Here is a 72,089-nt window from a genome sequence, read left to right on the forward strand (position 1 = left end):
AATAAAACTTAAAAAAAAGTGTGGAATAGTATTTTCTTACCGTCTACAACCTCTGCACCAAAGGATTTGAAACCAAAACCTTCCTCCCTTAGTAGAGCAAATTTTGGGAGGTGCCCAAGGCCTCCTCACCTTTTTTTCACGAGTTGGAGTGAGTGACCCGAGGAGGAAGAAGATGCTACAGTTTGCTTTATATGTGGGTTATTTGTAGGGGCGGCTGGTGATTGAGCCGCCCCTACAAATCCGAGGTATTTATACGCGGGCATTTATAGGGGCGGCTCGTATGACCAGCTGCCCCTGCTATTCCATTTGTAGGGGCGGCTAGTCTCTGGGCTCCCGAGCACGCCACTGTAGGGGTGGCTCCATCACCAGCCGCCCCTACAAAAAATTTGTCCCGTTGCTACAAACCGTTTTTTACGTAGTGATATTCTCTGTATTCTGCTAATATTATTTGTTTATATCTTATGGCTGATAAAGACTTACATGTGTTCTTCAAATCATTACTTGGTCGTTGAAGAATTGCTTCAAACTCATGTTTCTATGATCATGGGAAAGAAACTAGCTAGAAACTATATTGTATTTTAATCTTTAGTTACAATATCATCTTTTGTTAACGTTACACCTTTGACGAATGTGATCAGATAACTATCCTGACAGGCACTTCACTTCTTCAGAACTATGCTGTGGTAAGTATCACATATATTGGTTTTCCTGAGTTTTAATGTTTCAAATGCTACAAATTTTAGCTAATTCATTGACCTCCGAAAACAGCCACAACATCAAAGAGGCGCCGCAAATGGCATAGCGGCGACTGCGATGTCCTTCTTTAAGGCTATTGGTCCAGCAGGAGCAGGCGCTTTGTGAGTATTGTCCCGACATCATACATCCAGATCTTCTTTGAATACAGATTAATGTGTTCCAGAATACAAATTATTGGATATGACATGTGAAACATAATAGTACGTACGGTATCTTCAAGAGGCCGATCAAATTGATCGATTTAAGTGTGTTATATTATTACCTTGTTTGTCTAATACCACAAGTCGATGTTAGGTACAGAATCCTGTGCACCATGCATTAAAATTGATAAACAATCTAATTGATGAGTTTTTTTTTATGTAGATTCTCATGGACCCAAAAACGGCAAGATGCTGCCTTCTTTCCAGGTATTTCTTAAAGTTACTTTTCTTCTTTTAGGTACCACCCCTGTACCTGTTTTTTTTTCATTAATGTTTTTATCTTGGGTATAGCATCAACTATGTTTTATGTTTGTGTTTCCAAATGCTAAGAGAAGATTTCAATCATTAATCATGCAGGGGATCACATGTTGTTCTTCGTTCTGAATGTGGTCCAATGTATTGGGCTCGTGCTGACCTTTAAGCCATTCCTAGCAGTACCAAAACACTATAAGTGAGAGCTGCTCGAACCCAAGCAATGGAGTAATGGTGGATTAGCAAAACACACATGTGCCCGAAAATGTGTTTTTGAGTGGCAGCTTATATGTGTGAAGGAAAAATAGCCATAATGATTTGTGTGATATATCTTACACTCCTTATATTTAAGTTCTAACTTGATCGAGCACATTTTATGTCCGATACAAGGTATCGGATCCATCTTTAATTGTTTCAATTCAAATGTTGGTTTGAGTATGAATGATGAAAATTTAAAGTTTGCAGTTCAGTCATACAGCTTGTCAAAGTCAAGTGGCAATATATACTATATCCTTAACAGAGAACCCAAAAGCAACATGCATGTGTGGAAGAAGGAAGTGATCGTAGCCATTTTGTCTTTAAATATAAATAAGTTTCTTGGCAGCAAGAACTGTTGAATTTAATTGTAGTTGGTCCACTATTTATATTCAATTAAATCAAATAAACCCAAAGGACCACAATAAATATGTGGAATGAATGTTTAATCTCGCATGGAATTATTTGACTAGAGATTAGCATGACACTCGTCCATCATCCGCCGTCAAGCCACTTGATTATCAACACAAATCAATACTTGGCTTGATCTTCCATAAATGATATGATCCACTCATAACTTCACATGGCCTTATAGGTCCATCGGTCATAGCTTTGCTTGCTCTTCACTGTTACCTTGCTCTAAGCCCTCTATTCGTGCTTCACCGCCTCGATGGTCCATCGCACCCAAGCCTCTAGCTTGCCCTTCACCAGGTCTTGTCCTGAGTTTTTCGCACCTAGAACGAGAGACTAAAATTTTGGACCTTTTTATATACTGCTAGTACTACTCATCTGCTAGTATATATGCACACGTATACCAAATGTTACTAATAATTAAGCAGTTAACTAGATGAAAAAGCAATATTTATATGAAATAATTTGTATACATATTAAATTACCTCAAAAATTTCTTCTAGCATTCCTCGATGGTGCGAAGTCATCGATGATGATGTCAATATCAATGTCATCCAACAATCGCTTCTCAATGCATTTAACTTCTCTTGTGACATTGTAGATCTCAAATAGTTGTTCAACAATTTTAATTTTGAGAAGCTTCTTACAGCTGATGCCATAGTCACTGGCATAGTAAACAAGATACGATAAGCAGTAGAAGTACTAGGATAACAACCACCTTCAATCGCTTTTTAATGCATTTAACCGCTCTTGTGACATTACAGATCTCAAATAGTTCTTCAACAATTTTAGTTTTGAGAAGCTTCTTACAGCTAAAGCCACGGTCACTGACGTAGTAAACAAGATGCGATAAGCAATGGAAGTACTAGAATAACGATCACCTCCAGTAACAAACTCAAAAATCTCTATAGCTGTCAAGCAGAGCGGATTGCAAAACCCTTAGCTCAAAAATTAGATTATTTAAATCAATGTCAGATGAGCCATTTAGAGAGAAATCTAATGTCAATGTTGTCCAACACAAATTTAGTTTAGCACCATCCAAGGACTTCAAGGTTGTTGAACTCATTAAAAACCCAAATATTTCACTAAATGACAGGAGTTATTCAAATATACTTTTCAATGATCTGATTGTCATATCAACCATAACTAGAAAGTAACTAACTTCAAATTTCTTCTCAACTTGCAAGATGACTTCCTCACTAGTATTTTCATCAAAATGTTTCTTTCTAAGAGCACGACGCTTTACAGGAAATGATGGCTCAAAACCCATTTCAGATGCAATTTCTTTAGCACTGACCATACTAGAAGCAAACCCATCGTTCCTATAGGTGTCAAAGTAATTCATTATGCCTTCTATCTATCGCATGTCATAATCAATGAACATAGATGGTGATTACAATTTTTTGCTCACTTTATTGACGCCAAATAGAATGTCGTGCCAAAAATAAATTCAAAGCTACCAAGCACATCAAATAAATTCTTTGCATCACTCCTATCCTTGGGTTCAACATTAGGATCTTCGCTTAATGCAAGCAAAGTTTTCCTTAGCTGAGGAGCTTCGTGTGTTGCACAATGATTTCATAGTAAGACCATCAACATAATCAAGCAAAAATTTCCATATTTTGTTACAACCAGCAAATAATACATATATCTATTACACAATTCCAAAAAAGTGATAGCTTTAGGCCTTTAGTGCAAGACTTGGCCATATCACAAAGAGTAAGATTAAGACTAGCTATGACAAGCACTTGGCAAGTCTAAAGCTCTTGGATTAATATCAAGCAACCGGCTTTGAACCCCCTTATGTTTTCCTTTCATATAGAACCATTATTATAACCTTGTCCCCCTAATATCATCAATATTGTAACACCCGAGAATACTTTACTGGTTTTAATATAGATTAATTTTTTTAGTAACGGTTGACCGATTTTAAAAGAGACAAAATTTAACTTTTTGATCCGTCGCACGGATGGACAAACAGACACTCGGAATGCATAGAGCTCGCCGAATACTTTAAAATTGACTACTCATATGTGTTGTTTGGAACTTGGATGGCTAAGATGCTCAAGCTATAAAATATGGGAAAAAGGAAAACGAAGCTACAGTAACCACGACCTACCGTGCATGGTCGACTCCTGGCCGTCTGTTTTTCTTTCTTTTGTGGAGGGTGTCCCTTTGCATCTCTGTGTCCATGCCCAGCAGCCCTAGCTGCCTCTCTCCTGCACGCACAGAAGAAAGGAGGTGAAAGAGAAGAGAAGGGAGGAGAGAAATTAGGGCTGCATCGTCTGCCGCCGTCGTCCAGGGAGCTATTCTTCTACAGAAATTTGGTTAGGCATCGTCTTCTCTCCTCGTTTTGCCCTCAAATTCCTTGTTCCCTTGCTGTTCATGATGGATATACCATGTTTGCCATAGATCAGAACGAGGAGATGGTCATAGTGGCGGAGATCGCCATGAGGTGGAGAAGAGAAAGGAGGAAAGGAGTGGATCGCCGAGAACTTGTCGTCGAGTTCGCTGTGGTTGAACTAGGTGAGATGCCAAATCCTAATCCCCTTCTCTGGAGTTTCATGGATCGAATCATATAATTGGGAAGGGTTTAGTTGGAGTAATTCTCGAAATTGATCTCATTCACGTTCTGAATTTCCGTTAGACTGAGCAGTTTTAGTTCGTCGCCATTTTAGGGTATCTAAGTGACCTTAATAAATTTTATCCCTGTGAACAAAATTGATAATACCTTTCTTTTGACACCAGGATCACCCTCATAGCCTCTGTAGTTTTGGAGATATGGTTTTCTAAGAAGGCTGCTTTGCAGTGACGACAATCTGGACAGTTTTAGATCTATCCAATTTTTGGCTCTCTTAATGGACGAATTTGAACTTGTGATCTAAATGAAAGTTGTAGTATTTTGCTTAGTCTTTCCATATTGTTATAGAACACATTTATTGTATGAGTATATCTCTAGTTATGAATTTTATAAGATTGCTGTCCTGTTTGGTCGTTAGAAAACTTCAGTTAAGTTAAGAGGTTGTTTAGGCTATCTTGGGGATCTCATATGCCGAATCTTTATATACCAAAGTTGTAGATAATCATGTTTTCTATCATATGGTAGGTTTTCAGAGTTTTGAATGTATGGTTATTTGTCTATGACAAAGAGAAGGGATAGTGCTGCTGTCACGATCAGTAGTGAGTCGGTAGATGCTTAAACAGCGGGTTTGGGACGTTCTAGTGTGTTATTTATTGTTTATACTTGGTATGATGATGTTGGTACTGAGTTTGACTTGTGATCAGGTGATTTGCCTTCGGAGCGTGCCTAGCTCTTTTGCTTGATCGTCGGTAAAGGCAAGTAAGCGTGGCGCTGTGGTCCACATGCTTTGGCTTTGTTGTTTGAATTGCCTCCACTAAATTTTCAGTATCTCACGGTAGCCACATAATCTGAAATTTTAAGTTTTTGCTTTACTTTGAAGTATACAATTTTATATCTTGTGGAACTACTATTGAACTATGAAGTACATGAAGTGCATACATTGCATTGTTTGCATTTGCATTCTTTCTATTGATATGGATTTGTAGAAACCGTAGCCGAATTGGTGCGGTAAGTACCGGTACAACAACACACATTGATGAGCAACGTGGTTGCAGCAACGCACGTTGATGAGCAATGTGGTTGCAGCCCTCACTCCCTAGGGACGTATGGATAGAAGTGAAGTCATGCATCGCATTGCATCATTTGCATTTGTATTTTGAAGTATATTTAAATTTCTATGAGGCAATTGACGTATCTATTATTATGCTATTTAAATTTGATGCTTAATCTAAGTGTGATTTAAATAACTCTATTAAGGTAGTTTGTTTGCTGAGGTTTTTCATAAACCTCACACGCTTGTTCCCCCATATCAAGTGCACTTTTGTTGGCATTTAATTCAAACTAACACATTTGTTACAACAAATTAGTTGGTTGTCGCAGGTTTTTTGGTACATTGTATTAAACACCTTAGTTTTGCTAGTTGTCTTCGAAGATACCTTTGTTCATGTCATCATAGAAGACTTAATTTAATGTTCAACTTAGATAATGTTTGTTACTTCTGCGTTCTATGATGATGTGTTCTTGTTAGATTGTAGTGTATTAATACTCTAGAAGAAAATTTATGTTGTTGTTTTCTCCTGGGGTGTTACAAATTTCAAGACCAAATGTTTAATGGAATCAACAAAAACATTGAAAAGTCCAGAATCAAATGTGTCTTCTTCCTTTAAGAAACCAAGAATGTATTCTTCTATTTTAATTTTGCCATCAACCATGTTAACACATCGAACCAATAAACTCATTTGTTCTTGGTGACTAACATATGGGGTACAATCAAGAATAATAGAGAAATATTTGGCTATTTTAACATCTTGATGACAGAATTTGTAATAAAGAGACCATATGAGAAATCAACTCATTCTGATGACTTTTGTGGTTGAGATAATGAAGATGAATGTCTTTGTTAGAATTAAAAAGCTTATGACAGAGGCAAAATGCTCTGTCCAAGTATTTGGAATAAACTAACCATTTTCTATCATATACCTCTTCATTGCTCATTTTTCTAGAGTAATAGGTATAGAAAAAATGTCTATCATTGGCCTCCCAAGGGAATTCAAGATTCTCTTCTCTTATAGGCCCCTTCTCTACTAATGTGTACCTTGCTTTATTATCAAGTTTATCCCAATTTCTTGGATCATAAATATCGATAGAAACTGGATCCTTATCAAGAATAGTAGGCTCTATTTATGTAAGTACAATCAAGCCTTAATTGTGGATTTTGGTAATAATAACCACATAATTAGAGGACTAAAAAGATCTATTGATTTGACAAGAAGATGACATGAGTATGAGAATGTTATTTAAAATGGTGGAGCCATTATAAAATGACGCGGTGATGGACTCAAAAGGACGTTTAAATACTTTTATGTTTTGAATTTGAGTATAGGAAATGTCGCACCATAAAGGAGGGTACATGTCACACCCGATTTTAAGGATAAAATAGGATGCATAAATCTTATGTACGCCCAGACATCAGTCGCACACATAAGCTGACAAATTACAAAGTACCATCATAGTGTCTATTACATCGCGGATAATAATTCATTACAATAATATCAAGTCTATCATGAAAGCGGAAAAACTAGGTAACTACTCTCCACGAGAGCCTCAAACTCCACAGGGACGTCGATGGGTGAAGCACAAGTCTAGTAATCCTCAGGGTAGTCCTCATAAATATTGCCATCTATTACCCATCTGGGATTTTTATCCAAATAGTAAAAAAAATAAACAAGTGTAAGTACATCTCGTACTCAGCAAGAATAACATGGTTTATGAAGCTCAGGAGGCTGACTCTTGTTTACTGCAGTTAGCATTTTAATAAGTCAAAGTTTTAGCACTATATTAGCATTTAGTTGTGCTTTAGCCCCAATTAAACCACATGATCATAAACACGAATAATATTCATCATTAGAATTATCATCATTAATAACATCATCATCAAGTGATCAACGATTATGTCAGTTTTTCGGGTCGCTCGTGTCCGTGAGCACGGCTGATATACCAGTTTTTAATACTCTGCAGAGTTTGTACATCTTTACCCGAGAGCCATGATTTACCCTTTCGCCTGAGGTAGCTAATCTCTTGACCCCCTCCCTAGGGAGGTTAGCAGGGTTCACTATGAAGTCTATCAAAGGTTTCCCTAACAAATTAGTAGCCGCTAGGTTTCCCCGGCAAGGGAATATATAGTCCCTCTTCTGAATGGCACATTCCGCGTAGACTATACACATAGAGATAGAGACCGCACTATACTCAACTCGGCAGGCCCATTTGCGCCCTTTCGGGTAACTACTAACAAGCTAGAAAATATCCTACTGCTGAGCTAAAGCCAGAGCCATGTGGCTCCCCCGGTTTTGTTAGTACTGTATGTCCCAGCTTTTGCCAATAGATGAGTCCTTAGAGAGGGCCAAGAGCATCTTGTACAAAAGCCAATTGCTCTCTCGCCCTATCATCCAATTGCTAAGAGCAAGTTTTACCATCCATTCCATAGTATCATTAATCATCATTTAGATCATGTATAGTTAATTTGAGCACTAGCAGACTACCCATATGCAGGTATAACCCATCGAAAATTAAGGTACAAGGTAACAATATCTAGGAGATCCTTATGGGTATCAAATTAGACACATACACATGACTAAAAACTTAAATGGTGAATAGGACAAGGAGATTCCATGCTCCTAGTCGTCAAAATAGTACTCTTGATCACCTGCGAATTGCTCACCGTCTATACTCGATCATCATAGCAACAACACACATCTAGAGACAATTATACAAAGCAAACAAGCCTATAATTAGAACAGTACACCAATAGCATGAAAACAAGATGAAAGGTTTATAAAATGAATCTTTGTCTCGCTATGAACACATAGACGCCAAGATCATGAAAATTGGAGCTAAAACGTGAAAGTTATGAATTAAACAAGATTTCCTATAGTAGTTTAATAGATTAAATCTAATCATGAATTTTAAAAGTGGAAAACATGATTAACAGTGTAATAAACATGTAGATTACTTAATTACGAACTTGAACGGAACAAATCAGACCTAAAACGTAGTTTTTATGAGCAAAACAAGTTCAGGGGCAAATATTTAATTAAACTGAACCGTAAATATGCTTTTAAAATTGAGAAGGCGCACTATAGATCTAAACAGAGGCGGTTTACTCTTTTAAAAAGGGAAAACGTAATCCGGGATTGCGCAAAGGATTGCGGGTTTGATTTTGAAAAAGCCGAGGGTCTCTTTACGGAAAGTGACTGGCGAAGGCGTACCGGCCATCCTGGGCTGTTGGACCTAAACTGAGCGGCACAGATCAGATCGGCGAGGGAGAGAGAGGTGTCAGCCGGCCGAAATAGTGATGGCGCGGCGGCGCGGCCATGGCCGACGGTGAAACCTTGCCGGCGTGAGCGAAAAAGAGCCCTAGGGGCCATGGCTCGACGAACCGAGGGCATGGGGATGACGTGGGGGCGATGGCGATCACGCCTAGGCCCTTTACGTCGTTGGGGAATGACCCATGCGGTGACCACCATGGCCGATGGCGAGAAATGCTCACCCGCGCGTTGGGAGACGGCCCTAGAGGCCACGATTCGAGATGGAAAGTACGCGAAACGAAAAAGAGGGAAGCGGGGATGCTCACCACGGATGAAACGAAGGCGGAGACGGTGGTGAGGCGGCGGAACATCGCGGCGGCTCCGGCGACTCGCTCCGCTAGGGTTTGCGGTGGCTCTGGGAGCTTGAGCGAGGCGGCGGCTGGCACTATGAGTAGCAGGGGGCGGTGGCGGCTCTTGGGGTCCCTTTTATAGAGGCGTGGGCGCACGTGGGACAAGGGCCAATGACCCCGCAAAGCACGGAAGTGATGACGGCAGGATAAGGGCGACGTCCGCCCGATTTGGTGGGAGGTTGGGGACGACCTCCGATAGGTGGACCCGGGCAGTCAGCGGCTACGGAGGACTGCCTGGTGGGACCAGCGTGGCAGTAGAAGCGGGAGGAGGGAACGGCAGCGGCGCTGCGCCTTCGCGGTGCTGGGCCGGCTCAAGAGTAGGGAAGTGCGCATGCGGGCCTGCGGGAAAGGGGAAGGGAGGAGGCAGGCCGGGCCGGAAGTGGGCCAACAGGCCAGAATGGAGGGAAGAGAGGGAAAGGGAAAATAATTTCCTTTTCTTTTTTTCTAAGCGAATTTGCAAATCCATTTTCAAAAGATTTTGAAATCCTTTTTAATTTTGGTCAAAACCAATCATCACAAAAATAAGAGAGCAACAACATGAATGCATCGACATGTATCTAGCCTTATAGTTGATTTTAATTTCATAAAAAATATTATTTCCCTAATTTTGAATGCTCACAAAATGCACAATTAAATCAATTTCACTTATTTTGAAATGATGCAAATTTTATGATGTTACAGTACAATACACAAGTTTTAATGTGCAACCAAGTGCTCATCATAACCACCATCCACAGATCCTCAACCAAAGCCAAGCTAGCCCACATATAACTCTAACCTACTGTTTTCACATGCAAGCTCCTTGAAGAGATTTTTCCTTCTTGGCATTGATCGGCTTGCATTAAAAAAAGATGAAGTTGTTATTGGTCTTCCAGACAACTCAGCAGCATATTATTACCACTTCTCTAAAAACTATGCTCCCAAAGAGGTTTCTTGCAACGAGGATCATATCTACGGGCCGAAGAGTTCCATCCCAGTGAATCAACATTGAATTCCAGCAAGTATGGCTAAAAGGGCACCAAAGAAGAGATGCATGATAATCTCTTCATAGCCGCAGTTGCATAACACACAATTGTAATGCTTGAGCTGTCTATTTTTCCTCCTCAAAAGGTTTCTGGTGTTCAGTCTATCTCTAAGAAGAAGCCAAAAGAAAAATTTATGTTTGCCCAGATTGGTAGCTGTTCACATCCATTTGAAGAGTGGTGACACTGGGTTGAGTTCCAAGAGCTAAGTGTAAGATTTCTTTGGTCTAAAGGTGTTGGACGCCTAGTTGTATTCCCACATGTCATTAACCATGGGGTCCCAGGTTCACTTGAAAAAGATGGAGGAGATCATTGAGTTGTTCAGAGGCTTGGGTTAATAGGGGGAGACTAAAAATTCCACTTACTCAATTATCCAGGAAAATTTTGATGAAGCAATTTGGTTTCTTAGAAAAAGAAAAGAGTTGTGAGAAGCATTCCTGAAGAGTGTTGGTGGGTGACAAGTCTTTCCAGAGCAAAATTGTATCACCTCTGCTAGGGGAGCATTTTGCCATCTTTCTAAATCAGGATAAAGTTTGATGATGTCTGTCCACCAGAAAGACCCAACAGGGTTCCTTGCTTGAGGTGGTGAAGGGCTGGGTTTGAAGAGGTTGTACATCCTAGGTTAGCTCCACCCAAAGGATATCTACATTTATCAGTGAATTTAAGAAGCAGAGCTATATTTAGGTTTTGAGATCAATGATTCCAAGCCCATCCTTGGGTTTGGAGGCTATGTCCCATGACCTAAGCAAGAGCTCATTTAGTGAATTTCTCCTCCACTCCATAAGCAATGTTTTCTGTAACAAATTAAAGAACAATTTGTTCTGTGGCCCTTTGAGGGACATTGAGGGTGCACATGCAAAAGGTTGGCACGACAGAGAACACTGAGTTCACTAAGATTAGTCTTCCATGACAAGAGATGTATCTGACGATCCCCATTCACCTGCCTTTGATCTTGGAGAGCAAGGGGCTGAAATCCTGGAAAGAGGGTTTGGTTGTGCCTAAGGAAAGTCCAAGGTAGGTAAAAGGCACATTGTTTCCTTATCATTGCGCTTTAGAGTCACTTATGACCAAATAGCTACTTGAGAGTCTTAATGAATCTAAATGTAAAAGTTTGAATTGAAAACTTTTTGTTCTCTGCAAGTACTGCAACTTTGGTTTAGGTCGTTTCTCCATCCGAGATAATTTCAAAAATTCAAGAAAAAATTAATTACAAAATCGGAAAACTTAAAAACTAAATTTCCAAGTACTAGATGATTTCAAATAAAAAACCGGTGAATACAAAGTATCAGATCTCTTCAAGTACTACAACTTTTGGTTTAGGATGCTTCTCCATATGAGGTCACTTGAAAAATAAAAAAATGGATTTTAAATTATAAAAAATTTAAACAAAATCTTTAGAACCTAAATTATTTTTAATGAAAAAGGTCATCAACTATAAAGTTGTAGATACCTCTTTGAGTACTCCAACTTTAATAAACAATTTGTCTTCATATGACTCGATTTGGAAAAATTATGAATTTTACTGTTCTACACCTATTTTCATAGTTGCATTTCTAGAATTGGGTGAAATTTTGAGACGCCTCTAGAAATATAATTTTTAGAGGCGGTTCGACTTTCCATCCACCTCTAAACATAGAGGGCATTTCTAGCTAGAGGCGGCTAATTTTTTCAACCGCCTTTAAAATTCAATTTCTAGAAACAATCGACTAGCTTAGGTATCATTTTTGAAGACGGTTCATGATAGAGCCGTCTCTATACCAAAAGGATAGCGTCTCTAAAAAATGATTTCTACAGTAATGAGAAATCAATGATTTCTAGATCGAGACTCTTAAGCAGAAACGGGTGTGGCAGCTGTCTCTAAATTAATTTTGACCCTGAAATGAATTTTTTTAGACGATCCTGGAATGATTAAAGATATATGGCGCGCCGAATCGGCGGCCTCCCAGAGTGTCCACGTAAGTTCTTATTATTTGGTGCGTTAGATAGAGATTCCATGGCTCAGATGAGGCGCGTCGCAACCGGCCTTCATCCGTACATTCGGCGGTGGATAGATGAAGCAAGTGTCTCTGGTGATTGTACGCGGCATGCAAATGGACGGTGGCGCGTAGCAGGAAACGATAGGTTGTGGACATGCATGGTCGGAGCTGCGTGGTCGGTGCCTAACTATGGTGGTGGTCGGCACGCATGCGATGCTGGTGGGGCCAGGAACATTTGTACGCTCGGCACGGCTCCCATCCCGTCCCCGTCTCCGGTTCTTATCCCGCCCCCGTCTCCTTTTCTCAGTCGCACATGCACCCGAAACCGCCGCCTCCAACCCTACGAGACGAGCTCCACCTCACTGCCGGCACCGGTGCCTCCCCCGCCGGCCTCCCCCTCCTCTGCTCCTCCCTCCTTACCCCTGCAACCCTAGCCCCGACGAGCTCCACGACCCTGTCACCGCCGCAGCCGCCCTCCTCGCCGTCGCCTCCTGCCACGGCCTCTTCGACCTCCCTTGCGTCGGTCTCCCCCTCCCCGGCACCTCGCCCTGGTGCAGCCCCGCTGCAGGGGAGCACAACAGGCGGTAGGACTGGCGCCGCCCCAGCTTTGCGGCGCGGCCGCACGGACGCGCACAGGCGGTTGCCGCCTCCCGTGCGACCTCCGCTGTCCGCTCAGCGCGGCACCGTGGCACCACCACCGGACCGCGACCCCGCCTGCGCCTTCTGACGGTCGTGCGGTGTGGCACCGCTTCGCCGCTCTCACCTGGCTGCGCACCGCTCCAGCCCCGCGGCCCCGCCCCCATCCGCGGGAAAATCCGCCGGTTCCCACGCGACCCGCCGGAGCGCCCCGGCGAAGCAGCACCGCCGCTGGCCCGCGACCCCGCCAGAACGCGGAACCGCCTGTGCCCCTCCCACCGCCTCGCCGAGCCTCCCAAGACGCCCTCCCCATCCAAGACCACCTACAGCGACCGCTTCATCCCCTGCCGCTCCTCCCGCCTCCAATACTTCGCGCTCCTCGACTCCCCTCTCTCCCCGGCCAAGGACGAGACGCCCTACTCCCGCCTCCTCCGCGCCGAGCTCTTCGGCCCCGATTCGTCCAAACCCACCACCGCCACCTCCGCAACATCTGCCTCGCCCAACACCAACCTCTTCCGCTTCAAGAAAGACCACTCCGCGCGCACCTCCCCCTTCGCCAAAGCCGCCGCCGCTGCGCACCATGACTTCACCGCGGGCTCCGGAGACGCGCCGTCACCGCATAAGCCACCCAGGAAGGTCCCCAAGACGCCGCATAAGGTAGGCAACACAGCTTCATTTCCTTCTTTACTCCTTGACAATCCCACAAACACCTCGTGGGCAGGGCAGCTGAGTAATTCTGCCGCGTCTCTACGTACGCCACCAGGGTCCTGGACGCGCCCTCCCTGCAGGACGACTTCTACCTCAACCTCGTGGACTGGTCCTCGCAGAACGTGCTTGCCGTCGGCCTCGGCACCTGCGTCTACCTATGGTCTGCGTCCAATAGCAAGGTACTGTCTCATCTATACAAACAAGATTGCTGCTGCATACTGTATGCGCATGTACTATATTATGATAATGACACTGATTGATTGGATGACACCCCCTAACCCACCAAACAACATCCAGGTCACTAAGCTCTGCAATTTGGGGCCCAGGGACAGCGTCTGCGGCGTGCATTGTTCACGGGAAGGCTCTTATCTTTCCATTGGCACCGGCCTTGGAGATGTCCAGGTTTGCCTTGCTTTGCTTTCTCCATTACCATGCCGCTACTGCAGTAGCAGTCAGTTCAAACCTAGTACCAAATGGAAAATGTTCAAATTATTCACTAGTGGAGTTCCTTATGTGAAAATCTGGGCTGATATATCTCACGTGGTTCACAACTGCACAATAATGCATTCAGCCAAAAATTTAATCACAGGTTACACTTTATATAGAGCTAAAAGTTGCAGCTTTATTTAGCTAGCAGCTTAATATGGCATCACATATGAATTGCTTCATTTGGTATGACGTATGCCCGTACAGATACACGCTTATTCGGACAACTTGTCTGACAACCAGTTTACACCCCTGACTCAAACGTGCCAGATTTCATCGCAAATTTCAAATTCTTAGGGGGTGTTTGGATATTCCATGGATATGATGTATTGACGTATAGGTGACTCTGATACTTGAACAGATTTGGGACAGTTCTCGCTGTAAACGGATTAGAAATATGGGAGGTCACCAAACACGGACTGGAGTATTGCCATGGAGCTCATGCATCTTGTCCTCAGGCAGCAGGGACAAGAACATATTGCAGCATGACATCCGCGTCCCCAGTGACTATATCAGCAAGTTTTGTGGTCATAGATCAGAGGTGAGATTTCCACAACATAAATAGCGTCCTGGCAAATATTTCAGAAACTGTGCAAAATTAAAAAGCATCTTGTCTGAGGGTTTTGGATCTCAAACCTTTGTGTGAACGTAATTGTCAGGTTTGTGGACTCAAATGCTCGCATGCCGACCGTGAGCTTGCCTCGGGCGGAAATGACAGCCAGTTGTTAGTGTGGAACCAACGATCGCAACAGCCAGTGTTGCGGTTGACAGGACATACAGCCGCTGTTAAAGCAATAGCGTGGTCACCACATCAGCAAGGACTCCTGGCATCAGGAGGTGGAACAGCTGATAGATGCATCAGGTTTTGGAACACGGCTAATGGAAATGTTCTGAACTCAACTGACACAGGCAGCCAGGCAAGTAGTAGTTCTGACCGCTAATGATCTCTCTGCTGTGTGGTGCTGCTATCCTCATCTTTTGCTTTCTGTTGCAGGTTTGCAACCTTGCGTGGTGTAAAAATGTGAATGACCTTGTGAGCACACATGGGTATTCCCAAAATCAAATCATGGTGTGGAAATATCCATCCATGTCAAAGGTGAGCTTATATGTTGTGGATCTAAGTACTTAGCATCTCCTGATAGATCAGTAAGCCAACCATACACTGCATCCTTTGGATACAATTATAGAATGACTTCCAATCTGCACAACACAGTCTTTCTCGGCTTGCTTCTGAAATATAATACTTTCTTTCTATGGGATGATACATTGAGTTAAGTAATGCTTAAAACAACAGTGAAACCTAAAGCAAGCAATGAAAACCAGTTGCTGTATAATACCATTGATAGCATGCTTAGTTCCACATCAGTTGATCAGTAAGAACATTGTCATATAATTGTGCCCTTTTGGTATGAGGCATCAAAAGCCCTCCATGGTGTGACTCCATATGCAGGTTATTAATTAGATTCGTCTTGGGTTACACGCCAAAGATGTAATTTTGTTTCTGTGGCCTGAGACATGGACTTACGAGCAGCTGAAAACACAATAGAAATGTAAACTAGGCAATGAAAACCACTTGCTGTGCACCGTCCACCGGTTGTGCTTCTTAATAAACAGTTTTTGTAGTGATGTTATTTGTACGGCGTAACTTATACAGTTTACCAGGGCCCATTTCTTTTTAACCTAATTTCACTGACTATTGGATTATTTGGGGGGCAGACATGTTGCAACTCTAACCGGACATACAATGTGTGTGCTTTACCTTGCGTCGTCGCCTGATGGACAGGTAAACCCGAATGCAGTTAGTTTGTACAATGTTTTAATGATGAACCCAGAAACTACTATCTATCTCGTTGAGGAGAGCAGCTAAGATGGTGAGATGTAATTTGCAGACCATAGTAACAGGAGCGGGCGACGAAACTCTACGGTTCTGGAACATATTTCCATCAGTTAAAACACAGGTAGGCAATAATTTCTTAAGGTTAAGAATGAATTAATGGGAGTTGTGAAAGCAGCATTCCCGACCTGGCTGTCCTCAGTCCTCCCGTGGCCCCCGCCGGACCGCGCAGCGCGGCATACCACCTCCGCCACGACGTGGTCCACCAACAGTGGATACCATGGTGCTTATCTCTCTTTGATCCCATCTTCTACTAACGAATGCCTCACTCATGGATGCTTTACACCACGTGCTCAATGATTTGCCTGTACAACAATGTTTGTTGCTAACCAAATAACCATGCCCACCTTTCTGCATGAACAGAGATGCAGAGGCACATATCTACATGACTTTTTGTGCCCGTGTCTCAGGACATATTATGGTTTCATGCAGTTTATTGGCCAGCCATGCTAATGTCAGCAGGTTGAAGTGTTCCTGATACAGTTTTTGGTCATGGATTCTTGACAAAGGTGATCTTACTTATTTACAATTGTACTTGTTTCCACTTATAGAGCCCTGATGACAGTATAGCACTCTACCATAAGTACAAAAAAAGTATCTAGATTCCCAGTCGCCTTTCATGTTTTATCTCAGCAAGTCACTTTTATTTCATGCACCAATGGCTTCTATTTTGAAAATTCTAGGATGGCATGAAGATGGGTAAGTCATTAGGCAACACACTTGAACCAAAAGATCTGGTAGAAAGATTTGGCGCTGATGCTGTTAGGTACTTCTTCTTGCGGGAAGTAGAATTCAACAATGATGGGGACTATTCAGAAGACCGCTTTATCAATATAGTCAATGCTCATCTTGCTAATACAATTGGTATTTCTACTTAAATTACCTTTGTTTCTGAAACATGTATATACTTTTCATGTGTGCTGGAATTGTTATGTCATTTGCCTTCTTTCTTCACTTGGTGCTCCTTGTTTGTGTTACCTATGCATCTTTACAAGAAGGGTTCCTCCAAGACCAGCAGGGATTCACAGGATGCCCTTGCTCCGTTGGTAAGATACTATCATGTCCTTTCAATTCACAGAGCTGAATATACATTGGGTTTCTGTGAAACTGCATTTACTAATTTTGTGTTTCATCTCAAGGTTGTTGTTGCGCTCAAGCTCTCCAAGATGCAAGAGTACACTGGCCGCTCTGCCCCAACCGTTATCACATAAAAATTTTGAAGAGTGTCTTAGAATGAGTTGAGGCGGTTACACAAACTCTCATTCCGGCCTCTTGTTCCATAGTTTTCCTTTCATGTTGCATCTCACTGATGAATAAAATGTATGTATCAGACTGTCTCGTTTTTTTGCCCATATTGCAGAGTAAGCCGCTGGCACAGCATGCGGTAATAATCTTGTTATAGTGTTGTAATTGGGAGCATGTTTCTTCTAATCTTGTTTTCCTTTGAAAAGCTTCTTCTAATCTTGTTAGAAGTGCTTCTGGTTTGTTCGAGCATTTGCGTATCATTTTTTCCTTTCTGAAGAGAACAATATTTTACTCGCCTGTATAAGCTGTCACTAATGTTTTGATGGCTGTTTGGTGAGGCTTGGTTATCACCCGTCCGAGAATTAACCATTCCTGTGTGATCTGGTTGTAAACCCCGTCTTCTTAAGTTCCTTGTAATTGCGAACCACGAGTGGCATTATGGCAGGGGATTGTGGTTGTGGGTTGGGATATATTTGCATCGGTGTTGGTCTTGTTTGATGTGATCAACACAGCTGTGTTGGTTCAGCTCCATGATTTATAGGCCCTAGTGACCGGTGGTTCTGAGCTTCTGATACATGTTATGTTCTTGTGATAGATGGCCCTCTGAACTCCATCCACCGAATTTTTGATGTTTTGAGATTTGAAACGAGTTGATGCTTTGAAAGTGGAAATGAATCGAGTTCTTTTGAATGTTAATGAGAGCGGTGGCATAAAACAATCCACGATCTGTGCAAGTACGCCAACACAAGCCGATTGAAGGAAAAAACCAGAAACCTATAACCCACGCATTTCGACACGTATCTGTGACCACAAGCACACGACAAGCTAGGGAACCAGATAGGGCCGGACGAACTCGTTTTTCTTTTAAAATGAAAAAAAAGATTTAGAATGACTTTGACTTCGTCTCGGCTCATTCAACTCGGTTTGAAGTTGATAATTCAGGAGCCTATAAATAAAATTATGCTAATTTCGAAGAAAGCTCGAAAGAAGTGTTCTTGGTTCGTTATCCAACACTAGAACCAGCATACTGCAGCTATTATTATGGGCATCTCAAGTTTCTGATAGCGTCAGTCTCATTTGCCATCTACACAGCCCGCCTCTCACACAGAGGAAGGTCAGCCCCCGCCGAAGAATCAAGGAGTCGCGGCGCCCTTGCCGCTGCCGTTGGAGTGCCTGGGCTCCCACAAGATGGTTGTCTCCGCGATCAGTGAGGTCACCACGTACGGGTCCATGTTGCACGCTGGCCTCCTATCCTCCAAGTAGCCTGAGGCAAACCAAGAAACCTCACAGGGTTCAGTTCAGCCGCAAGAACCAACCGAAGCAGCAGAAGGCCGCACTGGAAAGAAAGAAACCGGTTCCGCTGCCTCTCACCTTTGCCTTCCTTCTCGGTGTCGCGGGCCACCCGCACAGACGCCCCGCAATTCGCGACGCCCTTACGAGACAGGCAAGAACATGACACGAACACACGGCCGATTAGAACACGAAAGATCGTTAGCATATATAGATGCATGCATTCTGCTTGCATATATAGATGCTCATTCACCAAGAATCCAAGATTGTATCAAGGTATCTTTCGGGTACATTAATTAAATTTAACCCTGATACTTGTAGCTAGGCGTGCCATTGGTTATAGTTTATTTCATGCTTCACCTTGCCACGCAGTGGCGAATCTAGGATTTTAGCTTAGGGTATGCTGTTCAAAAATTTTCATATACAATTCGGTAAATCCATTTTAGCAATTCGATAATAATTATAAATTTTACATTATGATTCGATACATTCAACGATTAGATTCAGACCATCCACTAAATACAATATAAATAGTTCAAATATAGGCATAAAAGAGTACCAGAGACTTACAATGCTATTTTTCTCGCCGGTTTATTCGACGCTTATAAAGGGACATGAATGTCTTGACTATATCATTTTCATCAACTTTAAAAAAACATCTCGCTCAACAAAAGTGACTAGACAATCATTCAAAAGGCTAAACAATACTTTTCTATAAAAACCTGAAGAACAAAGTTTAAATTACCGTAAATATTGCAGACGAGACGTGCGAGAAATAGACGACGATCCTCCAATTTAGAGCAGGGCGGAGGGCGGCAGCCGGTAGGCACAAGGGGCCAGGGCGGCAGGGCGGCACCGACTCGACTCACCCGGTCAGGGTGTCAGGCGCAGGCGGTGTGTTCCTCTGTGGCTCCGTACTCAAATTAGGAAACTGAAACGTCTTGTACAGAGTCGGAGACTCAGAGCGCGCATACCGTATGGGTTCACTTGCCGAATGGACCGCGTTACATGGGCCTCCCGTCATCAAGCGATGGTGTCCAGATATACTTTTTCATTTTTATTTTTTTATAAATGCAGCGTATACACTATTTTATATAGTATATATATACTACTTGCCGCCGGTTTTGCAGGGTATGCCGGTGCATACCCGGCATACCCTGCGGCTCCGCCACTGTTGCCACGGCTAAGCTTAGTCAAGTCATCAAGTGTAACAAGCCACACTTCTTGTGGCGGAGAATTTGGACTCCACAAAAGTGAAGTGTAATGCGCCACACTTTTTGTGACGAAAACTTTGGACTCCACAATAGTGAGAAGTTGTGGCTATAAAATAAATCTACAGCATGTGAGACGGTGCTAAGAAAACATGACAGCTGAAGTGGTCAAACAGTTCAAAGAATCAAAGACTAAAGATTGCTCGGCGAGTTTGCCCATGAGCCCATGAACCAAACAAGTCCATTTAGGGGCTGCAAAACTCTTATCCAATTATTTTACTTGTAGAAAATGAAGAGAGAACATCCAACCGTGCAACCCAAATGTTAAATGACTACTAGAATTGCTCAAAAAGAGTTGACCACTGCTCCATCCAATCCAAATTATAGTTTATTTTGCTTTTTTTCTAAGTCAAACTTCTCTACCGTGAACAAATTTATTTTGCTTTTTTTCTAAGTTAAACTTCTCTACCGCTACAAATAGTTATGCATGCATAAGTTCATGCAGCAGGCGAGGTGATTGATGGCAGCGGGTGACCCTGGTCTGGTCTACCACACCACAGCACGGCATGCATGCACCTGCAATTGGTCGGTGCAGAGGCGGACCAGACCATGCACCTCGGGGCGACGCGCGTGGGACTCCGAAGCACGCGTCGTGCACAGGCGCGAGTGGCTGTCCGTGCTGGATCGTACCCGTAGAAAATCGAGTGCTCACCGCTCGAGAAACACTCGAGTACGGTATAGTTTTACTAAAAAAAGGTAAAAAAAGACGTGGGTATCAGGGTGTGGTATAGATAGACAACAGAGCAAAGCAAAGGGAGCCATGCCTGAACAGAGGTCACTGGCATCCTCATGGTTCAGATAATTCTGAAAAGATGTTGCGATCTCACTTCATACAAAGGTTGGCGCATATTGTGGACAAGGAAGGGAAGAAAATAAGAACACCTAGAAAAAGTTTGCCTTGGGTAGTAGGGAGTGCTTAGAAAAGCCTGAGTGGATGTCAAGTCTCAAGCACTGTGCCCAGCTCGACCACACTACGCACGTCGGGTCACTGTCACCGCGTGCCCCACGGACGCCGTCGGTGTCAGGCCCGCTAGCACCTTGTCCTCGCATGGCCACGACATCATGCCGCACTCGCTGTCCTCGTGCGTTGTGCGCCTCTACTTTTCCCGTCCTCCGGTTCGCTTTTGATACTCACCCTCGTCCCCGTACCGGACCCCCTCCCTTCTTTCTTCTTTTGGGGACAAGGCCGCCCACACGCCTCCCTCATCGAGCGAACCCTCTCTCCTCTCCTTTATCCCCCCTCCGCTCGCTTGCGCAGGAAGCACGCCATGGCCGGCTATATCCCCACAGCGTGAACCAGCAATATATCCCATCCATGCCATCTCCACTTTCGGTGCGCTGCGCCCTATCTACGTTCACCACTATAAGATGCCCTTGGTCCTTCCTCTTCTCCTTCATCCTCGTCCCTCTCGAATCCGAAGCAGAGCTAAGAGATCCAGTCGTCATTGTGGAACTAGGTTCGTCTGACAGAGGTGATGGTGTAATCTGAGAAGAAAGGATCTGGTTTTCAAAGAAGTTCAAGTCTACCGTTGGTTAGTTTGGTCTTAGGGTTAACGATGTTTTACTTCTCAGTCTCCTGTTTTTGGATCTGTTGGTCATACGCCATGTTTTGGATAATCATTATCTTGTTGTTGCTCCATTGCCCTCATCTATCCCGACTTCTGGACTAAGTCTTGGTTGTACTAGGTTGCTCTTAACCATGTAACTTTAAATCCCGGTGTAATTTAGTGTTCGACGCTGACTACTAGAGAACAGACTTTAGAACGATGTCCCAATTTAGCATTAGCCTCGGCATTTTTTGCCCCCGGGACTAAAGGACCCTTTAGTCCCGGTTGGTATTACCAACCGGGACTAAAGGTCCCTGCCCAACGGTCGTCCGCGGGGCAGGGATCTTTAGTCCCGGCTGGTATTACCAACCGGGACTAAAGGTTTACCTTTAGTCCCGGTTGGTAATACCAGCCGGGACTAAAGCTTTTAGTCCCGGTTTGGGTTATGCCCCGGGAATAAAGATTAATATTTAGTCCCGGTTTGGACCCCTAACCGGGACTAATTATCCCGGCCTATAATTCTGCTCAATTCTTCCTCCCCGAGCCCGAGCCATTCCATTATTCAAACTCACTGCCTCTGTTCTTCAGCTTGCTGTTGTTCTTGCACTCTCCCCCTCCATTGGTGTTGCTCTTCGATTTTGGAGGTAACAAACTTAATCCTCTTATGTTTTATCAGTAGCTTATCTCATTTTGCGATGTAGATGCATGTGTAACTTTATATGTTGGACTTTATTATGATTTTATATGTCATTTTTAGCTCAAAATCACATGATGATTTGCATATATGTTTGGATAAACAAAAGTTAAATTAGTTCATCAAAATCACGCCTCGCTCGTCCTCGCTGGAGCACGCGCCATTCTCGTCCCCGGTGGCTTACGTGATCTTAGAATTAATTTTTCCATGAAATGAAAAACTTAGAAAATTGTTAGAAAATTGTAGAAAATCCGTACTAGTTGAACTTGCGGACCGTGTTCATGTCGGCGAGCATGTTCTCTGCCGAGCGGTAACGGACGTCAAGGAGGAGCTTTGATTCTACGAGGGAGAGCGGCAACGGTCGTGGAAGACCGTGTTCCCTTTCTCGTAGAATCAGAGCTCTTCCTTGGCCAAGTACGGTGCCGTCCGGTGGAGAAATGCTCGTCGAGATGATCACGTAAGCAAGGTCAACTAGTACGGATGGTTATTTATTGAAACATGTTTTTGAGCTATAATTTGATGGATATTTGAAAATATGAAATTTACACTAGTTTGCAAAAATAAGTATAGAAAGTAGATGACAACTGTTACTGGATCCTCGGCCTCTCGTTCGGTTGCGAAACGACTGAGGCCAGAACTCCCTCTCATTATCTGCGGCAAGTGTAAGCAGAAGATTGTGATGGAGTACCGAGTCAAGAGACAGGGACCCAACAAGGGTCGTGTTTTCTACAAGTGCCCGGATCGCGATGTGAGTTTCTTACGCATTTTATAATTATGGCTAATTGACCTGCTTTTCTTGAATATTTTTGACTAAATATTTTTTGGCTTTAATTTCAGTGGGAGGGCAATGGATGCGATGGTTGGTACTAGGGAGGAAGATTATGCTACATACGTGCAGAATTTGGGTGCGCTTGAGGTAGCGGATGCTGCTGATGAGGCAGTGAGCCAGCAGGAGAAGCTTATTGATATTCAACAGAAGAATGATTTGTCTGTTTTAGTTGCGTACGATCACAAAATAATTATGTTACTGAAGTGCATTGTAGTTTTAGTTTGTTTAGTGATAGTTGGGATTGCTTACGTTGTAGCCAGGCTTAGTTAATTAATCAACCGTGTGTGTGTCATTTATGTTGTGTAATAAAATACTTAATTATGTTCAAGGTTTTCATAATTTGTCGTGTAATACAGATTATGTCACGCCATTGGATGTACAATGCCGATCGTCGCTCCCAAGACTTTATAGAGGGCTTGCACTATTTCTTAGGTGTGGCCGAGGCAAATAAGCGGGATGGTTTCATATGCTGTCCATGTGCCCTATGTAAGAATTTAAAGGAATATTCAAGCTCAATGAGTCTTCATTCACATTTGCTTAAGTCAGGTTTCATGTCAAACTATATATGTTGGACTAAGCATGGAGAAAGCGGGGTCATGATGGAAGAAGGTGAAGGAGAAGATTTAGACATTGATGACATTATTGCTCAGTATGGTGCCTTTGATGATACTACAATGGGGGAGATGAAGAAGAGGTAGCGGTAGAAGATGATCTCGGTGATGCTCTTGGCGATGCCATTCGTGATGCACAACAAGAATGGGAAAGTGAAAAAGAGAAAGTTAAGTTGGAGCGCATGCTTGAGGATCATAGGAAGTTGCTATACCCGATGGCCGAAGAGGGGCAAAAAAAGCTGGGTACAACACTGGAATTGCTACAGTGGAAGGCAAAGAATGGTGTATCCGATAAGGCATTTGGGAATTTATTAAACCTCATAAAGAAGATGCTTCCGAAGCCAAATGAATTGCCCACCACTACGTACGAAGCAAAAAAGGTTGTCTGCCCTTTGGGATTAAAAATCCAGAAGATACATGCATGTCCTAATGACTGTATCCTCTACCATGGCAATGAATACGAGAATTTGGATGAATGCCCGGTATGTAAAGCATCGCGGTATAAGATCAGGCGCGATGATCCTGGTGACGTCGAGGGTGAACAACGTCCTAGAAAGAAAATCCCTGCCAAGGTTATGTGGTATGCTCCTATAATACCACGCTTAAAACGTTTGTTCAGAAATAAAGACCACGCAAAGTTGTTGCGGTGGTATAAAGAAGACCGTAAGGTAGACAATATGCTGAGACACCCAGCTGATGGGTCCCAGTGGAGAGCGATAGATAGAGAATTTTCAGAGTTTGCAAATGAGGTTAGAAACTTAAGGTTCGCCTTAAGTACAGATGGTATGAATCCTTTTGGACAGCAGAGCACTAGTCATAGCACTTGGCCAGTTACTCTATGTATCTACAACCTTCCTCCATGGTTATGCATGAAGCGGAAGTTCATTATGATGCCGATCCTCATCCAAGGTCCGAGGCAACCTGGCAACGATATTGATGTATATCTGAAGCCATTAGTTGAAGAACTTCTAGTTTTATGGAACAAACCAGGTGTACGTGTCTGGGATGAGTACAAACAAGAACACTTTGACCTACGAGCAATGTTGTTCGTAACCATCAATGATTGGCCTGCTTTAAGTAATCTTTCAGGTCAGACAAACAAAGGATATAATGCATGCACACATTGTTTTGATGACCTTGACAGTATATATTTGAAAAGATGTCGAAAGGTCGTGTACCTTGGCCATCGTCGATTCCTTCCTTTGAACCACCAAGTAAGAAAGAAAGGGAAGCATTTTAAAGGTAAGCCAGACCACCGGAAGAAGCCTCATAACCGAACCGGGGAAGATGTACTCGCAATGGTCAAGGATGTGAAAGTAGTATTTGGAAAGGGACAAGGCAGTGAATCTGTTCCCAAAGATGCTAATGGACATGCACCCATGTGGAAGAAGAAGTCCATCTTTTGGGAGCTACCCTATTGGCAAGTCCTAGAGGTCCGCAACGCAATCGACGTGATGCACCTGACAAAGAATCTTTGTGTGAACCTGTTAGGATTCATGGGTGTGTACGGGAAGCCAAAGGATTCACTTGAAGCACGCCAGGACTTGCAGTGCATGAAAGAACGAGACAACCTTCATCCAGAGAAGACAGGTGATGGACGTCATTACTTAAGTCCTGCTAGCTACACGCTTAGCAAAGAAGAGAGGGACAGCATGTTCGAATGTCTAAGCAGCATCAAGGTCCCATCGGGATTCTCCTCCAATATAAAGGGTATAATAAATGTGCCAGATAAAAAATTCCTAAACTTAAAGTCCCACGACTGCCACGTGCTTATGACGCAATTGCTTCCAGTTGCTTTAAGAGGAATTCTACCTCCACATGTACGTCTAGCCACCGTGAAGCTATGTGCATTTCTCAATGCAATTTCTCAGAAGGCAATCAATCCAGTGGAACTAGCTACTCTACAGAACGATGTGGTTCAATGTCTTGTCAGCTTTGAGTTGGTGTTCCCTCCATCCTTCTTTAATATCATGACACACATCCTAGTTCATTTGGTGAAGGAGATTAGTATTCTTGGACCTGTGTTCTTACATAACATGTTCCCCTTCGAGAGGTTTATGGGAGTCTTGAAGAAATATGTGAAAGTCCGTTCTAAGCCTGAAGGAAGCATCGCCCAGGGCTATGGAACAGAGGAGGTCATTGAGTTCTGTGTTGACTTTATTCCTGACATTGCTCCGATTGGCGTTCCCGAATCACGACATGAGGGGAGACTCAGTGGTAAAGGAACTTTAGGGAAGAAAACATATATTGGCATGGAAGACGATTATTTCAATAAAGCACACTACACAGTTCTTCAGAACTCGTCATTGGTGCATCCGTACATCGAGATACATAAGGAGTTCTTACGATCCAAGTTTCCAGGGAAGACTGAAGCTTGGATTAGGCGTCAGCACATGAAAAGTTTCAGTGGTTGGTTGCGAAAAGAATGTCAAGGCGATGACAATATTGATGAGCAACTGTATTTGTTGGCTAGGCAGCCATCGTGGCATATCCTCACGTACCAAGGGTACGAGATAAATGGGAATACATTTTACACAGTTGCCCAAGATAAAAGGAGCACCAATCAAAATAGTGGTGTTCGCATAGATGGCACAGATCCAAATGGGAATATACAAACATATTATGGCCGCATAGAAGAGATATGGGAACTAGACTACGCACCTAATTTTAAAGTCCCTTTGTTCCGGTGCCAATGGGTGAAGCTGACCGGAGGAGGGGTAACAGTCGACAAAGAGTATGGAATGACAACAGTGGACCTCAACAATATTGGATACAAAGAGGAACCATTCGTCCTTGCTGCCGATGTGAGTCAGGTGTTCTATGTGAAAGACATGTCTACAAAATCAAAGAGAGGAAAAAACGAAGACATCAACTCAATGATCAATGAGCCAAAGCGCCACATAATTCTTTCTGGGAAAATAAATATAGTAGGAATTGAAGACAAGTCAGACATGTCAGAAGATTACGAAAGAAATGTCCGAATTCCACCCTTCATAGTGAAGAAAGATCCAAGCATCATGTTAAATGATGAAGACACTCCATGGTTACGACAAGATCATAACCAAGGGTCATACGTCAAGAAGAAATTCACTGTTGTGCCCGCATGATACAACGATGCATGTTTAATATATTATGTTTTAGAGACGGATATTATGTAATATGTTTTCGGAACCCTAGATTGTCTAAAATTGAAAAGTTTTGAATACCAAGTTTGTTCATATCATCAATATCTACAATCCTTATATAGACCATTTTTTCATTTGAGAAAGCTTGAACAAAATGTAGTTCAATTTTCACAAGTGTGTGACATAGTTTTAGAAAGTCTATAAGAGATAAGGAAAATTGTGACTAGTGTTTGATAAAAATTTCTCAAATGGGAAAATGATCTATGTAACAATTGTAGATCTTGCTGAGATGATCAAACTTGGTATTCAGAGTTTTTTCATCTGAGGTCATTTAGTGTCTCATTTGAGCAAGTTTGACCAAGTCAAATTTGGTCAAATGAAAAAACAACACTTTGACCCTAGTATTATGGACTCTAAATGACTTCGAATTGAAAAGTTTTGAATACCAAGTTTGTTAAACTCAAAAAGATCTACAATTGTTGTTTTGGTCAACTTTCCATTTGAGAAAGTTTGGACGGTTCAAATTTATGATTTTTAAATTTCGACGCCTACAAACTAGTTTTCGGAACCCTAGATTGTCTAAAATTGAAAAGTTTTGAATACCAAGTTTGTTCATATCATCAATATCTACAATCCTTATATAGACCATTTTTTCATTTGAGAAAGCTTGAACAAAATGTAGTTCAATTTTCACAAGTGTGTGACATAGTTTTAGAAAGTCTATAAGAGATAAGGAAAATTGTGACTAGTGTTTGATAAAAATTTCTCAAATGGGAAAATGATCTATGTAACAATTGTAGATCTTGCTGAGATGATCAAACTTGGTATTCAGAGTTTTTTCATCTGAGGTCATTTAGTGTCTCATTTGAGCAAGTTTGACCAAGTCAAATTTGGTCAAATGAAAAAACAACACTTTGACCCTAGTATTATGGACTCTAAATGACTTCGAATTGAAAAGTTTTGAATACCAAGTTTGTTAATTTTGGTCGAATTGAAAAAACAACAATCCTTATATAGGCCATTTTTTCATTTGAAAAAGTTGTACAACAAAAAATACTATATTTTCTTTATTTTTATAGGTTTAACAAAAATTTCCTGTCAATTTTGGTCAAAAACCGAGAAAAAATTGAAACATTGACGTTACAATAATGTGATAATAAATTTCCTATCGAATAATATTAGTTTTATTAATTTTAAGTTACAAATATATTTTTGCATTAACAAAATACTTAGTATTAGTAACATTTATATTCTATATTCATAAAAGAAATTAAAAACTATAGGTTACAAAATTTTCCTATTTACAATAAATAATTAGTTAATCAATAGAATTTTTTAAAATAAATATTGCAAAGTATTGAAGTTGCTATGGAATTAATTGATTAACCTAGTATTAAACAAAATCAAAATCCCAGGTCTTTCCAATTACGCTGGCGGGTTGCCAAAATTTTCGGTGCCTTCAGTCCCGGCCCAGACCAAGAACCGGGACTAAAGGGTGAGCGGCAATTTCGGTGCCCGCCCAAAATACTTTTAGTCCCGGCTAGTAACACCAACCGGGACTAAAAACCCTTTAGTCCCGGCTTGTAAGGCGAGCCGGGACTAAAGGGTTGGGCCTTTAGTCCCGGCTGGTAATACAAGCCGGGACTAAAGGGTTTTTAGTCCCGGTTGGTGTTACTAGCCGGGACTAAAGGGTCCCGGCCTATATATATCGAACGGTTTCATCTTCTACCTTTCGATCTACACGTCGATCATCGCCGCCGCCACCGCCATCTTCGATCTCGCCTCCGTCGCCCCAGCCCCGCCCGGCCGTACATCGAGCTCGTCTCTGCCGCGCCGCCGTCGTCTTCTACCCCCGCCCGGCCGCGCCATCCGCCCGGCCCCCGTCTCTGCCCGCACCCGAGCCCCCTCCGTCGACCGCTTCCCGCGCGCCCGGCGGCCTCGTCGTCGAGCCCCGCCGTCTCCGCCGCCGTACGTCGTCCTCGCGCGATCGAGGTGCTCAGCTCGGCCCCGCGCGTGGCCGGCCAGCACGCCCTGCCGGCCCGCGCCATCCGCCTCGATCCACAGCCTGCTAGAGCTTAGCTTGCTCTCGGCCGGCCAATATATTAGATTAAAATGTTAGATTTAATTAGTAGTTTTTGATATATGTTAGATTTAAATGTATTAAAATTTAATTAGTACTTTATTTAGATAGTTTTTTTAGATAGTTTTTTATTATAGTATTTGATATATGTTAGATTAAAATGTATTAAATTTTAATTAGTACTTATTTAGATAGTTTTTTTTAGATAGTTTTTTATTATAGTTTTTGATATATGTTAGATTAAAATGTATTATCTATTACTAGTTTATCTAATTTCATGTTAGATTTATTTAATTGGATTTAGTAATTATATATTCTATCTCTCTATATATATATATCTAGAGAGAGATTCTATATGTATACATATGGTACTTAATTAATTATTTCTATATGTATATATACATGTACTTATTTTCATGTGTTGAGAGAGAGAGAAAATTGTATCTAGAGAGACATTCTATGTGTTATCACATGCATATCTAGAGATATAGACATATGCACTTATTTCTATGTGTTGAGAGAGAGAGAAAATATATTGTATCATTCTATGTGTATATATATACATGTACTTATTTCCATGTTTTTGGATCGAAAGTGTTTTTGATTCGATTCCAAAGCCTATACCTTATTATTGTTTATCCTTATGAAATATTATGTGTTATTATATTTAATTGGATTTAGTAATTCTATATGTGTTATCACATGTACTTATGTTATGTACCATAATAATTCTATCTATGTGTTATCTTGAAGATACAAATGGCTGCTCCGGATGATAACTTGAGTGATGACATAATGGCGGATATTATCAACGCCGGCACCAATGTGGATGTAGATGACACGAGTCAGTACTTTGCTGATTATGAGGATATCCTGAATATGCCGGTGGTTGAAGATCAACAAATTGTCGCGCAAGAAAATACTGGCGAGGTATATTCGATTATCTATCATCTCTTATAGATGCATGCGTACGTATATTTGTTGTTAATCGTTGTGTTTCTACTCATGTAGCCGGTCTCTGGATCTACATCAACCACCGACAAAAGTAGGAAAGTCCGAGGGCCAAAAAAGCCATTAGAGGGCCGTTTCATAATATCAGAATTCGACACCGACACCGGCAAACCATTGGGACCACATGCTCAGACATATGTCAATCAATGTGGGTTCATTGTAAGGGATAGGATCCCAGTTAGTGCTCGTGAATGGAAGCAGAAGATATCCGCTCCTAATGTTAGTTTTGTATCTGATCGTGATAAGAACCTAGCTTGGAGAGATATCACTCAGCATTTCACATTACAAGCAGATGATGCTTTGAAGGAGCTAGTGAGGGATTGGACAATGAAGAAGATGGCAACATTGTTCCAGAGTTGGAAGAAGACATTGTATAAAAAGTTTATCTTGAAGAATGCTACGCCGAATTTCAATGCTAAGGCGTTTGTCAAGTTGGAGTCCCATTGGGATGCCTTCGTAGAATACAAGACATCTCAAGACAGTGAGGAACGTGTGATGAGGAATCGGCAGAATGCCCGACAGAAGCAATACCATCATCGCATGGGATCAGGTGGTTATAGGAGTGCTATTCCCAAGTGGCAGAACCTAGAAGCAGAGATTACTGCCAAGGGAATCATACCTGAAACAATAGAAAAGAACTGGCCTCAACGCGCGAAGAATTGGTTCTACGCTCATGGGGGAAGCCTAGACCCAGACACTGGCAAGCTAATTTTCGGCCAAAAAATTGAGAGAGCAACACAGAGACTAGCTCGTGCTAGGGAAGAAGCTGATAGTGGTGTTTTCAAGCCCAACAGAGAGAAGGATGAATTGACATATGCCCTAGAGAATCCCGAACACGGTGGTCGAACAAGAGGCTATGGGGCGGTTCCGTGGCTACACGCATTCCCAGCAGACAAGGATACCTACAGAAGCCGCCAGAGAAAGAAGGATGAGGAGGCAGAACGAATTCGTGCATTGGAGCAATTTGTTGATGAGTCACGACAAGCATTGCTTGAATCACGTGAACGAGAAAAATCTCTTGAGGCAAGAATGCAGGAGGAGATCAAGAGGCAAGTGCAGCTAGCAATGAGTCAAATGCAATCGCAATCAACGCCGGGAGTCACCATTAGCCCCGTTGGTCAGATGAAAAGCAGTTGTGCTTCTACGGAGCTGCCAGTTATTCAAGACGACGCTGGGTTGCGCTTCCCTGTTGATGACATTACCGAGCCTCTAACAAAATGTGAGCTGCACATTCCAGATGGTAATGCATCAATCATGGTGGCTGTCGGGGTTGTATCTCCAATAGACCGAACGAAGACACCAAGAATCCATGGGTCAGTTATTCAACCTGGATATGCTAGCGTCTCGGTCGATAGAGTGCTCAAAGGTTACAGCAATGTTCCTCTTGACATTGAAGGCGGTGATGGGGAGAAGACACTAGGAGAAACAGAGAAGACATTTATTCAATGGCGCAAACGCTTCATCATCATTCCTGGGGCGCCACCGCTTCCCCTACCTCACCCTAGGTACGAATGAAAGTGAATGAAATATTATTTTCCATTAATTTTCTATTGGCTTCAAAAATAATTGACACACAAATTGTTTTTATAGCAGGGTCTCTCCCCAGCCTAGCCTAATCATTCATTCCCCATCTCATCACAGCGTCGCGGGGGGCGAGACGACTTCATCCCCACGGCGATCGCCAACTCCTACACCGGCCCCATCGCCTCCACAACGATCTCCAACTCCTACACCGGCCCCATCGCCTCCACAACGATCTCCAACTCCTACACCGGCCCCACCGCCTCCACAACGATCTCCAACGTCTCCACGCCGGTCTCCACCAACACTGGCCTCATCGCCTCCACGCCGATCTCCAACACCGCCCCCACCCCCTCCACAGCGACGCACTACAAAGACGTCTAAGGTCCCGGCGGCAAAGAAGACCCCAAGAAAAAGAGTTATTTCTCAAGAAATACTTCCTGAAAAGACTGATGAGCAAATAGCAGCTGAAGAAGACAAAAAAGTAAAAGATTTTTTTATAGATATCAAAAACAAGAGTCAAGCAAAGCTTAAGGAGAAGCCGTACTTTTACATACCACGAGATGTGCTGAGGCAGAAGGTCGATGCTCACAAGAAAAAGATGATTGAACTTCGTAAGCCTTCGCCACTATCAGACTATGACCGCTCCCTCGTGAAGTCACATGATGCAGATAAGAAAAGGAAAAGAGCATCAGGGAAGGATGTCCCACAGCTCGGACAACAGAAGCAACCAATGCAAAATCTTGTTGTTGCTAATGAATATGGTTCCAACATAGAAGTCTATCGACCAGACAACTCTGGAGAAGTGTCGGTTCAAGCCCTTAATGCTTTTTTTAAAGATACTGGTTTAACCTTGGATCAATTGACGGGCAAAGCTCCAATCCAGAACCTGGAAGTTGATACCTGGAAGACTTATAAATATGGCAAAAGTCTATACAACCCTGCGGCTCTGAATGAATTGGGTACGCAAATGTACTTGCTCAACAAGTGGTACATGCAGGCGTGTGGCAGGGGTGAGCAGTGGATCTTTGTCAGATTTAGAGACCATCATTACTTCCGTGGCGATGACATCTTACATATTAGTTTCGAAGAATTGCATCAACTATTCCACTTGGACGCTCTGGACAAATCAATCATGAGCTCCTTTTGTTTGTAAGTGATTCTTACTTTTATTTAATAAACTCACTTCCATGCGTACGTGTATATAATTATCCTCACATGTAACTTATATTTATATATAGATTCCAGATGTCAGAGCTCCAAAGAATACAAGACACCAGTGTTGGCTTCATTGATCCTTATATCGTATTCAAAACCGATATTATTGTCAAGGACCACTGGGTATCTGAAGCACAGACGAATATCATGAAGTTCTTCGTGAAGCAGCACGACAAGACAACAATACTTTTCCCGTACAACTTTGAGTAAGTGTTAATAATAATGTAGTCTACACATTTTATGTAATATCAATACAACTTATATGCATGTACGTGTGTGTATAAACCAATGCAGTTTTCACTGGATACTCATTGTCATTGAGTTAAACTCAAGTCGGTTACTAATCTTTGACTCGTTGAGAAAAGAACGGGCACTATACCAAGATATGATAGACATTATCCAGGGGTAATTTCGATCTCTCGCGCACAACTATTATTGAATAGACTTTGCCATAATTTATTAACGATCGTACATTATTGGTCGCACAGGGTTTGGAAAGAGTTTATTCGGCAACATCGCAAGGATTGCAAGGCACCACTTAATGTAGTTGAAATACCAGTAAGTTGTACTATATACACTTCCCCACGTGTTTAATTACTATATCGTACTTCAATTTACGTGTGAGATGATGAGAATAATCTTCTTCTCGTACAGTGGTGTTTGCGGCAGGAACCAGGTAATAACTTGTGTGGATACTACGTTTGTGAATTTATCACTGCGCACATAAGAAGAACTCCTGAAGATGTCCTCAGAGTACGTATATATCAATTTTTATTTATTTTTAAATGAATATATATACATATATGTGTATTAATACTTTTCCTTTTATTTCAAATGCAAGACTGAATGGTTGAAACGAAGGGTCATGCAAAAAGACCATCTGAAAGCAGTTCAAGAGTCAATAGCAGGATATCTTCTAGAAAAAGTGCTAAATCCCAACGGCGAGTTCTACTTTGATCTTAAGGAATAAATGATGTAAATTAAATGTTTATTGATATCGTTATTTTCGAGAACAAGATTATGAAAGTGTTGTATATATACATATATATATATATATCTATAATATATATAGTTTCATACTTTATTCGAATATAATAATGCTCAAGATGAGAATTAGATGTAATTATATGCATGCGTGTATTTATATTAGCAACGTAGAATACGTACATAAAAACATATTATATATTAAACAAATACGTGTAACTGAACTGAAAACAAATTAAACAAAAAAAAAAGAAAAAGAAAAGGAACCTTTAGTCCCGGTTGGGGTTACCAACCGGGACTAAAGGGTGAACCATTAGTCCCGGTTGGTAACCCCAACCGGGACTAAAGGGTGCGCCAGGTTCGCTCGGCTGGAGGGCCTTTAGTCCCGGTTGGTGTTACCAACCGGGACTAAAGGTCCCTCTTTAATCCCGGCTCGATGACCCGGGACTGAAGGTTCCACCTTTAGTCCCGGGATCGTTGTCCCGGCGCGGTAACCGGGACTAAAGGCTGTTACCGCCCGGGACAACAGGTCCATTCTGTAGTAGTCTTTCGTGTGATTTCAGATTTACGAAATGTGTTGTAGTTTCGCCTAAGAAGAGTAGATCCTAATTCGCTCTTTTGTAAACCCTCACGTTAAGGGACATACTTGTGTTGTAGTTTTTGCTCTTTCCACCTATAATGCAATCCTAGCCAATGTTGGTATTTGAATCTAAGTGTCATAGTTGCTTGAGCACAACTACATCAAATACTTCTTTCCACTAACATATCATTGATTTGCTGGCCTACAATAGGCACCATGTAATGACAACCAACCTCTATGTTCGTTTACAGCATTGTAATGAAAAAAACCATGTTACATTTCCTTCCCGTATTTACCCGTTTAATGTACTAAATAGACCAACCTTTCGTATCAACGCGATGAGGAACATATTAAACATATGAGCCACTTATACCAAGCACATCATCCGCAGCGAAGCACGGGCAGCAGTGGCTAGTTTTTATGGTGGTGGACGGTTACGAGATCTACGTGTCCACCAAAGGAACTGGACAGGTTTTTGTGGTGGTGGTCGTTACAAGATCGACGTGTGCACCATATAAAGGAACTGGGGACACTCGATCTTGGGTAGTTGACATGGTACTATTTGGGACTCGGTTAGAAATTGACGATTCTCTCTAAAGCTGTGTCATCCGCGTACGATGGAATCTAATCGGGCTAGCCTAATAATGTTTGTAGTTTTCAATTGGAAGGATGAAAGTCACAACGCGCGCTTAGATTGAAACAGTGCAGGGACTAGTACGTGTTATCTTTACGTCCTTTTGTGTTTGTGATTTGAAACATCAAACAAGGTCGTCGATGAGGTAGCCCAAAAGATTGACGGCCTTTAATTGTTGAGAGAGACGGGGAAAAGGTTGTATGGAATTAATCTTTTTTCTTGCACGTCTTTCCCAGCATGCATGTTTCGCAGTACAGTACTACACTGCTCCGTGCCACACCATAGGCTGAGAGTAGACATAGCAACTACTCCAGAGAAACAAAGCCGCCAATCATGGTACACAGGTCACGATCGACTACACCACGCTCGATCGGCCACTCTTATCTATCTAATCACCCCCGATCGACGAGGAATAACGAACCACGCACAGACGTCGATAGCCATGGACGGCTTGACGCGAGCTTGAGCGGCAACTATCACATAGGAGTAGTCACTCTCGCGCGCTCACAGGATACTTACGTGATTTGTTGGTGTCTTGACTTGGTGCCCTCTCCACGCGCCTAGAAAACGCACACGAGCTGAGCCAAGGGCTTTTCATGTGCCGTTTCTTGCACCGTTGCTCACCTCTTTCCAGAGTAGATTCGTCCATGGCCGACAACATGCTCCTCGTGACCCAGTGCCACGAGTCGAACCCGGACAGCTTCATTTTGCCGGCCGGTTACGACCTCAAGACGGCCGTTGTCTCCCTGCCCGTCATCGACATGTCCCGTGGCCGCGACGAGGTCTGCCGTGCCATCCTCGACGCCGGCAAGGAGTTCGGCTTCTTCCAGGCGAGTTATAATATCCATCAAGTCCCTTCTTCCGTTGATTGCCAGCATCACGAGCATTGATCGATGTGTCGATCGTACAAATTAAAACGTGCTGCCCGCAGGTGGTCAACCACGGCGTCTCCGAGCAGGTGCTGCGTGACATGGAGGCGGTGTGCGAGGAGTTTTTCCAGCTGCCAGCGGCCGACAAGGCGGAGTTCTACTCGGAAGACAAGAGCAAGCCCAACAGGCTCTTCTCCGGCGAGAAGTACTGGCGGGACTGCCTCCGCCTTGTCTACCCCTTGCCCGCCGGCGACACCGAGGACTGGCCCCACAAGCCACAGAGGCTCCGGTAATAATATAAGAGTGATAGTATGATGATCAGATCAACGATCACCATATATGCATACATGCTTTGAATATATATATATATATATATATATATATATATATATATATATATATATATATATATATATATATATATATATATATATATATATATATATAACTACTACCCTGTAGCTGGCTATAAAATAATTTATTCTGTAGCCACTTTGAGTTACGATAATTACTATGCTAATTTACGAGATTATAGTAACTCCTTAGTAAGTGGTTTACTATAACGTTATGGTAAATATCTCCATGTGTTATAGTAACCCAACTATCGTAAATATGTATAGACATTATCGTAAACTAGTATATAAAATTATCATAAATGGAGGTGGCTACAGAATAACTTATTTTGTAGCTGGCTACTGAATATACTTTTATATATATATATATATATATATATATATATATATATAATTACTATCCTTTAGCTGGCTATAAAATAACTTATTCTGTAGTCACTTTAAGTTACGATAATTACTATGTTAATTTACGAGATTATAGTAACTCTTTACTAAGTGATTTACTATAACGTTATGGTAAATATTTGTTTATAGAATAACTTATTCTTTGACCACTTAGAATATATATAATTCGTGCCCGCAGGGAGGTGGTTGAGAATTTCACGGTGCGGATCAGAGCATTGGCCATGGACATACTACGGCTGCTGTGCGAGGGCATGGGGCTCCGCCCTGACTACTTCGAGGGGGACATCAGCGGCGGCCGCGTAGGCCTCGAAATCAACAGCTACCCGCCGTGCCCGGACCCGAGCAAGACACTCGGCCTGCCGCCGCACTGCGACCGGGACCTCATCACCATCGTCCCCCCCGGCGCAGTCCCTGGCCTCGAGGTCGCCTACACGGGCGACTGGATCAAGGTGGAGCCCGTCCCCGACTCCGTCGTCGTCAACTTCGGACTGCAGCTCGAGGTTGTGACCAACGGGGCGCTCAAGAGCGTCGAGCACCGCGCGGCCACCAACTCGGCGGTGCACCGGATGTCGGTGGCCACGTTCATCGTGCCGGCGGATGACTGTGTCATCGGCCCGGCAGAGGAGTTCGTCAGCGAGGATAGCCCAGCGTGCTACCGCAGCCTCAGGTTCAGCGACTTCAAGCGCGCCCACAACCATGCCAACCTCGGCTCGTCGCTCAACGTCACTACTAACCTCAAGAACAACCAGAATTAAGGAGATACTCCTATGAAACAAACTAAAACCATATAAGGATTTGCCTTCTCCTCTCATGCCAATAAGTTAATTTCTGTTTCTCCCGGATGCTGGCTCTCTGCACAGGCCAAGGATATCTATCACTTCCATTCATCATCTCCTAAGATGTAATACTCCATGTGAGTATCTGCCTTATTGGCGTTGATACTCCTAGTACGTATTGTATTAAGCAATAAAGAAGGCAAATAATTTATGCTGCCAATTAATCAGCTTATGGTTTGAGTCATAACCTGCATTAGGTGGTGGAACGAGTTGCTTTTTCCATTTGTGTGTAAATCAAGTGGAACTATAAAATAAGAGAATTGTTATATTTCAGATGCCTAAACTTTAAGCCGATTTCAGATAATATATTTTTATACAACCAACTAGTATAATTAAATAATTTTATTATAGTCATGTATTAACTTAACAACAATGAAATATCAGACACTTGAAATATACTTAGAACTTCAAGCACTGCACTCAAAAGATATAAGGCAATTTTGCATCAGAAATCCCAGACTATTTCTAGACCACCCCAATCATTTTATACTTCCTTTCTCTCTCGTACATTTGCATTAGAAACATTGTCCTTACTCCATATTCTTCAACATGTCCTTTCACCTATAGATTGACTGATCTACACGTGCGTGCGCGTATATTTTCGCAGGATTGCACCGATTTTCCAAAGTATGGAAAGATTGGGGGTTGAGATGCGGAGTTGTTGGACAATGTTTTTTTCAATCTTGCCAAAAAATAAAGATTGGTAATGGGTTTTGGGAAACTCTTCCAAATGAGCTTCTCCAAGAGTTTCCAAAAACCCACTCCAAGTCTGGATTTTTTGGTTAGACTGAAAAAAACAGGAAATTTAAATATTTGCCATCGTTGTGGTTGCCACCTTCAATTGCCAACCTTAAATTGGTAATTACACATTTGCCACATGGACATTTCCCAGTGCAACATATTTGCAACTTTTGGCGTCGTGGCAGTCCATATCAGCCTGCCAGCATGGATCGGGCAGGAGAAAAGATATTCCTGCCCCCGGCTTGTTTATGCTCACGCCCAGGCCCCTCGGTTAGCTCATTCCCGTTCATTCCCCACAGTCCCCTCCCTCTTCCCCGTTCTCCTCTCCTGAGCTCATCTCCACAGCGACTTCGTCGGTGACTGTCCACTCCGGCAATGACAGTTGCCCTTGCTCATTCGAAGCTGACGGATCTGCCGTTCCCATAGGCACTCCCTTATTATGCCATTGCCCTTTATTATACCGAAGTAGGGTTAGGGTTCCAAGGTGATTTTTCCTGCACTCAGCGTTTTTGGCTTCAACTCGTTCATTTGTTGTTGATTCATAGGCAGGTGATTTCGTAGTCGCTCGATACGGATCTGTGACCATGGATCCTACTGGCTACCCACCTTGGTAAGTCATGCTCTTCCCACCGCACGGGTAACAGATTGGCTAGGCTGGGTATATGGCCAACTGTGGAATATTTTTATGTTTACATTCATGCCAGGATCAAACTTGGCAATGCATTTAGAGTAGTTCTGAAGGTTGCTAAGTATACCGCTAATGTTGAATATTGTCTTGTAGAAATGGCTAACTAAGAGCACGAGTTGTGGCTAGATAGGAGCATTAGGTATAGTCTTGCTTAGTTTCATGATGATGTGGCTACAAAGATTATATGGGGACCTAGCCAGACATTGTCAATTTCGGTTTGGAATAGTGATACTAGCTCTGAATGGAAAATTAGAAGGGATGATCAATGGCAGCAAATGATGAAGGACAAATGGGATGAAAGGATGGCACACATTGCTGTGGAGGTTAGTACCAAAGATGGATATGAGAGAAATGATAGTTCAGTGGCATCTAAGGTTAGCAACACTGGTATTCCTCCTAGGTCTGGTGTCACCAGTTAGCAATGTTGATGCTTCTTATGCTGAGACTGATGCAGAAGGCATTGGTGATACCTGTACCTCTCTACCACAGGATGGTGATGAGCTAGTTCCAGTAGACTGGGCTACACTGACCATCATAGCAGATGCATATGAGGATGATGAGGCCAATGCGATAGCTGATGAGGAAGAAGTTTATTAGGCAATGGTATTTAAAAGCAACTAATGAGAGGGCTGAGGAAGCTGCTAGAGAGGAAATTCCCATCCCCGCTATGAGTAGTGAGATGCAAAGAGAGATGGCAGAAGCTACTATTCCTGTTGATGACAGAGACACAACTTAGCGTGTGTATGATTGAGATAGGGACTGTCCTAATATGTCAGTTGGCACACACTATCCTTGTATGCATGACTTCAGGTTGGCAGTTAGACAACATGCCATAGTGAATTAATTTGAGCTTAGCACTGAGAAGTCTGACACAAGCATGTTCTAGGGATACTGTAGGGCAGCAGGATGCCCATGAATTATTAAAGCTAGGACTCAACATGATAAGATCATTAGGGTGCTATTTTGAACTAAATATTAGTGTTTTAACCATGTATTTATGTTCTGTGAACTAACTGTGTCCCTGATAAGGTTTGTAATACTCTTTGTTTTGTTGTGCATATTCAAATCAACAACAATGTCCATAACTGTGAATCAAGAAGCAGGGTTCTTGGCAGGATGGCTTCTATTGCTTGGGTAGCAGAGCGAGCTATACCTCTACTGAAGAGAAAGCCAACAATGGGTTCTAGTGCAGTTAGAGATGATCTTTAGGACAAGTACAAGATAAAAATCAACTACCAAAGTGTGTGGCTGAAAGCCCTAGTTTGGTTTTGGATAATTGATGAAACCTAGCACTAACCTTTGTCATGAGTTGTGTTATGAGCTAGGTTGGTGCAATCTAAGTGAGGAGCATGGTGGCACTCAAATGGTGATGTTGATCACATGAAATGATAAGATGGCCACAAGTGATGATGATCAAGTGCTCAATTTGGAAAAGAAGAAATAGAAAAACAAAACCATATGGAGATCAAGACAAAGGTATAAATAGGGTTTTGTTTTGGTGATCAAGACACTATAGAGAGTGTGATCTCATTTAGAGTAGATGGCCGTACTATTAAGAGGGGTTCTTAACTAGACAATTCAGTCATCTAGTGCCACTTGGTGTTGGACTTCATGCATTGCATTTAGGCCTAGTGCACATCGGAGAGCAAGCGAAAATATTTATCAAAAATGTTTTGAGTAATGCTAACTTGGCCCTAACATGTTTTGAGAAAACACTTTGAGAGTTAACATAACTTGCAAAGTAGTGTTAGACTGCTTTTGTGGATCGAATTGAGAATCGAAAACTCAGCTAATAGAGGTTTTTGCCTCGGGGTGGTCACCGCTATGGGTGAGGCGGTGCATAGCCCAGGCCTGTCCGGTGCCCGCCTGGACATGGCCGAGAGTAGCAGCTTTGAGGTGGTCACCGGACACAGCGGTGTGCACCGCCATGTGCATGATGGTGCACCATCGGTGGCTGTCCGGTGCCACCACCGCTTTTTAACCGAGGCTAGGACTTGCTAGAGTTTGAGCCAAAAGGGCACCGCCCTGGTCACCGCCGTGGGGTGGTGGTGCACTGCCCTAATTATCCAGAGAGTAGGGTTTTTGGGGGCTCGACCAGGGTGGCACCGCCACACCATGTCCAGTGACCAACTAGCCATTGGTTGATCGTTGGAATTCGACCATTGGGGGCACCGTCACCCCCTATCCGGTGACCGCACCGCCCTATCTAGTGCCCTCGCAGAAACAACTCCATAGGGGTAACAGCTCTATTTGCTTGTGTGGCAATAAATAGAGGGTGTGGCCGGCCTTGGCCACCCTCTTGGCACCTCATACACTTGTGCACATCCTTTGGAAGCTAGGCAATGCACTCCACTCACTTGTTCACTTGATTTCATCATCTTGAGTGAGATTGGGGAGCCTCTAGTGCATTGCATTGAGTTGCATCATCTTGTGGCACTAGTTGAGTGATTTGGGCTAGTTGTGAGCTTGTTACTCTTGGTGTTTGCCAACACCTTGATGGCCCGTTGATTGGAGGATCTTTGAGCAGAGTTGGTGATTGTCTCCAGCCTCAATTGGTTGCTTGTGAGGGGTTTTGTGCCTTCCCCGACGAAGTGCCAAAGGCAACTCTAGTACATTGCTCATGTCATTGTGCTACCTCACTTGTGGGTAGGTTCTTGCGGTGCCCAATTGTGTGGATGAGGTTCGTGCAACACCTCTTAGCTGCTGAACCACCAAGTGTTGGTCAACACAACGGGGACTAGCGTGCCGGCAAGCTTGTGAACCTCAGGAGAAAAATTGATTGTCTCTTACCATTGGATTTCACCCAGTATTCATATTGTGTTGATTGGTTCATCACCTCTACACAGCGATATAAACTTCTCCATCCTCTCTCTACTTCATGCAAAGTAGTTGTACCAAGCTCTTTAGTGTAATTAGTTTTGAGAGCTTGTATTACCTTTGCTAGTTTTGCTTCTCACCTAGTTGAGCTCTTTAATGTAGCTAGCTTTTGAGAGCTCTTAGTGACTTAGCCATTGATTGTCTTCAAGATTATAGCAACTAGAATTGTTAGAATAGGAGGCTTGCAACACTTGTTAGAGCTAGTGCAAAAAGCTTTATAGCCTTTTAGTTGTCTAACAAGTTTGTCTAGTGGTTTGTAGTTTTTAAATTAGGCTATTCACCTCCCTCTAGCCAATTAGGACCTTTCAAGTGGTATCAAAGCCATGGTCACCGTTTGATTCAAGGCTTGATGGCAAAATATGGCTCAAATAGTGTTCAACCATGTTGGGGGTAAACCACCATTCTTTGATGGCACATCTTTTGACTATTAGAAGAGAAAGATGAAGATGTACCTTGGTTCAATCAATGACAAGGTGTGGGATGTAGTAGAGAATGAGTTTGTGATTCTTGACCCTAGCAATCTCACCGACAATGACAAGATCAACAAACAATGCAATACCATGGCACTCAACACAATATATAATGTCATTGATTCAAAGGTGTTTGAGCAAATCAAAGATCTTGAGAAGACAAGTGAAGTTTGGGTGAGATTAGAGGAAACATATGAGGGCACTTCAATGGTAAAAAGTGCCAAGCTCTACATGCTCAAAGACAAGCTATCAAACTTCAAAATGAAAGATGATGAGTCCATTCCGGAGATGTTCTATAGGCTACAAGTCATCATCAATGATCTCAAGAGTTTGGGTGAGAAGGTGAAGGATGAGGACTTCTCTCACAAGTTCTTAATGTGCTTGCCAAAGAGATTCAAGACATTGAGAACTATCATCTTTAGAGGTGGATTGAAGGATGTATCTCCCAATGAGGTACTTGGAGATGTCATGACCGAAGATCAATATAATGATGATGATGAGGTTGTGAAGAAGGAAGACGAAGACAAGAAGAAGAGTGTAGCATTCAAGGCTAGCACCTCATCCAAGAACAAGAGCAAGGGCAAGGCTAAGAAAGAAGAATCAAGTGATGAAGAATGCTCCAATGATGATAGTGAGGATGAAGCACTAGCTCTCTTTGTGCGCAAGTTTGGCAAGATGAAGAAGAAGGGCTATGGTGCAAGAAAGTGAAGAGATCACACTATTATGCTACAATTGTAAGTCCTGATCATGTTGTAGCAGAATGTCCCTACAATAGTGACAATGAAGAAAATGAGAAGAAGAAGAAGAAGAAGGACAAGAAGGGAAAGAAAGAAAAGAAGGAGAAGGAGAAGAATATAACCTTCAAGAAGAAGGGTGGCTCCTATGTGGTGACATGGGATAGTGATTCTTCTTTGGATGATGATGACTCAAGTGATGATGACAAGAAGACATCCAAGAAGAAGGCTCTTGCAAGCATTGCTATCAACAACAACCTTCACTATTTGACACTCCATCATGCTTCATGGCTAAGGGCCACAAGGTAAAATATGATGAAAGTGATGATAGTGAAAATGAAAGAGAGAATGAAAGTGATAGTGATGATGATGAATTCTCTAATGAACAACTTGTAGACATGCTACAACAAGCCAATTCAATAATTAACAAAAAGAACAACAAGTGCAAAGAATTGCAAAAGAAGCTTAGTGCTCTTGAGCAATCCTTTGATGAGCTCAATGCTACTCATGAGAGGCTAATGGAAGCCCATGAGAAGCTTGGGAAGGCTCACTCCAAGATTGAGAAAACTCACTCCTTGCTTCTTGAACAAGATAAGGAAAGGGTTGTAGTGTCATGTGATGTGGGCATAACATGTGACATAATTGATGAATCTTTTTTATGAACCTATTGTTATAGCTCCCACTAACCCTTCTTGTAGCTCATCATCCACCACCACCACCACCACCACTTCTACCTCTACTACTAGTGATGGCTTCACTTGTGATGCCTCACTAATGGTTGAGAATGAGACACTCAAGAGAGAGGTGGATGAGCTCACTCACGCCCTAGGCAAGGCCTATGGCGGTGAGGCCCGCTTGCTAAAGTGCTTAGGTAGCCAAAGGTTCTCTCTTAACAAAGAGGAATTGGGCTATACCCCAAGAAAGGCATGGTGGCCTTTGCTACTCCCAAAGCTAGCTTTGTAAAGAGCAATGGTCGATTTTGCAATAGATGCAAGCAAGTTGGGCACGTAGAGCAAAATTGCCAAAAGAACAAGAACAAGAACAATGCTCATGTATCCTTAATTTGTTTTGATTCTTGTTACATGCTTTTTAAGGGTGCCAATGGTGTGAAGGCTAAGTTCATTGGTACACCAATTGTGGGCCCAAAGAAGAAGGCTATTTGGGTACCAAAGACCTTGGTAACTAACCATTAAGGACCCAAGCAAGTTTGGGTACCTAAAAGGAATTGATCTTCTTTTGTAGGTCAATTATAAAGCCAAAGGAAGGCAGTGGGTGCTTGATAGTGGGTGCACACAACAAATGACCGGTGATTCTAGAATGTTCAACTCAATCAACACCAATGATAGCAATGGTTATGATAGTATCACATTTGGTGACAATGGCAAAGGGAAGGTCAATGGGCTTGGTAAGATTGCAATATCTAATGACATGAGCATTTCCAATGTGTTGCTAGTTGAGAGCTTGAACTTGAATTTGCTACCCGTGGCTCAATTGTGTGATCTTGGATTCAAATGCATATTTGGGGTAGATGATGTAGAGTTCATAAGTGTAGATGGCTCTAATTTGATCTTTAAAGGCTTTAGATATGAGAATCTATACTTGGTTGATTTCAATGCTAGTTAAGTTCAATTGACAACATGTTTATTCACTAAGTCTAGTATGGGTTGGTTATGGCATAGAAGACTTGGTCATGTTGGAATGAAGCAATTGAACAAATTGATCAAGTATGACCTAGTTAGAGGCTTGAAAGTTATCACATTTGAGAAAATATAAGCTATGTAGTGCATGTCAAGCTAGAAAGCAAGTTGACAACACACATCCTAAGAAGAGCATCATGAGGACATGCAAGGAATTTGAGTTATTGCATATGGACTTGTTTGGACCAATCACATACACTAGCATTGGTGGAAATAAATATGGATTTGTGATTGTGGATGATTTCACTAGATACACATGGGTCTTCTTTCTTGTTGACAAGAGTGATGTATTTGCAACATTCAAATCATTTGTCAAGAGAATACACAATGAGTTTAAAACAACCATCAAGAAAGTGAGAAGTGACAATGGAAGTGAATTCAAGAATACAAGAGTTGATGCTTTGTGATGAGTTTGGAATTAGGCATCAATTATCGGCCAAGTACACTCCACAATCAAATGGCCTTGTTGAAAGGAAGAATAGAACACTCATTGATATGGTAAGGTCTATGCTTATTGAGTATAATGTGAGTCATTCATTTTGGGCCGATGCAATCAACATGGCTTGCTACTATAGCAACAATCTCTATTGTCACCCAGTGATGGAGAAGACACCATATGAGCTATTGAATGATAGAAAGCCAAATATTGCATACTTTTGGGTATTTGGTTGCAAATGTTACATATTGAAGAAAGGCACAAGATTGAGCAAGTTTGAAAAGAAATGTGATGAAGGCTTCTTGCTTGGTTACTCCACTACTAGCAAGGCTTATAGAGTTTGGAGTTTGGCTAGTCGTATTCTTGAGGAAGTCTGTGATGTGGAATTTGATGAAACAAAAGGTTTCCATGAGGAAGATAAGAATCTAGATGATGTGAGAGGCACTCAATTGGCCAATGCAATGAAGATGGATATTGGTGATATAAGGCCTAGAGAAGTGATTGAAGTTGAAGATGACAAAGATCAAGTGCTCCCTACCTTAAATGTGCAAGCTAGTGGTTCTCATAATCAAACTCAAGCTAGTACAAGTGGTGCTCAAGTGCAAGATCAACAAGCTAGTACATCATCTCATGATCAACCAAGTGCAAGTAATCAAGTGCAAATACTCCAACCAACCAATATTGCAAGAGATCACCCATTGGATAATATAATTGGTGATATTCAAAGAGGTGTACAAACTAGATCAAGATTGGCCTTATTTTATGAGCATTTCTCATTTGTGTCTCACATTGAGTCAAAGAAGATAGAAGAAGCTTTGAGGGATGTTGATTGGGTAAATGCTATGCATTAAGAGCTAAACAACTTCATAAGAAATAAAAGTATGGGAGTTAGTTGAGAGGCCTAAGGATCATAATGTAATTGAAACAGGATGGGTCTTTCGTAACAAGCAAGATCAAGATGGGATAGTAGTAAGGAACAAAGCAAGATTGGTGGCTCAAGGTTACACTCAAGTTGAAGGTCTTGACTTTGGAGAAACATATGCCCCGGTTGCAAAATTGGAAGCAATTAGGATCTTGTTAGGCTATGCTTGTGCCCACAACATCAAGCTATATCAAATGGATGTGAAAAGTGCTTGCTTAAATGGATATATCAATGAGTTAGTCTATGTTGAGCAACCTCCTAGTTTTGAAGATGAGAAGAAGCCCAACCATGTTTACAAGCTAAGAAAAGCTTTGTATGGTTTGAAGCAAGCACCTAGAGCATGGTATGAGAGATTGAGAGATTTCTTGCTCTCTAAAGGGTTCAAGATGGGTAAGGTTGACACCACTCTCTTCACCAAGAAGATAGGCAATGACTTGTTTGTGTTGCAAATCTATGTTGATGACATCATATTTGGATCAACCAATCAAAATTTTTGTGAAGAGTTTGGAAAGATGATGGCTAATGAGTTTGAGATGTCCATGATTGGAGAGCTTAGTTACTTCCTTGGTCTTCAAATCAAACAAATGAAGAATGGCACATTTGTGAGTTAAGGCAAGTACATCAAAGACATGCTCAAGTAATTTGGAATGGATGATGCTAAAGCTATTAGTACACCAATAGAGACAAATGGAAACTTGGATAATGATGCTAGTGGCAACATGGTGGATCAAAAGATGTATCGGTCTATGATTGGAAGCCTACTCTATATGACCGCATCAAGGCCGGATGTGATGTTTAGTGTATGCATGTGTGTTAGATTTCAAGCCTCACCAAGAGAATATTGAGGTACTTGAAGCATACACAAAATATTGAATTGTGGTATCCCAAATGAGCAAGATTTGAGTTGATTGGATATTTAGACTCCAATTATGTGGGATGCAAAGTTGAGAGAAAGAGCACATCGAGCACATGTCAACTATTAGGAAGATCACTTGTGTCTTGGTCATCAAAGAAGCAAAATTGTATAGCACTTTCAACAGCCAAAGTAGAGTACATTTTGGCCGGTAGTTGTGCACAATTACTTTGGATGAAGGCTACTTTGAGTGACTTTAGAACAAAGTTCAAACAAGTGCCATTGCTATGTGACAATGAGAGTGCAATAAAGCTCACCAACAACCCGGTTCAACATGCAAGAACAAAGCACATTGATGTTTACCATCATTTCATAAGAGATCATCAACAAAAATGTGACATTTGCATTGAGAGTGTGGGCACCGAAGATCAAATTGCCGACATATTCTCCAAGCCACTTGATGAGAAGAGGTTTTGCAAGCTAAGGAAGGAATTGAACATACTTGACTTCTCCAATATGTGTTGATGCACCCACATATATGACATGCCTCTCCTTTGAGCAAAGTGTTGGCGGTCTTTACTGATCAAATCCGACCGCCAATTAAGACACAAAAAGAGGAGAAATAAGCAATCTTAAACACATATGCATTTACTATTAACCAAGTTCGACATGTATTTGGAGAACATTATTTTGTAGGTCACAAACACAAATACATGAAATAATTCACCGAAAGGCGCTTTTTGACCCTGATTTGCGCAAAGGAACAAGGGAGACACCTATCAAATCAATGCAACTAGGGCAAAGTACCACGGGGAAGCCATCCTGGTCTAGCCCATGGCCTGCCACATGAAGGCAATGGTGAGTGGCCATGGTCAAGGGGCGGCCGACCCCCTACTGGCGCTGCTCAGCCATCCCTTGCTATTGCGGTGGCATGGAAGCATGCTAAGGCGGTGGGAGCTAGGGATGCGCCAAGAATAACCTCCAGCACCGTCTTGAGCACTATATAAATAGAGGGGTACCCCCTCTCTAAAGACACACCACATTGAGCAACACCTCACTCTGTACTCTCTTTAGTTTTACCTTTTAGTTGTATTAGAGCAAGCCAAAGCCACCTTGGAGGGCTTGACTCCTTAGAAGAAGAGATTCTTGGTATGAATATCAATATGGGTTCTTCTAAAGTCATATCTTCAATTTATTATAGTCATACTTATGAACTAGAGTATAGTTATTGTGTTATGATCTTGATATATGAACTTGTGCAGAGTTTATGTGTCATGAGAATAGCACACTTAACTTTATGCTTAAACAATCATATAACTTATATAATAGGAATTAGAGCTAAGTTGAGGTGGCAGTTCATCGTGCCGTCAGGTGTGCCCAAGTTCTTTACCTGTTGATCCGTAGGGTTGGGGACTCGAGGGGATTTGGGTAGTTTCTGTATACCAAAGTATGGTGCTTGGGTACGGAGAGACAGGTGAATGCATTTCCTTCTCTCCGGTTGAGGGGTAGGCGGAAGGTGGTGACAGCCCTATCCATCCTTTGTAATCCTGCACATTCGTTTAGATTGTAGGAGTCTAAATTATCACATAAGGTTGCTGGCAGACCAGTACTCGGTGGCCTCCTGACCCGCTTCACACTTAGCCCTAAAACTAATTATGTAATTTGTATGATTATCAGCTAATCTTTGTATGACTACACTAGACCAATGCCTACTCGACTTGGGATTATTCTTTTAACCTTTCTTTTCTATTTTATCCTTTGAGGAATGCCAAGTGTGTGTCCACCATATTGGAATTACTATTCTTACCCCTGTTATAAGCATTGGTATACTTGCAAGCATTTTTATTCAAGTTCATATCCATACTAGACTCTTAATCAAATGCCTTCCTTTGGGAAAATATAAATAATGATACCCTGAATACCTCTGAGTGAAATGCTACAATGATAGCTTGTGCGCTTGTGGATAAATATCTAAAATTATTAAGGAACTATCAAGGCTATTTCTTAGTGGCATGGCTACACATTAGTTATGTTGCTAAGAAGTACCAACAAGGTATTTCTGGCACCATTGCTGAGGATGGATTCAAACCCCATACTTAGTAGTGACGTTAAGAAATACCAACACAAAGCATGGTAAAGTTGATTGACATGTCATTCATCTATTGCTAAGGACTTGTTTAGTGCATCTAGTCATTCCTCACATATCTTATGCTCATTCATGAAAATCAAATGAATTTAATGCTTGTATGGTACCACTATTGCTTGTATGCTTGAAATCATCTAGTGGTAGCATATGACATGTTTATGAGCTTGTGAACCTAGTGTTTAATTTAGAAAATGAGCTATAAGTGTTTAACTCAACATGGTGCATGATAACCCTTATTTGGAGGTGTGAAGAAGCTTGCTCTTGGATCAAACCAAGTTAAATACCTTTTGCAAATGATCTAGATTGAACCAAATTTGGAAAATGATCCTCACTTCACATGGTTTCACCCCAACCTATCTAAAATTTGAGCTCACCTTTTGTGCTAATTGTTGACAAAGGGGAGAGAAATTCACAAAGATAGTAAGATAGGGGGAGCAAACAAATGAAATGACATTGTAAGGGGATCAAATTAAAATTGAAGCACACAAGTAGAGGGAGCAAGCTCATAAACTTGTATGTTGCATTTGAATGTGCATTACATATGTTTGCTTGCATGGCACAAGTTTTTAAAATTCCATATCCATGCTTGTATGGTGTATGCTAGATTATAGAAAATGATCGATGAAATGAAAACTAGCATCCATATGATGATAGTTAGATGTGCCTTGCATGTTATACAAGTGGTACTAGAGCCTCGCTTATAATGTTGATCTCATGAGGTATCTAGTGTTTGTGTTGCAAGTGCCATCTAACTAACCATGGTGCTAAGGATGGTGTTCAAATGGCAACTCCGATTGGTATCACGCTTCGAAGGTCCATTCTTTACACCTTAGCATCACTTGGTAGCTATTACTCTCCTAAACTTCCAATCCATGCATATGTGTAAGCTTTTAAATCCAAACTCTTAGCACATATATAGGGTGAGCTAATACTACCAATTTGGGTTGATGAAACTTGTCCATAATCTTTACACATGGTAATATGCTTGGGCAAGCAACGTGAATAAAAAAAATTAATTGAATATCTTTGTAAATAGGTTGTCATCAATTACCAAAAAGGTGGACATTGAAAGCCCTAGTTTGGTTTTGGATAATTGATGGAACCTAGCACTAACCTTTGTCATGAGTTGTGATATGAGCTAGGTTGGTGCAATCCAAGTGAGGAACATGGTGGCTATTGACAGTCACTAACATCAATTATAAAACATCAACATAACCTTTATTTATACTTAAGTCCATCACCAAACATAGGTATAGGGGTTTAAACTAATAAATTCCACGAGTTTGGATGAATCTATGTTTTCCGCAGGGTTTATCTAGAAAACCGTCAAGGGGGACCTATTCGTTAAAGGAAATTATGGAATTCCACCGCGTAAACAGCATGGGAAGATTCTAGAAGACTCCAGGAGGCTCTCCACTGAAGTAGACCTCGAGGGGCTGCCATGTGGGGCCGGCCATCCCCACCTGTATGCCACCTGGTGTAACTGTAGTCGCTAGGTCCAACCTTAGTCAAACCTAGGAGAACTTAAAAATAAATTGTTGCACTCATCTAGAATTGATTGCAGGTGTGTGCCTTGTTCTTGAGTTGGTTTTAGTCTTGAGTTTGGTTTGGAGTTGGAGTGCACAAATCCATAGCAAGAGTTCCTCCCAACCTCTCTAGAATTATATCTCAAATCGCATTCGAATCTCTCCCTAACTCCTTTTGAAATTCCCTTCTCAAATCCCCTTTTGAATTCCCTCTCGAATTTCTTTTGGTTCCATCAAACCATGGCCTGGCCCAAGGTCTCTTGAATTATATCTCAAGTCATAATTGGGAAACCCTCTTCTCCGCTCCTAGGCCAAGCTCCTCCCTTGTCCCTACCCACGGCCTATTCCCCCTCTCTTTCCCTCTCACCCGCTGGCCCGTCTGGCCTCTCCCACTCATGCTAGCGGCCTAGTTAGCCTACTCGCCTCGCTAGCTCCTCTCCTAGCCTAGCCACCATGCGCCCTAGCTTGCCTCCTCCCACTCGGGGCCCAGCCACACCGGCCCCCACAAGCCTGCGACCCACTAGCCCCGATAGGCCTGGTCGCTAGCCCCTGTGGGCCTGCCAGATTAGCCACTAGAGCCACGCCCTAACCCTAAGCGTGAGCCGTGCCTCATGACCTCTCTTAGCACCACCACCGCACTTCGTGCACCCATGCCGTGCCCTGCCTCGGCCATTGCGTGTCCTAGCCATCACATCAGATAGCATGGATGCCTAGGATGGATGGAGCCCCTCGAAGCCCTAGCTCACGCCTCTATTTAAGTTGTGGCTGCCGCTCCTCTCCCTTCCTAGTCATCGCCGCTAGCTTCTCCCTTCCTCTTCCTTGCGAAGCCGAACCCATAGCTCCCCGTGAAAGCCAGCGCTGCCCTATCTCACCATGCTACCACTCCCTGCCGGTCCACAGTCGACCGCGCAAGGCACCAGTCGGCCGCAGAGGATCCCAACCACCTCTGCTTCGAGGTCACCATGGCTGTGCCAACTCCACCATCGTGCCGTTCCATGCCACGACACTGGCTCATCCATGACCAGCACATCAACATGCCCCTACTCTAGCCATGCGATGTTCAGCCCATGACCCCAAGCTAGAGCCTTGAAGCCTACCGGCCTCATCGAGGCCACAGACACCGTCGAGCACGCCACGCCCCGACATCCTTCTAGTGGCCACTCCCTGCACAACCATGGTGCTCCCTTGCCCACTTCGCCACCTTCTCCCTGTCACACCGAGCCCTCCATCGACCCCACGAGCAAGCCCTGCACCGTGACCTCGACCGCAACATCGCCTCTGACCCTAGCTATGTCCGCATCACCCTGCTAGAGGTCCCTAATGATGCCAAGCTGAGCACCTCGATGCCGCGCTCCTGCTCCTTACTGGGGGAACAGTAGCAACCCCTACATGTGTTCTGGGTGTCACGTTGAGCTAGGATGCGGGCTTGCATCGGCCAAGCCCTATCGGTCATGAAGGACCACGGCCGCATCTAGCACCACCCTGACATGCCCCTACTTCTACACGTGGCCAAGCCTCCACTACCATGCACCAAGCTCGAAGCGCCTCTACACTGGCCTCGCCCCATTGATGCTCCCGCCATCTGGGATGCTCGCTGCTCCACTAAGCCATGCTAACATCCTTGCTCTGGCCACCATCAACATCAACTAGCACCCACGCCGCAAAACTCTCCACCTCAAATATCTGCCTCACCAAGCCGGTGACCACCGCGCTCTGCCTCGGCCTTGCTGGAATGTCCGATACCATGATGTCGAGCCTCCAACCACGTGACACTATCCCCACGCCCTTCCTTCACCACGCTGAGTTGCCTCGCCGAGCACCACCACAACACTGTCTACTATCCCCAACCAGGAGCCCCCATCCATGCCACACCATTCTGCCCCAAGCCAGGCCGCTCCCCCTCCTCACACCGCTCTATCATTGGGCCTTGGCTCTACTACAACTACGTCGGGCGCGACGCAGTCAACCGTAACCACCATGCCCTGCATCGCTATGGCACCGGTGACCATGCGAGCTCGCTGTGCCTCCACTAGCGGCCCCACATCGCTAACGTCGATGAGCGTGCTCCTGCCTTCCTCGTTCTGAGCTCCATCGCCTCTGCGAGCCTCCACCGCACCGTCTGTGCCTTGCCTCTAGGCCCAGGACCATGACATTACCACATCCCCCACCACTCAACACCACGTTGCCACTCCACAATGACGCCAGATCCGCCGATTGCTACTGTTGCCATGGGTGGTGCCCCTGCGAGCTTCTGTAGTAGAAGCCAACACCTGAGCCTAGAACTGCTTCATAGCAAGGGTAATCCCCTCCCTAACCAAGCTCCTCCCTTTGGTTTTGCCCATGACCCTGACCATTACCTACCATGAGCCCAAGGTCGTGGCTTTACAGAGCTAACCGTTGCACCAGAAGCTACAGAACCTAGTGCAAGGAGCTGTAGGACCTGGACGCCATGGCCACCGATGTACTGGACCTACAAAGGCACTATCACACCTCACCATAGGACAACGACCACTGCCAGAAGACCGCACCTTACTTTTTTCTTGGCATGGCTGCCCCATTCTTCGCCGCCAGAGCTACGATGTCACCCGGACGCCTGCTGCCACATCCAACCAGCAGCAAGCCACAACCGGCCATGAGTGGCTGCAGCAAGCCATAGTTGGCCAAAGCTTGCTACAACTAGCTATAGCTCCCCTAGGATGCTCCGCGGCAAGCCTCGCCTTCCCTCCATCATCAAGGTTGAGCTTTTCAACCTTTGCCGGCGCCGTTCTCGACATTGACAACACCCTACTTTTTAATTACGGCGCATCTTTTTTCATATACATGATCTATCAATATCTATGCGTGCGCCATGCCTTCGTGCTGTTCTATCTCTTTTGCTATGGTGTATATCCCTTATGCTATGGATATGTGCTACTCCATGTCATGCCATTATGTTGTCGGTCCTTTGTGTGTTTGTGTTATTTGTCTTTAGACTGAGCCTTCGAGCCAGTCATGGGATCATACTTCGTTCGATAGTTTTGGTCATGGGTTCATCCTGCAGTGGCCGTAACATCGGGCGTAACTCGCTCCCTTGCTTCTTTGGTTGGCTTTGTCACACTATGATCGCTAGCCCCCATCCACGTCCCTAGGGCATGGCCATTATGGACTTGATGTCAATATCAACGCGGTTCTTACCCGAACATATCGAGCCCTCCATGACCAACTCTAGTGTGATGTGAATTAGGGATGACAATCGTGAAACTATGAAACCGACTCGTGTGGGTGAAGCTCATGGTCACAAGTTGCCTCAACATGACCATCAGATTTTACCTGTTTTGCTTGCTTGTTTATCCTAACCACCTTGTATGCTTGTACCACATTGACCCTAGCGTTCCTTCAGATCTAGCAGTGAGAACCGCATCGCTACAGGCCTTAGGGATAGCCTTATGCCAATTTAGTTGCATAGTCATGGTGCCCTATGAGTGGGTTTGGATTGTGGGATCGTGTCTCCATTCTTCCAACCTTCATCCATTCCATGATGAGCTGGTCGAAAGAGTGTAGATGCCATTCTTCTATCCCCTCTATTTTCAATCCTTGTCGATCTAGTAAGATGTGGATTGAGCCCTTTGCTTGTTTGGTGTTTATTGCTCTCTTGATTCTATTCCTTCGATTCCCGTCGTTTGCTATGGCGAGTGGATCAAAGGAAGCTGACTCTCGTCTACCCCTCTTTTGGCTCTATCATGCTTAAGCCCTTGTATGCTTGTACCAATTTATACTATAGCATTTCTTTGGTTCTTGTGGTGACAACCGCACCGCTAAGATCCCTAGGGATGTCTTAGTGCCATTCAGTGCACATAGGTCGTGGTACCCTACAAGTGGACTGAGCAGTTGTGTTCCCTTATGTGTTGACCCTTCTGATACCTTGCCTTTCTCCATGGCATATGAATTGGAAGAGGTTGACCACTACCTCTCTCTTTCTCCTCCTATTCCACCCTATCTTTGGTTCCTATTAATACAATGGCGCATGGATTGAGAGAGACCGGAACTGCTTCTTTCCCCCTTTGCCGCTCTTTTTGATTCCCGCCAATCTCCATGACGCCCAGATCGAAAGACCGCGAGCCATGGTGTTCGCCTAAGATGAGCTAGGGTCTATGCCATTTTTATTAGAGCCATACAGGTCGACACGATCGACCCGGGAAGTACTGGCTAGGCTAAGACTTAAGCTTGTGCTTAGCGAACAACCACTTCTGTTTCTTTTGGCCTAGGGAGCGGACTTCTACCGAGAGGGCTAAGTCTTCTTCCCTTGGTGTTCTTTTGGTGTTTCTCGATCTTCCCGTGCTTTGTTGCTTCTTTTTGCAGTCTTTCTTGGTTAGTGGTTGATTGCTCTTTTGCTGTGTTTGTCAATGAATGAGGTAGTTCTATCAGGAAATGATGTTGATCGAACCGGAATCCATTGGAGGGTGGAGATGCAGACGATAATAGGACTTTGAGGAGAATGACTACAAGTACACTGAGGATCTCAGAGTTGATCAATCAATAGGTTCCACGTCCCACCCAACCTCGTAGAATCCTATTAGACATGCAATAATGCTGCGGCTAGTGCTTTACTTAATGCAAATGAACTATGATAGGTTGCATGGTAGAATTACTTGAAGACAATCAGTTGATGCAACCTTTACCCCTACACACCCGCTGTTAGGATAGATGCTCGCTTACTACTTACTGCTTACTTCTACTACGCATTATATCTGTGATGTGATGCTCGGTGATGGATTGTTTGTGAGTGGCTAAGGCACATGGTGCCGCTAAAACTAGTGATAACTTGGCAAGATCTCAGCGTGTGTCATGGGTGTGTGGTGAGGGTCGAGTCGACCGGACATGATTCAATGACAAGTCTTTGGATGAGTTTTGCTAGGGGGATGCGACCTGGGCATTCCCTACGAGAGGTACCTATGGCGGGTACATGTGTGAGGAGTATTTTCTGAGGAGGCAACTCTTTGGGATGGAGGTGCCATCTAGGCATGGGGTGTTGGTTATCCCCTTTGAGAAGATGTCCTATGTGGTCCCCCTAAGGACTGGTATATCGAGAGAATCGGATCATAGGACCCTACGCGCACACCACTCGTTCCTGAATGGGCGGGGGATGGATGCTGACTAGCTAGGACGGTGCCACTACTACTAGGTTGTTAGCAGATAGTGTAGGGAGGTACAGGCATGGGACCCACACTCTCCTAAGATAGCATAGTGACCTCTGGGGGCTTGGTACTATGTCTCATAGTCTTAGCATGCCGGTGGACTCTGTGGGGGCCTAGGGCTGAGTGGTAAGGTGGCATCGCACCGGTTGGCGGGGGACCGCCGATGATGGTGATCTTGTGGTTCTAGGTGTACAAGCTCTACAGAGTTGATCGATCTATATGTATAGCCATGTCCTCAGATATGGACATTCCAATGACCTACGCTTCCCTCGATTAGTGAGAGGAGTCATTTCTTCTTCTCCTCCCTAGGTTTGGTGTTGGTTTTTGGCTTTGGCCATTGAGGCAAGGCACGAGAGGGAGTTGTCCTTGCCGCATAGAGAGTGAGAGTGTGGTGAGATGTGTGTGATGGGATGGGTGAACATGTGTGGATGAGATGGGTTAAAACTTGATGAGCTATTATAAAATATTGATGAACTTGCATTGGAAAACTACAGCCATAAATAGGCCTTTTGCTCTACCCTTGCATTCCACTTACCACAAAGCAAATGCAAGGCATAGGATGGGAGCTGGTGGCCAGTACAAATCATACTAAAAGATTTTTAGTAGGTTTTGGATGTAATCTATGACGACAGTGGAGATTAGGAGGATTAGATGGTCTCATTCCTATGCTCAATTTTGGTTGAGGTGTTGAAGTCTACGCCCGCTGACCTTCTACCCTGACTCCAATGAGTGCTCATGAAGGAGGAGCCTTCACCCGCCGACGCGCCACATCTACTATGATGTTGTTATGTGTGCGTTTCCGCTAGTATATGTTGTACTTAGGTGTGATATCACATGTTGTATTACCATGTAAACTTGTAATTCTATGATATATGAACTATGATATCAACTGAATAATGATAATGTGATAGTTTGGTCTTCTTGGACTCTCACATTATGATGTAATCTATGGATTTCCCTTCGAGGACATCATGGATCATTTCAGTTGATATCAGAGCCATACTTGACCCTAGGACGAGACCCTTAGGACCAAACACTAGTTTAGAAACCAATTATCCTATTTGTTGTAGAACTCTAGGTGCTAAAACTTGTTTCCTTCTCTGCCTTGAGTTCTAATGCTAACTAACCTCCCCTATTGTGGAAAGTTGACCTATAGAAAACATTCACCATTACTGCCCATGCTAGTTGGTAGATGTGTGAGACTTGAAGGCTTAGGAGTCGCCTTAAGTCAACACTATGCATATAGGAGTTGTAATATTGTCTGAATGCCTGTATCTTGTGATGCTGTGCTTCTTGTGTTTCTGAATGCTTGAGTGTAAGTTGTAGAAGCTATTTTGTGTATGTGAGACTCCGGATGTTGGATAACCTAGCAGGCTAAACCCAAGGCCATCCTATGACTAGATAAGTGACCTCGACTAACAAAGTTAAAAGTACAAAGCCAATGCATCATATCTTCACCAACACATTTCAAAACTATTTTTGGTTTCCATCTAAGCGCATTTTCCAAATTGCCCTACCTTCTTTTGGTGGGAAATTTATTTAACAAAAACAATTCTATTTCAAGGAAAATGATTTCAAAAACTTCTTGAAAGATCTTCCCTTTTTCAAAAGGAAGCAGTTTTAGTTCCTTTCTCAACCTGATTTGATTTCAAAAGCTATTTGGGAAATAGTTTGAAAACAAGTCTCCTTTCAAAAGGTGTTACAATTTCACTTCCGAAAAACAAAAGTGTTGCTTTTCAATCAACAAAGTGTTTTCAAAACAAAGAACTTTGGCTCAGCTTTGTTTTAAAAGCTTTTGATTTCAACTTGGGAGCCAAATTCCTTTCAAAAATCAACCTTGCCTTCAAAATGGTTTGTAACTGATTTGTCAAACCAATTTTTTGCGAAAAGATTTTTCCTGCAACTATTCCAAAAAGGTTTGTAAAACCAAAATGAGCCTTCCAAAATCTAGTTTCAAAAGTGTTGCCTTGAAAAAGGGTTTCTGAAAACAAAGTTTGATTGTGAAAGCTTAACCTTTCTAATGAGAAATGATTTCAAATCATCTTCAAAACTGGTTTTGTTTGATTCAAATAAAAGGGAAGCAACATTTTGTTTCGAAAACTAAACCGAGTTCAAAATCATTTGATTTGAAATCATTAAAAAAACGGGTGTGTTTTGCTTTAGAAAACAAAGACCTTCAAAAGATTTTGTTTTCAAAACTTGCATCAATTTCAACCTGTTTTAAAAGGGCACCTTTTATTTCAAAATTTGATTTATCCTAGATTTCAAAACTTTTGCAAATCCCCCCTCATTCTTCAAGCGGGATTCAAAACTACTTGTCTTGAAAAGTTTTGGTATTTGCAAAATGTTTTCATTAAAATGGTTTGAATTCTACAACTCTCCTTCAAAATGCCCAAATGTTCTTGAAAATCATTTCAAAAGAGGTTTGCAAAGCAAAAACCTTCTCTAAAAGTTTTGATTTTCTAAATAGAGAACCTATTTAAAGCATTTTGAAAATCTCTTTTCAGGATTTGCTCTAGTTTGATCAAAAATCAAAACCATTGATTTGAGTTTCAAAAAAGGGGATACAACCTATTTCAAACATCTTTGTTTTGATTTCAAAATCCTAAGGTTGCTACCTTCTTCCTTGCGAGATCTGCAAAAAAACAAAGGATTTAGAACTATGTTTCCAAAAAAGGACTTTTAGAATTGTTTATAAAGGCGTTCCTCGCCTTTCCTAAAAAAACTCACCTCTTACTTGAGCTTGGGATATCGAGTTGTTGCCGGTGACTTATTTGGTAGTGAGTTGTGGTCATAACCTACGGAACCGCGACAAAACCTGGGGTCCCATGTGTGATGCATCCACATGGCTTGCTATCGGGCGTACACTGGTATCGAGGTACGTGACTGTGACCACTCCAAGTGATACCCGCATACCACTGTAATCCTAAGTTTAGCTTTTTTGAAATCTTACTACAAAAGCAATCGCTTGAAAAGGAGTTTTACCAAAACAAAGAATGTTTTGGATTTCAAAAATCTCCATTCAAATACCCTATGTTGTTTTTAACAAAGAGATTTCAAAACCCAAAACTTTTCCAAAACAAACCCTTGTGTGGAGTAAAAACAAACTTTCAAAAAAGGGGATTTTGAAAAAGTTTTCTTCCCTTAACTTCTTCACCGTCAAAACTCTTGGTCTGTTTCAAATGTTTTGAAAACCTTGCTCCTATTTCAAAATGCTATTTGAAAAGTTGTTTCAAACCCTTTGTTAGTGGCCATAAAAAAATTAAATTAGAAAAACTCTTTTCTTTCGAATAACGTTTTTTCAAAAAAAAGAGAAAGATTTATGGAAACCCATTTTCAAAGCTTCTTTAAAATGCTTTGCAAATTGGCAAAGGTTTTTGGGTTTCTAAATTCAAAAATCGACATCAAAAGGAAACTTTGTTTTCAAATGAAAAACTATTTCAAGTTGCTTCCCTATCGATTTCGTTTCAAAATGAAAACTACTTCCAAAATTGTCTTTAGTTCAAAAAATCTTTGTTCAAAGAAAAAGAACTTACCCAAATGGCTTTTTAATTTGCTTTACAAATTTTTGGTGCATGAAAATGTTTTCAACTTGTATTTAAACTTGCTTCCCAAAAACCTTGGATTACAAAAACAAAATGTTTTCAAAATTTCAAAAAGAATTTTGAACTTGGTCTGCATGAGTTTCAAAAGCTCTTTTGGGAAATGACTTTTCTTCAAAAAACCGATTTGATCATGCAAAATTGCCTCCCTCCCCTTTTACGAAAACAACTTTCTCCATTCAAAAGGTTTTATGCAAACTGCTTTCGAAAAGCCCTTCTTTCAAAATCTTTCCAAAGAAAGCTTCTTGGCAAAACCTAATGCATCAATGCATGAAGAATATCCGGTAAAAGCCATCAACCTTAGATAAACCTAGAGAGCCATAGTAACCCCTAAATCTCAAGGATGAGATTCCTGTAAGGGGGGTGGGCTATAACAACCCAGGTTTTCATGCAACCAAAAATATGAGCTTTTTAAATTTTTTCTTGCAATGTGTGAAGCATGTAGTCACCAGGTCAAAACCTAATGCATGAAGAATATCCGGTAAAAGCCATCAACCTTAGTCAAACCTAGGAGAACTTACCAATAAATTGTTGCATTCATCTTGAATTGAATGTAGGTGTGTGCCTTGTTCTTGATTTGGTTTCGGTTCTGAGTTTGGTTTGGAGTTGGAGTGCATAAATCCATAGCAAGAATTCCTCCTAACCTCTCTTGACTTATATCTCAAATCCCATTCGAATCTCTCCCAAACTCCTTTCAAAATTCCCTTCTCAAATCCCCTTTTGAATTCCCTCTCGAATTTCATTTGGTTCCATCTAAAAATCCCTTAGTCATAATTGGGAAATACTCATCTACCCTCTTGGGCAAAGCTCCTCCCTTCTCCCTACCCATGGCCCACTCCCCCTCTCTCTTTCTATCTCACCTGTTGGCCCCATCTAGCCTCTCCCAGTTAAGCTCAAGGCCCAGTTGGCCTGCTCGGCTTGCAAGCTCCTCTCCTAGCCTAGCCACCGTGTGGCCTAGCTTGCCTCCTCCTATACATGACCCAGCCATGCCGCCCCCCACAAGCCCGTGACCCACTAGCCCCCGTAGGCTCGGTCACCAGCCCTATGGGCCTGCCTGCTCAGCCACCCAAGCCATGCCCTAACCCAAAGCATGAGCCGTGCCTCACGTCAGCTCTCAGCACCGCTGGTGAAATTTTTGCATTTTGGTCCCTTTTGAAAACATTTTTTACAAAAAGACCTATGCCAAAACGTTTGCTGAAAATAGACCATTTCTAGGCGTCTTAGAACATGACACCAAGGTATGAGGGTCGGCGTCGACTGACACGACACCGAGGTCTTGCCACATCACGAACGACCCCGGTCGACGGCGACACGGTGGCGCATGGGGTCCGACACGTCGGCGTTGTGTCAACCAATGCCATAGGCCCAACCTCGGTGCTGTGGGACTACACGCCGAGTGATGTGACCATGCCAGTGCTGACCACTTCGGCGAGCTCTCTGACCACTTCGGCGAGCTCTCCGACCACTTCGGCGACCTCTCCGACCACCTCGGCGACCTCTCCGACCACCTCACCAGCTGATACACCACTCCAATTCCATACTAGATCGATCACCCGTAGCCGCGCCCAAAAGATACAGCAAGAGGTGCACGCGCTACTTTGTGAATTTCAATTAAACATTGATGGTAATTTTGAGCTACCTAAGTCGTGCATGTTGTTATTACTCAGGTTCTACAAGAAGGAAGACAAGGATACATCAAGGATGGATCAGAGAGAAGAGCTACGTTCGAGTCAATCCAGCATGGCGTCCGACCAGTTTTAGTGAAGACTGCTCCGAAGCTCAATAGTCTGCATAAAGCTAAAGATCTCGTGCAAAACTAAAGGAGTTATGACCAAAACATTAAAGACTGCACAGAAGCCCAGAAGACGCATGGAAACTGAAGACCACCTCGTAAATGCTCTAGCCAGTTGACCTTCCACCTCCTAACATGGCTTCTTCAGTTCACATCTATCTTAGAGACTTCTCATAGTATAAATACCACCTCTAGGCTATTAGAAAAGGACTTTTTGATGATTTGATAATCCCAGTGATATTGCAGCCGAGCTGCCGAGTGCTTACTCAAACCCTTGTTCTTCCTTGTTCTTCCTAGACTTGTGAAGAGATTCCTCTAGAATCCACTAGTTCGTGCTCTGTGGGTTCCAGTACGGCTGGCCCGCCTTGTGTGGATTAGCTCCGGTTGTGGTTCTGCGGTCGTTCGGAGATCGAGTCGAAGTCTTCATGGTTTTGGTGTCTCTCTCCCCGTCGCTTGGTCGCATCCAACCTTGGTCAGGTATAAAGCTAGTTACTCCGTTGTTCTTTAGCAAGTTATCCTTTATCCCCGCTGCCTTGTTGCAAGTTACCTTGATCGTGACCTACTGTCGTGAAGATCGGGCCAACTCCCGTACTGAAATAGTTCAGTACCTATCATCTGGTATCAAAGCTTCGGATTGACACGGTAGGTCTTTCCGTCATCCATATCGTTATCCTTGTTTAATCTACTTCATATATTTGTGTTTAATCATATCCTATAGTCCAAAGCCACATAAAAAATACCTATAACCATTTCGTGGTACTGTTACGTTGTGTTTTGTGCTCATCGAGTTGCTAGTCACCATCGTTTATATATATTTTGAGTTGTTTCGTTTGTTACCGCTATCAGTGTTATGAAAAAAAATTATAGATAAAAAAAGGAAGAAAGAAAGATTAGTTTCAAAAAAAAGAGAGAGAAGTGAAAAGAATTTGAAAGATCTGTGTTGCGGTGTATTGCTAAAAATTTCAGATTACATATTTGAGTTGGTGGTGATCTTGTTAGCAACAACGTCATATCTTTGAGCACACCAAACCAATCGGTTGGCAGTACCGTAGCCCTCCTTGATAGCCACCTATAGCTCCACCAAAAACCTAAACCGGGACGTTCGATTCGTAGTCCTTATGACCTCTCTACCACCTCCGTTGAAGCTGCCACACCAGCACTGTCACGGTCCTTGAGATCAGGAAAGAACTTGGGTAAGTAAAAGGTGAGATCGAGTGTTTTCACAAATTTACCTATTCCACTTTTTCTTTCAACTAGTCTAACATGGTAGGATCCAATTCGAGTATTCATGGTGGAAACCATGGAGATGGGGAGCCCCCTGTCACATGGGCTGAGGTGCGCCACATGGCAAACTCGCTGGTGGAGGCAATGGAGAGGATGCTTGACGTTCGTCTTCCCGCGGAGGGAGGCCGAGGACCACATCGTCGTCATGAAGAAAATCACCGGGAGGAGTCTGGTGATGAGAATTCTGGTTTTGGCCATGGATTTGATCGCTTCGGTGATGGCCATGGAGGACATGGTGGTGGTCGCCGTGCTGGTCTTGATAATCAGCGTGGTGGTCGTCATGCACATGGACGTCATGTACGATTCGAAGATGAAGATGAGGTTCATGATGAGTATGAGGCAGGATTTGATGACAATGAAAATCCTTTTGGTCACCATGGGTGTTTTGGACAGCCACATGAACATCGTCGTGGTGCTGGTCCTGATGGGGAAAATCATCGTGGTCGTCGCAATAGAGATGATCCGGATAGCATTGCTCGTGTAAAGTTGAGTGTTCCAAAATTTTCAGGGAAAGAAAATGCTAATGCATATCTTGAATGGGAGGAGCAATGTGATCAGATTTTTAGAGTGCATAATCTTTCTGATTAGAGGCGTGTCAACCTTGCTTCTGTTGAGTTTTCAGGTTACGCTCTCACATGGTGGAACCAAGTTCAAGAAAATCAACGTGTGTTGGGACGTGATCATATCAACACATGGGCTGAGATGAAGAGAGTGATGAGAAGACGCTTTGTGCCATCAAGCTATTAGCGTGACCTCTGTAGTAGGTTACAAACATTGAGACAAGGATCAAAATTTGTTGATGACTACTTCAAGGAGATGGAGTTACTCTTGGTGAGATCTAGAATTAGAGAAGATGAAGAGTCCAAAATGGCAAGATTTTTGAATGGTCTCAATGAAGAAATTTCAGGTTTTGTTGAGATGTTTCCATATCATAATTTGCAAGACCTTGTTGATCAAGCTATGCGCACCGAGAGAAAAATTCTGCAAGAGGGACGAAGAAGGTCTTATGGGAGTCAATCAATTTCAGTCCCATGGCGTCGGTAGCAGTCCGGTACCTTTATTGGTGGGGGAAGATCACAAGGAGTTGCTACTAGGCCTTCTCCATCCATTGGTGCTACAAAGACCACGGTTTCTACTGCTTCTTCACCTGCAGTTCAGCAAGAATAGCGACATCCTGCTGCAAGCACAGCAACCCCTTCTGTTGCATCAGCTGCTGCTTCTTCTTCCCATACCTGAGGCATTGTTTGTCACAAGTGCCAAGGTCGAGGACATATTGCTGCTCAATGTCCTAGTCGAAGGACCATGATCATAAATGAGCAAGGTGAATGGGAATCTGAAAGCGAACCTGAGGAAGAAGCTCCAATATATGATGAAGAAATTATGCAAGATAAAGGTGATGAAATTCAACCTGATGATGGAGACAACAATTGCTTCATTTCTCGCTGAGTGCTTAGTGTTACTGCTGTCCAAGAAGAGAATAATCAGCGGCACAATCTTTTTCACACCCGGGGCATGATCAAGGAAAAGTTGTGTCAAATCATTGTTGACAATGGCAGCTGCAATAATATTGCAAGTCGAGAATTAGTTGAAAGAATGGGACTGAAACAGTGGCGCCACCCTTCTCCATACAAGATGCAATGGTTAAATGATTGTGGTGCGCTGCGTGTAACCAATATTGTGACCGTTCCCTTCTCCATTGGGCGGTACAATGATCATGTGGAGTGTGATGTGGTTCCAATGGAAGCATGCCAATTGATGTTAGGAAGACCTTGGTTGTATGACCGAGATGCTCAGATTTGCGGTCGCGCCAACAAGATTGTGCTCATGTACAAAGGAGAGCGCATCACTTTGCTTCCCTTATCACCGGAGGAGATTGTGAGAGATGATCTGAAAAGAAAACAGCGAGAGAGCGAGAACCACCTACGAGTGACCCACAAAAATAGTGAGGGAGAGATTCCAAAGCCAAATAAAACCCCACAGCCTCAAAGAACTAAGACAACGGGAAAATAGGGTTTAGTTATGATGGCTAGGAAGGGGGATTTAAAAGAATTGAGTGAACCCAATGCTGTGTTCTATGTACTCCTGTACAAAGACAACTTTCTTGTTACTAATGACTTACCCTCTACTTTGCCAAGTGTTATCCTTGATGTGTTATAGGAATATAAGGATATCTTTCCAGATGAAGTGCCACCAGGACTACCACCTAAGAGAGGAATCGAACATCAAATTGATCTTGTGACCGGTGCTTCACTCCCAAACCATGTTGCCTACCGCACCAACCCGGAAGAAACCAAGGAGATTCAGCGACAAGTGGAAGAATTGATGAGAAAAGGGTACGTACAAGAAAGTCTGTCACCTTGTGCTGTTCCTGTCCTTTTAGTGCTTAAGAAAGATGGGTCTTGGCGGATGTGTGTGGATTGCCGAGCAATAAATAACATTACCATAAGGTATAGACACCCCATCCCTCGGCTGGATGATATGCTTGATGAACTTAGTGGTGCTATCATATTCAATAAAATTGATTTAAGAAGTGGATACCACCAGATTCGCATGAGAGAAGGAGATGAATGGAAAACAGCCTTTAAAACAAAATTTGGGTTGTATGAATGGTTAGTAATGCCTTTTGGATTAACCAATGCACCAAGTACATTTATGAGATTGATGAATCATGTGCTTAGAACTTTCATTGGCAAATTTGTTGTCGTTTACTTTGATGACATCTTAATTTACAGCAAGTCTCTTGATGAACATGTTGAACATATCCAATGTGTGCTTGTTGTCCTACATGAACAGAAATTGTATGCTAACCTTGAAAAGTGCACCTTTTGCACCGACAAGGTAGTCTTTCTTGGATTTGTTGTTACAGGACAAGGAGTGGAGGTCGATGAAGAAAAGATCAAGGCTGTACGGGATTGGGCGCCTCCACAGAACGTGAGCCAAGTAAGAAGCTTCCTTGGACTTGCTGGTTTCTATTGGCGGTTCATGAAGGATTTCAGCACTATTGCTGCACCAATCAATGAGCTGACAAAGAAAGAAGTACTTTTCAAATGGGGAGAAGCACAACAGAAGGCATTTGAAGAATTGAAGATAAAGTTAACAACAGCCCCAGTCCTTGCACTCCCAGATTTTGGTAAGTCATTTGAAATAGAATGTGATGCAAGTGGAGTTGGGATTGGAGGCGTGCTCATGCAAGAACGAAGACCAATTGCATACTTCAGTGAAAAGCTAAGTGGTCCAACTCTAAATTATTCAGTTTATGATAAAGAATTATATGCTCTTGTTCGGAGTCTGGAAACTTGGCAACATTACCTTTTTCCTAAAGAATTTGTGATACATTCAGATCATGAATCATTGAAACACCTTAAAGAACAACTGAAACTGAATAGAAGACATGCAAAATGGTGTGAATTCATTGAATCATTTCCCTATAGTGTCAAATACAAGAAAGGAAAAGAGAATATTGTAGCAGATGCTTTGTCTCGACGCCACACTTTGCTAACCCAACTTGACACTAAGATTCTTGGATTAGAAAGCATAAAGGGTTTATATACAACTGATTCATATTTTGCTGAACCATATTCCAAGTGTCGAGATGGCAAAGGATGGAAAAACTTTCATGTGCATAATGGGTTTTTGTTTTGAGCTAACAAACTATGTATTCCAGATTGCTCTGTTCGAATTTTACTTGTGCAGGAAGCCCACGCAGGAGGACTCATGGGCCATTTTGGCGCCAAGAAGACAGAACAAGTCCTTACCGACCACTTCTTGTGGCCAAAGATGAGAAGAGATGTGGAGAGACATGTTCTTCGCTGTGAATCATGCCACAAAGCTAAGTCTCATGTGAACCCTCATGGATTATACACTCCTCTGCCTATCCCTACTATGCCTTGGGAAGATATCTCCATGGATTTTGTTCTTGGTTTACCTCAAACCAAGCGGGGAAGGGATTCCATCTTTGTTGTGGTTGATCGTTTTAGCAAAATGGCACATTTTATCCCTTGCCACAAGAGCGATGATGCTTCACATATCGCTGAATTGTTTTTCAAAGAAATTGTACGACTACATGGAGTGCCACGAACCATTGTTTCTGATCGTGACACCAAATTTTTGAGTTACTTTTGGAAAACTTTGTGGGGAAAACTTGGAACACGGTTGCTGTTCTCTACGACGTGTAATCCACAAACGGATGGACAAACTGAAGTTGTGAACCATACTCTATCAATGCTACTACGAGCTATCCTCAAGAAGAACTTGAAACTTTGGGAAGAAAGTTTGCCACATGTCGAGTTTGCATACAACAGGGCAGTACACTCGACCACTAAATTTTGTCCATTTGAAATTATATATGGGTTCAAACCCACTACTCCCATAGATCTTTTGCCTTTACCTATGCAGGAACGTGTAAACTTCGATGCAAGCAAGCGAGCCGAGTTTGTTAAGAACCTTCATGATAGAGCTCGGACAAACATTGAAAAGATGATAAGGCTGTATGAGAAGCACGCCAATAAAGGTTAAAGGAAGGTGTTATTTGAACCAGGAGACTTGGTTTGGGTGCATCTACGCAAGGACAGATTTCCTGAACAACGCAAAAGCAAGTTGCAAGCCAGAGCTGATGGTCCATTCAAAGTGCTACGCAAGATCAACGACAATGCTTATGAAGTTGATCTGCCTAGTACTTATGGTGTGAGTACTAGTTTTAATGTGGCCGATCTATCTCCATTCTTTGGATTGGAAGAGTCAAGGATGACTCTTTTTCAAGGGGGGAGGATGATGTGACCACGCCAGCGCCGACCACTTCGGTGAGCTCTCCGACCACTTCGGCGAGCTCTCCGACCACTTCGGCGACCTCTCTGACCACCTCGGTGACCTCTCTGACCACCTCACCAGCTGATACACCACTCCAATTTCATACTGGACCGATCACCCGTAGCCGCGCCCAAAAGATACAGCAAGAGGTGCACGCGCTACTTTGTGAATTTCAATTAAACATTGATGGTAATTTCGAGCTACCTAAGTCGTGCAAGTTGTTATTACTCAGGTTCTACGAGAAGGAAGACAATGATACATCAAGGATGGATCAGAGAGAAGAGCTACGTTCGAGTCAATCCAGCATGGCGTCTGACCAATTTTAGTGAAGACTGCTCCAAAGCTCAATAGTCTGCATAAAGCTAATGATCCTGTGCAAAACTGAAGGAGTTATGACCAAAACATTAAAGACTGCACAGAAGCCCAGAAGACGCGTGGAAACCGAAGACCACCTCATAAATGCTCTAGCCAGTTGACCTTCCACCTCCTAACGTGTCTTCTTCAGTTCACATCTATCTTAGAGACTTCTCATAGAATAAATACCACCTCTAGGCTATTAGAAAAGGACTTTTTGATGATTTGATAATCCCAGTGATATTGCAGCCGAGCTGCCGAGTGCTTACTCAAACCATTGTTCTTCCTTGTTCTTCTTGGACTTGTGAAGAGATTCCTCTAGAATCCACTAGTTCATGCTCTGTGGGTTCCAGTACGGCTGCCCCGCCTTGTGTGGATTAGCTCCGGTTGTGGTTCTGCGGTCGTTCGAAGATCGAGTCGAAGTCTTTATGGTTTCGGTGTCTCTCTCCCCGTCGCTTGGTCGCATCCAACCTTGGTCAGGTATAAAGCTAGTTACTCCGCTGTTCTTCAGCAATTTATCCTTTATCCCCGCTGCCTTGTTGCAAGTTACCTTGATCGTGACCTACTGTCGTGAAGATCGGGCCAACTCCCATACTGAAATAGTTCAGTACCTATCACTGAGCTATTGGCACCATCCGGCGCGTGGCCCAGGTGGCCCAACAATGCTTCATGGCCCAATATCTCGGCACGGGGTCACTTAACGCTGAGCCACCAGACTCGGCGCGGCCCGACTCAATGCCGAGGTCTGGACCCTTGAAGCCACGCCGTGGCCCCCTTCTTCTTCCTCCCTCCATTCTGAAAGTCGGCGCTCTGCTCTGCTCTTTGGCTCCGCCCACGCCCCCACGAAACCCTAACTCCCAAAAGCGACCCTAGGTGCCCCGATCTCGTCTCCTGAAGATTCCTCGAGGTAATGGTCCCTCCCCTCCTCCAATCTATCCGCGTAGATGTGCTTGCATTGTCTCTAATCATGTGGAATCATGTGTGTATGGTGTTTTGGTATATGTGTATTTGCATTTGCAAAATGTATGGCTTAGGTTGATTGAGTGCATTGTTGTTTAACTGTTTTATGTGTTGAACATGTTAGGTTAGTTTGGTTTCTAGTTATTTTGGTCATTAGGGTTCTTTGTTTATTGTAGGTATCATTAGGGTTAGTTATTTGTTGGTCATTAGGGTTAGTATGTATTTTAGTTATTTGTTGGTCATTAGATTTCAATTTTTTATGACTAGAAATGATTATGTTGTTGGGGTTGAAAATATGAAATGATATATTTTAGTTTCTACTTATTGGATTGAAACTCGCATGTTATATTGATATGTGACACTACTTGTTGTGTGATGGCTGTAGATGGATAAATTAGTGAGGTTGCATCATGGAGGTCGTATTGTTAGGACAAGAGATGATAGTTTGGAATTTCTAGACATGTGTGAGGAGTTGTTGATTTTTTTTGAAACACCATCTTTGACCCAGTTAGTGGAGCGAGTGAAGGTTAAGTTAGGCTGGAATGAAGGAGACATGCATGTTCAGTTTGAAGGTGTCATAGATGTTGGGTCGTCGAAGGGTCCTTGGATCAAGCGGTTGCTCAAAATTACAAGCGAGTCTGAATGGAATGATTACAAGGCAGTTGTATTGGCCTCAGAAGTGTGATCTTTGGATTTAGTAGTAAGTAAGGAGTCCGGCTTAGGAAATGATAACTTCAAAGCATGCCCATCTTCCCCCGCTCACATAGGTTATGGTCCTTTGTCTAAAGAAGAAATACTTGTCACACAACTAGGCTATGGTGGAGATGAGGAGGAGAATCCGGTTGCCGATGGTGAGGGCAATCATGATAGTTATGAAGAGGATGATGATTATGTAATTGGTGATGCAGAAGAAGGTTTGGACGACGCTAGCGGAGACTTTTCTATTGAGGATGAGCTTAGCGATGAAGATGATCTTAGTGGTGAAGAAGACTTTGGTGATGCTAGGGCTACGAACCGTTTTGACATGGAGATAACTGGAGATGATGAATCCTTCGTAGAGGAGATAGCCAAAGACTATGATGACGATCGCCCTGTTGGTCATCTCAATTTTAGGGAAATAGAGATATTGTCTAGGGTCTTGCCTTGGAGAGATCCACTAGTTGGTGATTTCGAGGACCTTAGCCATGGTCACAGGGCAGTAGCTGATGGTGGGCCAAGTGATACAATAGTGCCTGATGTTAGCGGTTGCCTCATCATACGAAAGGGCATATTGTTTGCTACCATGGATGAGTTGAAATCATGGTTGCAAGAGTACTCCATTGTACACAAGCAACCTTTTAGGGTCATCAATTCATTCAAGGAGAAGAGGTACACTATTGCTTGTGAAGAACAACAGTGTGGTTGGAGAGTATGTGCTAGGAAGATGAAGGCAGGCAATGGAAGATTACCTCAGTGAAGCAACCACATGTTTGTGCCACTGCTGAGGCAGAAGAGAACCATCTACAGCTCAATTCTAGGTTCATTGCAAGGCAGTTATGCCCCGTGGTGAAGCATATGCCAACCATTATGGTGTCTGCGTTGGTTGAGATCATCTTCTAATGGTACAATTACTATGTCAAGTATGGAAAAGCATGGAGGGCAAAGCAGCGTGCACTGGAAATAATATTTGGAAATTGGGAAGAAGCTTATGAGCGCCTCCCTGTAATGTTGAATGCAATGAGGGCTGTAAATCCTAGGATGCACTTTGAGTATTTACCTAAGGAGGGTGAAACAAGGAATGGTAGCCAGGTATTTGGAAGGGCCTTTTGGGTGTTCGGGCAGAGCATCGAAGCATTCAAGCATTGCAGGCCCGTCGTCTCAATTGATGGGACCTTTCTTACAGAGAAATTTGAAGGCACAATGCTTGTTTGTATTGGGACAGATGCAGAAGACTAGCTTGTGCCATTGGCCTTTGTGATTGTTCAGAAGGAGGACATAGATAGATGGTGTTGGTTTCTTAGGCTAGTAAGACAAGTGGTAATTGGTCTAGGACGTGATGTTTGTGTGATATCCGATAGGCATGCTAGCATTCTGAATGCCATAGAATAAGAGATTCCTGGTTACGGCCAAATACATCACCGGTGGTGCACCAGACACCTTGCTCAGAATCTTATAAGGCGTGATCACACAAAGGACAACTTCAAATTATTTGAGGAGGTTTGCAGGCAGCAAGAGGTTCAATTATTCAAAGACAAGCTAGATGCCCTGAAGTTAGCCACAAATGTTGATGGTAGGCAATTCTTGAGCGAGTTGATGGCGTCGAAGGATAAGTGGTCACTTGCATATGACACCGGAGGTTGGAGATGGGGCTTCATGACTAGTAACATGGCAGAGATATTCAATAGCCTTCTAAGAGGTTGTCGTGGTCTGCCTGTGACTGCTATTGCCTCATTCACCTTCTACAAGTTGAATGCTTGGTTCATTTCGAGGAAGAAGCATGCGAGGTCTCTATGGACAGCAGGCAAAGCTTGGCCACTTTTAGCATCTCAGGAACTAGCTTTCTCAAAGAAAAAGTCTAAACGACAGAAGGGTTCATGTTTCAATCTGATCAACCATGGATATGAGATTCTAGAGGGTGGTGGAACTAACATTGGTGGTGAAGACCGGGGTGCTCGAAAACATAAAGTAGTGATCAATGAGAACAAGTGTACATATGGAAAACCGACCATATACCATAGGCCTTGCTCCCACATGATTACAGCCTGTCGCCTTAGACGTGTTGACGCTGAGGTCCCTCCCCGTATGGCCGCGGAGTTCTCTTTGAGGAACCTAATGAGCACCTAGAATCCTCAGTTCGAGCCATTTCTTGATGAGAGTCAATGGCCTACTTATGATGGCCCCAAGTATGTGGCTGATCTTGGTTTACTCTGGAAGAGTAGAGGACCTAGGCGGCGGAAGCGGTTCAGGATGGACATGGATTGAGCCACGAAAGGTAGATCAACCACGAGTAAAGTTGGGACACATTTTGTAGAGGACACCCAAAAGAGTCGTTGCTCTGGTTGCCATAAGATGGGCCATAATAAGAGAAAATGTCCTGAACTACTTAGACAACAGGTATCCACCAAGCTAGCTACTTGAATTGCTTTGTGTAATAGTGCATTGGTTTACTTTTGTTTTTTTATTGTTATGTTACTTCGTACCACATATACATGCTTTAACTTATACTAATGATTTGGCATTCCTTATGTTGCAGGATGGATCGGTTCCCCCTTCTTGATCCAAGGTTCGATGAGCACCACCGAGCTCAGAGGATCGAGAACGGAGAGGTATATGCAATAATTCATATGAAACAGTGCATTGTTCATCTTTTGCTCTATAGTCCATGCTCTTTATAAAGTGACATGAACAAATACTTTTTCATGCTTGTCTTTTTTTTTGTAGGTTTCGAATGTGCTGAGGCCAATGACACATGAGGCCTCTACAACCATGGTCTACGACGAGAGGTACACGCACCTCCTGAAGCTGGCGAACCTTGCTACCGTTGCTCGTGTTTGTCATCGAGGCATGCCACCTTTCAACCCAGCGGCGCTGACAGCGTTGATAGATCGGTGGCGTCCGGAGACACATAGCTTTCACCTCTTTTGGTTCTTCAAAAGAATCAGGACCCAGAGAACCCTCCCACACAATCGGAGGTCCCTTCCTCACCCCCTTTCCTCTCCCTCCGCCGAAACCCTTTCCACTCGAGGAACCTCCGCTCGACATTTGCTAAAACTAAACCAGAAAACAAGTTGTGTGGATGTGGAGCAAGACATGGAGCACTATATATAGAGATGAAGGCAGGTTCACCATGAATGCTACTTGACAAAAAACTTGTGTGCGTACTCATTTATTGAATCTGCAAAGGCTAGATGCTTCATCTGAAAAGCCTACAACCATGACTGGTCATTTCATCTGAAAAGGCTACACCTGTGTTTTGTCACTTCATCTAAATGCAATACATCACTCTGATATTAATTCATTGCGTATACGGATACAATAGTAAACGAATCTAGGC

General features: G+C 43.1%; 3 protein-coding genes, 1 long non-coding RNA gene and 2 pseudogenes across 5 annotated transcripts in view; all 6 read left to right on the forward strand.

Annotated features, from left to right (window-relative positions):
• Positions 1–1,411, forward strand: part of LOC136504832 (protein ZINC INDUCED FACILITATOR-LIKE 1-like) — a 17,943-nt gene extending 16,532 nt beyond the window's left edge. The window contains exons 14-17 of the mRNA XM_066499862.1: positions 639–683; positions 769–857; positions 1,120–1,163; positions 1,314–1,411. Of these exons, the coding sequence (XP_066355959.1) occupies positions 639–683; positions 769–857; positions 1,120–1,163; positions 1,314–1,411 (276 nt within the window). The remainder of the gene's footprint in view (positions 1–638; positions 684–768; positions 858–1,119; positions 1,164–1,313) is intronic.
• Positions 1,412–12,375: 10,964 nt separating this feature from the next.
• On the forward strand, positions 12,376–15,231 carry LOC136503380 (protein FIZZY-RELATED 3-like). Its single transcript, XM_066498473.1, has 8 exons — positions 12,376–12,852; positions 12,951–13,459; positions 13,567–13,690; positions 13,809–13,913; positions 14,359–14,538; positions 14,657–14,914; positions 14,992–15,093; positions 15,211–15,231. Exons 1-8 carry the CDS (start codon positions 12,376–12,378, stop codon positions 15,229–15,231), a joined length of 1,776 nt encoding a protein of 591 aa, XP_066354570.1.
• Positions 15,232–15,958: 727 nt separating this feature from the next.
• Positions 15,959–17,135, forward strand: LOC136505269 (uncharacterized). The gene is made up of 3 exons (XR_010771162.1): positions 15,959–16,755; positions 16,890–16,937; positions 17,031–17,135. It is a non-coding gene; the product is annotated as an uncharacterized lncRNA (long non-coding RNA).
• A 5,991-nt stretch (positions 17,136–23,126) lies between these two features.
• On the forward strand, positions 23,127–33,282 carry LOC136505586 (uncharacterized; annotated as a pseudogene).
• Positions 33,283–35,121: 1,839 nt separating this feature from the next.
• LOC136505587 (mugineic-acid 3-dioxygenase-like) lies at positions 35,122–37,154 on the forward strand. 2 transcript variants are annotated; one of them, XM_066500747.1, is made up of 3 exons: positions 35,122–35,361; positions 35,463–35,689; positions 36,337–37,154. In XM_066500747.1, the coding sequence occupies exons 1-3, from the start codon at positions 35,128–35,130 to the stop codon at positions 36,911–36,913; spliced, it is 1,038 nt and encodes a 345-aa protein (XP_066356844.1). In that variant the 5' UTR covers positions 35,122–35,127; the 3' UTR covers positions 36,914–37,154. The 2 variants fall into 2 exon arrangements, with proteins under 2 accessions (XP_066356844.1, XP_066356845.1); XM_066500748.1 differs by having other exon boundaries at positions 35,490–35,689.
• A 1,544-nt stretch (positions 37,155–38,698) lies between these two features.
• Positions 38,699–39,339, forward strand: LOC136503381 (uncharacterized; annotated as a pseudogene).
• The last annotated feature ends 32,750 nt before the right edge of the window (positions 39,340–72,089 follow it).

Source organism: Miscanthus floridulus, chromosome 14, assembly GCF_019320115.1.
Source record: "Miscanthus floridulus cultivar M001 chromosome 14, ASM1932011v1, whole genome shotgun sequence".
Taxonomy (NCBI): Eukaryota; Viridiplantae; Streptophyta; class Magnoliopsida; order Poales; family Poaceae; genus Miscanthus; species Miscanthus floridulus.

Excerpts from the sequence above, each read along its gene's own strand:
- LOC136503380 (XM_066498473.1), top strand. The coding sequence starts at position 12,376 with ATGCGATGCTGGTGGGGCCAGGAACATTTGTACGCTCGGCACGGCTCC. Across the intron at positions 12,853-12,950 it reads TGTCCGCTCAGCGCGGCACC|CCCCGCGGCCCCGCCCCCAT; the intron begins GTGGCACCACCA and ends GCACCGCTCCAG. Across the intron at positions 13,460-13,566 it reads GTCCCCAAGACGCCGCATAA|GGTCCTGGACGCGCCCTCCC; the intron begins GGTAGGCAACAC and ends GTACGCCACCAG.
- LOC136505587 (XM_066500747.1), top strand. The coding sequence starts at position 35,128 with ATGTGCCGTTTCTTGCACCGTTGCTCACCTCTTTCCAGAGTAGATTCG. Across the intron at positions 35,362-35,462 it reads AGGAGTTCGGCTTCTTCCAG|GTGGTCAACCACGGCGTCTC; the intron begins GCGAGTTATAAT and ends TGCTGCCCGCAG. Across the intron at positions 35,690-36,336 it reads CACAAGCCACAGAGGCTCCG|GGAGGTGGTTGAGAATTTCA; the intron begins GTAATAATATAA and ends TCGTGCCCGCAG.